The sequence below is a fragment of the Spinacia oleracea genome, chromosome 6 (genome assembly GCF_020520425.1).
Source record: "Spinacia oleracea cultivar Varoflay chromosome 6, BTI_SOV_V1, whole genome shotgun sequence".
In the NCBI taxonomy this organism is placed as follows: Eukaryota; Viridiplantae; Streptophyta; class Magnoliopsida; order Caryophyllales; family Amaranthaceae; genus Spinacia; species Spinacia oleracea.
The window spans coordinates 3,405,193-3,477,281 of NC_079492.1; the positions used below are offsets into that span (position 1 = coordinate 3,405,193).

Consider the following 72,089-nt stretch of genomic DNA (forward strand, 5'->3'; position numbering starts at 1 on the left):
TGGTCGCTACAATGAATAAAGTTCCCTAGTTTCGATTATGAGTACAATGAATAAAGTCCAGTTTTTTTTCAATATTATGACTTTAATTTTACGGGATCATTTAAATTTTAAGAGAATCATCTTTTTTATTTATTTTTAGTTTAAGGAATTAGATACGGAGTATGAAATTCAGTGTTTATGGGATCAAAAAACATTTATATGGGATCATAGTATATACGAGAAAATGAAAAGGGTAACTGAAGTAACTTGTTAAAAAAGACATTAAGTACGAATATGATGTGTTATTGATGTGCTGATACCCCTTGCTATAATGGTCACTACAATGAATAAAGTTCCCTAGTTTCGATTATGAGTACCTGCGTTCGAATCCCAGTAAGTCCAATTTTTTTTTTCAATGTTATGACTTTAATTTTTCGGGATCATTTAAATTTTAAGAAAATCATAAGGCGGTTTTTTTTAGTTTAAGGAAATAGATATAGATCTACGAGAAAATCAAAAGGGGAACTGAAGTAACTTGTTAAAATCACTGTAAGGCCAAGTACCATTTAGATTCCGTAAGCCACAAACACATTTGGTAAGTATTCGACACGGAGAAGACCCGGCCGACCCGAGATGCTTATCAATTTTCACTTCTACACTGAATAGATTAAAACAAGTATATTTTCCTTCCTACATGCATGTCCATTATCATTTTCTAATTAGATAATCAAAGAAAAACCTAAACCCCAAACATAAAAATAATCATTTTTACGAACCAACAGAATCTTAAACATATATGTTCATTTATGTTTATATCTCTAGATGGTTCATTTCAGGGAATCATTTATAATTATATAAAGAAAAAATGAACCATCTAGAGAATCTTAAACATATAAAGAAAAACCCTAGACCCTAGACCCTAAACATATATGTTTATTTATGTCTATAAAAACACAAACATAAGAGATCCTATAAAAATATAAATGATTCCAGATAAAAAATTGCCTAACTTCATTAACTTATTAAAAACAAATAGAATAAGGTCAATTGTTTTTCATTTATTTCAATTTAAGAAAATAATTAGGCGATTTTTTTTAGTTTAAGGAAATAGATACGGAAAATGAATTTAGTTTTACAGGAATAAAAAACCGATAAGGTTTAGTTGAGCTTCTCACAAAATATCCATAAGGCGATTTTAACTACTGTTTGATGTCCCACAAAATACACACTGATAAAAATAAACATTCACGCAAGTTTAACTACTGTTTGATGTCCCACAAAATATCCAAAAGGCTATATAGTAGCTTATAGCCATGCTTATAGTATCTTTATAGCTTACAAAATTCTGATCAGACTACTCAGATATGATTCGCAGGTTCTTGTTAAATTTCCCCATTTCTTCGTTGGTCGAATCGGACAATATTTTGTAGATAAGATGCCTTCTCAGCAATTCATCATTCTCTATAAACTCCTGCATATTACATGTTTAGTCATTGTTAGCTATCCATTTCAACTTATTACCATATTATAGTCAATAAAACGTTTCATACCTTCATCCAACCAAATGAATGATCTTTCTCGCCACGAATCTGGCTATTCAGGTAAAGCATACAAAGCATGCCTGTATCGGGCAATGATGTTGCTATCGGTAGACCCACCACCCGAATGACATTGTTCCATTTTGGAGTCGTACTAGAATCGCCATCAACAACATCACTGAGAATATCCTTAACACATTTAACCTTCAAAAAAAAATGTACAATCATTTACATTTAACCATTTTTATAAAATGTACAATTCTCATTAATAGGATCAATTTAGAGATAAAGGAAGCATAAAATATACCAAAGTTTTGGTAAATTTTTCATGCATCTCGTATTTGTTCTCCTGCTTCTTTTCAAAATCCAAAATGAGCACTCTATCTTCTCGAATATGGAGAATGTAAATGAACCATCTTTTGTTGTAGAAGACCGGCAATATTAACTAATGGAATAGGCAGAAGATATAGTTTAGAATTAGCCATTAGTTCACAAAGACACTATAAAACCTCATATATCATATAAAATAATGATAAGAAAAAAACCTTGCGTTTCTCTCGTAGTTTCACACCATAATGAACGCAGAACCTGTCAATGTAATCCACTTCACTGCTCACTATATCAGAAATGCAATCCTCTTTTGAGCCTGCTTTAATTACTTCCCACTGTCCATTTTAATTAATATATTTGTCAAAATCTTGCAGACTTACTACAGGTTGTAAAGTAACTTTTGTTAGGACTTACTACAAACTCTGGTCGAAACACGAATACTCCACCCGGACCTTTCGTTAAACTTTCTTCCACATCGTTGATGTAAATAGCCATAGCAGACATGACCTGTTACCCACCACCGTGATATTTTAGGTTTTTTACAACTCATATCATTTAGAGAAGGGTATGAAATGACATTGTGTAACAAAATACCTTCATATGGATTAGACCCCTTTTCTTTATTGCCCAAGAAAACACTTGTCGGTTGATAGTGAAATCACTATACTTGTACAATACTTGTTCCTTCAACCTGCACCATTACACAAATACATATCAATAGGGTTTTCAATTGACACAAGAACGGAGGACACGTAACAAATTAACTTACATGGTCAACGATCTCCTATGAAGAAGGGAATCCAGCCTTTTGTTGATATTGTCAGGTATCTTGGGGAGTACTATATTTTCTTCTTCAGTATCAGATAATTCCCAAGTATTGTCAAATGAATCATCATTATAATCACTTAGATTATCAGTCTCTTGATCCTCCTGTGCCTCAATTCCATCATCCACACCTTTGTCACCACCAGCCTTCTCCGGTCCATCATCCACGCCTTTGTCACCACCAGCCTTCTCTGTTCCAGCATCCACGCCTTTGTCACCACCAGCCTTCTCTAGTCCAGCATCCACAGCTTTCGACCTCGTAATCCTTCTGGATACTGAATTTGAGGTTCCCCCCCTGCCTTCAAGGTTAACCTAACAATATGGAAAGAAAATAGTTCGATCAATTTGCAATAATCAGCAAGGAATTTTGAATTTTCTACTCCGTGATTTCCTAAAACAATTCACTTCTGTTAAAAGGAGGACACTAATAACTAATATCCTTTTTAAACCAAATATCTAAAAAACCTGTTCACAGTCTTCATCGCTGCTGCTACATGGGACAACATCTCTCCCGATGAAATTTTTAAGCTTCCTCACTTTGGTTCCTATTTTCTTCCTCGTGTATTTTTGCTTCAAGCCGGTATTAACATCAGTTTCCGCATCTTGTTCTTGAGAAGGCAGCCTCACCCATGATGGAACACTTTCGACGGAATTTGGGTATGGCTGGCCGTATACCACACCTCGAACAACCTAAAAGTAAGAAATGAATAAAAAAAATCAGTATGAACTCCTTGTAGCACCAATATAACTGGTAAAGGTTTAGCGTTATTCTTACCTCTGCTACGCCATACCCATTTGCTCCAGTATCCAGAGAGATTGCGTTGTCTAGTTCATTCTGCTGCCACATTCCCAACCTTGGAGCACATACGTTCCATCTTGGGCCATGGTCACCTAGGTGTATTCTATCTAGATATGCTATCTGTAATAATGTAATTAATAAGGTAAACCATAATGACTATTAATATAATAATGATACTATTAACATAAATCATAATGATACTATAAATATAACAATGACCCAAATAAGAATTCGTATTACAGTAAATCATATTTATCGTATTTTAACATATTATGATACTAGTTAATAAATATAGATCCTATATAATTAATAAGGTAAACCATATTCAAGTGAGAACCATATTTTAACATATTATGATACTAGTTAATAAATATAGATCTTATATAATTAATAAGGTAAACCATATTCAAGTGAGAACCAACTTACCATGAGTATCAAAGCACCACCTCTAACACCACTAACGTGTTCCTTATTGCCTGCTCTCTTAAAATCATCTATCATCCACTCAAGTACATACTTTGCCCATTTATATGTCAATGGATTATTCCCCTGCAGATATCGATTCTTCAAAACCCAACACAATGATGCGCTGATATAGTTGTTCAATATTGCGCAAAACAAGTTCCCAAACACGTATAGTATGAAAGACCTCATAAACTTCTCTCTATTAGACATGTGCTTCTCTAGTTTCTGCAAAGCAATTGCATGTCCTATCCCCCCTTGGTTCTTGTACTTGGACTTTAACTTCTTAAACTCACTGTCCTGTGCAACAGGATCTTCAATCGTGAATAAATCCCTGTGGAATCCCAAACCTAATATCCACCCAACCATTTCTTCGTCAATCTTGATCTCATAGTCATCTCGGATGCGAAGTAATTGTGTATCAGGATCCCACCTGCCACACAACCATGATAGGAAAAACCTATCCACTCTAACAAACTTCAAATCCAATAGTGCTTTGAACCCCGCTTCCCTCACCCATTGTTTCTGTTTATCTAAGTTATTGATAACTTCTACCACCCTATCTGGATAAATCCTCATGGTTGGGTACTGCATCATTGAAGAAAAATAAAGAGTCATGTGAAAAGTTTGAACAACTTTTGTATGCATGACGTTTTAAAATATAAATATCTCGATGCAAAGCATGTCTGCAGAAATTTTGCCAGCATTCCGTTTAGAATATGACCAAATCCCCATAATAGCATATACGAAAATTGGGATTGATGACTACTATACTAACACACCCCAATTCTCATCATCATAAAGCCTATGTAATGCACGTAAGGAAAATAAGAGGGCAGAAGTTGATATATGCTTACAGTTAGTTTTTTCTTCCACTCTTCGAGTGTTGGCCTTCCAAGCTTCACATTGGGGTTCCTTTTTCTCTTCTTTTTCCCATGGCTACCCTGTGGCTCCTCAGACCCACATCCCTGTGTGGCAGCACCGTCTTCCTGTCAAGGGATTCCAAAACAACATCAACATTACCCTAACATCTTTATAAGATTGTACACAATTATGAAAATATAAAAGCACAATATGTTAAATGCATGGTGTAGTAATTCTTTTTATAAAGTATGGATTTGTATCGTATTTACTCACCGGATTATTAATATCCTCTGCTGCAGTCTCATCACGAGACTGATTTTTATCTAGCTGAATTGTTACTGGTTGATCAACCAACCCATCTGCCACATTATCCACACTTGTTGTGTTAACATTAGCATCCTTATTTGAAATCTCCACATCAGCCCGCCTCACCTCTATGTCATTAGTCACTTCCATTTCATCAGCCGACCTTCCTGCATCACTACTAACTGTCTTGTTCTTTTTACAAGGCTCTGTTTCATTAGGATTCACTTCCTGTTTGGGCAAACATTCACACACCATTATCTACAAATTCATACTTAAGATCTGTTTTAAATTCAAAGTGCAAACTGGAATTTTGAATGGTATAGTTTAAGTGTTTACCTTATTCTCTTCGGAATGAACACTAGCATCCTTGGGAGATAATTGACTCGACATAAGAACTGTCGATGCTTGATCGGTTTTCGTCCCCATGTCATGCGTATTGACCAATGATTCCGAGTTGGGTACAATTACATCGACATCATTCGAATTCTGCAATCGTAAATATAAACAAGTAAATATTCCAAACACAATGCAACCCCTTTGGGTTTGTTCAAGGGATTCCAGTACCACATATTCTAGATTGATACAACTACCCAATTTCGTTCCTAATGACCCTAATCCACCTAATAACTTGCCATAAATCACACACCATTATCTAAACATTCCTACTTATGCTCAGTAAAATATAAAGTATGGATTTCATCCCAAAATAAAATCAAACAATAATTTGGGGGTACCTCCTGCACTGTGATGTTTTCAGTTTCCTGTCCAGAAGGCCGGTCCAAATCCATTTCTGTAATATCTTCTGTTTTTTTCCTACTACACAGAACACCAAAAATTAATTTCCAAGCTTGTCAAAAAAAACATTTACCAAAATTCTATTTAAATTAGTGAATCCTCCAGTTGCATGTTGCATACAAATTAATTTACAAGCCTGTAAACAAAAAATATATGTACAGATATTTCCAAACTAGGGTTTCACAACAAATCGATCACTTCTTTTAGGTACAACATCAGTGTAATTGTAATTTGTAAAGGCCCAAAATCATATAAATTCCATACAAATATGCGAGTTACTAAATTAAATCCTAATTCAAACTTCAAAATCCCAAAAATGCGAGTTATAACCCCATAATTGAACCTCAAAAAAACTCGAATTTCTTTTTAAGAGTAATTGTGAGAGTTAACGGTGAGGAAGTTTTTAATTTATTTTCAACTACACATAATTGCCAAATTCAAAGGAGCCTTGTGTTCGAAAATTACCTTTCTAGAGCCGAATCCATGAACTGCAGTGACTGATGGAACTAATTAAGGAAGAAATTTTGAGTGAGAATTGAAGTGGTTTTGAAAGTAGAACAGGGGTGAGGGAGGAGACGAAGTAGAGGGAAAGAATATGAACAGTTTAGAGGGTTAGAGGGAATGAATATGAGCAGTTGATCCTATATTGGTTTTTAATATTTTAATATTTTTTTTAAACAATGACTTGTCAAATCAAATTGACGTATTTATAATCCGTATTTATGACATCACGTATTTGAATACGATAAACATGGGGAAGTGATACCTATTAAATACTCCGTACCATTCACCAACGCAACCAATCTGGCAAAGTTTTAAAGGATCATTTCCTATTATTATAATATATATTATATGTTTACAGGATCTTTTATACGAAACAAATTTGGCAATATACAATGTATATTACGGAGTATGGTTTTAGAGGATCTTTTCGATACTTTTTTTGAGTTTTATAATATACATATATTACTTCATGTTTTTAGAGGATTTTATGGTACTACACAGAGTTTTCTTTATAATAAGTAATATTTTTTTTTATTCTTGATAATTTTTAATTCTTGATAAAATATGGATTCATAGCATCATTTTATATTATATTATAGATCACTAATTTATTTTATTTAGATGAGGTAACAATTTCTGATTTTTAATTCTAAGGGCATATCAAATAAAAATAAAATAAAAAGGACTTGTCAAATCAATTAGGCATATGTATTCATGAGTACTTTTTAAAAGACTTTGAAACCAATTCCCAATACAAACACATAGAAAAATGATCTTATCAAATACACTTGAGTACTTGACAAATATACCAATTGTTGCATCTGTTTTACAATTTTCAATCCGAATGAAAATATATTTAGTGATCATGACATACAACAATATATCATGTTTGTTATATCTCGGATCGTTTCATAATTAAAATACTTAATTGATTCTCCGATTGATGGCTAAGTATTAGACCTGTCAAAAATCGACCAGACCCAAAAACCGACCGGAACACGACCCGAAAATATTATGTCCTGAAAAAGATATTCTGACCCGTAAACCGATTTTATAACGGATGAGTGGTATAAAATAATAAATAGTTTTATTTATTATAACGGTATAAGTGGTATAAAATAATAAAATTTTATTTATTATAACGGTATCAAATAATAAATAGTTTTATTTATTAGAACGGTATCAAATAATTAATAGTTTTATTTATTAGAACGGTATAAGTGGTATAACACATTTTTTTATTTGAAATATTATCGGGTCCCTCATATTTTTTTTAAGTGAATAATATTGAAGTAACTTCCCACATTACCCTTTTTGATTACCCACATTACCATAATTTATTTATTTTGAACAGTTTAGAAGGGTTATAGGGAATGAATATGAGCAGTTTAGAGGGAAAGAATATGAACAGTTTAGAGGTTAGAGGGAATGGATATGAGCAGTTGATCCTATATTGTTCTTTAATATTTTAATATTTTTTTAAAACAATGACTTGTCAAATCAAATTGACGTATTTATAATCCGTATTTATGACATCACGTATTTGAATACCTAATAAATACCATTCACCAATGCAACCAATTTGTCAAAGTTTTAAAGGATTATTTCCTAGTATTAGAATAAATATTATATTTTTACAGGATCGTTTTATACGAAACAAATTTGGCAATATACAATGTATATTACGGAGTATGTTTTTAAAGGATCTTTTCGATACTTTTTTTGAGTTTGATTTGACTATAGTAACCGTACAACTTCCCATATTCTCTACCCTTCATTTGCGCCTATAAAAAAAAAAAATCAAACAAAAGTCCAGAATTGTCTTTCTTCGTTCCACTCTGCACTCTTCACTCTTCACTTTCCTTTTCATTCTCACTACTCAAAAAAAACCCCAAACATGTCCCTTAATTTCTGATTTTCGTCCCGGCATTTTAAAGTTTCTCCATCAAATTTCAGAGTTCGTCCACTATTAGTTGCATGCATCAACTTCATGGATTCCATAAATCAACACAGGTACATGTTTAAATTGCAATTTTTTTTTTACTTGTTGTTTTATTTATTGGGTTGTTGAGACTATTATATGTTTCTGAAATTAAAATGCACTTCGATAAATTGTTGTTAAATTGTTTTACTCGTAGTTTGATTTATTGGGTTGTTTATATATTTTTCTGAAATTAAAATGAAATTCGATAAATTGGGTTGTTAAATTGTTTTACTTGTAGTTTGATTTAATTGGGTTGTTTGGATATTTTTCTGAAATTAACATGCAATTCGATGAATTGTTGTTAAATTGTTTAGAACATCTTGAGAATCATGGATTTTATGGTTCATTTTGAGCTTTTTATCAAGGATTAGAAATGTCGTGTTGAATTGCTATTGAAATTTTGCAAGATTATGATGTGCGAAGTATAGTTTTTGTAATTATAGGACAAGGTTATTGCAATTTTGTGAATTCGTTGTTGGGGTGGGCTAAAATCTTCAGTTTGAATGTGGATCAATTTTGTGCTTTATTTATCAGTGAAATAGGAGATCCAGCAATTACAAATTGGGATCATATATCGAACCTGGCACGAGAGGCGATCAGTGTAGATGTAGAAGAAGAAATAATTACTACGGATGTTACGACAAACATTTTATCTGATCACACGCCTGATGGTATACCTGTGCCACCCAATACGCACAACAGCTCAACGAATGTAAGCTAAATGAACAATTTGTAACCCTACTTTTTGATCTCGTTAAACGAAAAATTGATCCCATATATTGTTTAATCAACACTTAATTATAAGAATCTTACATATTTACTGATTTTTTTTTTCTTGATATTAATTTTTAAGGATGCTCATCCCCCTAAGAAAAGTAAGAGGGGGCGAAAGAGTTCAACTACTGGGAGGTACCCAACTATGTGGGTATTTCCGAAGCGGGTGACGGATTTGGCAAATGAATTAAAGGAAGAGAAGGAATGGGTTAGATTAGCAGGTTTTCAGTCAATATTGGAGGTGAAGTTTGTACAAGTTGACAGGTTTTTTCTTTCATGGCTGAGTAGTAGGTGGGATCATCAGACACATTTACTGCGCATCCGGGAGGACTACCATATCAAGGTTGACGATGAAATGGTCGGTCGTATATTAGGTTTGCCATATGGCGAGGATAAGATTGAAATTGAAGAGCCAAATGTAGATGACATTGAGTTCGAAATGATAAAGGGATCCTACCATGACAACGAGGGGATAAAACATAGAATTGTCTCGGAGGCCCTTGAAAATGATAAGTCTGACAAAATGAAGTTTTTGAGGTCATTCGTTTTATTTGTATTTGGCAATTTATTTTGCACGACATTGACTAACAAAATCAGCCCGACATTATGCTGGTTGTTGAAGAAGCGTCATATATCAAAGCCATTGAATTGGAACTGGTCAAAGTTTGTGCTAGATTGGATGGTCAAGCAACATCAGGAATCCAAAGACGGAAAGGATGGAGTTAGAGGTTGTGCTGTGGTGCTCATGGTATGTGGTTCCTATTAAGAGTTAATGTTTTAAAAAAAATTAGTCTAGATATGTGTTTTGACTTTTCTATGACTTCATGGTAATCTTTTACTTACGAAAGAGTTTATCACAGCTTGCATACCTGGATCGAATAAACTTAGGTGATAAAGTCCAAAGGTGGGATACTTATTCTCCAAGACTAGTAATGTGGCAACAATGTGATTTAGACTACGCAATTGCCAAAGATACGGGAGACGATGGTTCTTATGGTGTAGCCGAGGTATTGCAGTAAATATCTTCAAAGTTATTCAAATGGTGCTACAAATAATTGAGTGATACTAACTTACCTTTGTACTAACATATTTTATAGGTTATTCGTGGTGTAGTGTATGGAGAACCATACCCAAATACTCCTGTTATCAAGATTCCCCCATGGTCGAAGCCGCCACCTCCTAGACCAGCACCTCCTAGACCAGCAGGTAACAATGATGGTGTAATTGCAAAGAATAATCCAAAACAACTTACTAAGGCACCACAACCAAAGGTCACTGTGTTACGGGATTATGCGGCCAGCTCCAGTTCTAAGAAATTGGCAGCTCGGAAACGGAAGATTATTGTCGAGGATGTGAATCAGGTTTAAGTTCTTATCATCAAATATGAAGCCCTTATGTTTCTTTAATTTTTGGCTGATTAAAATAACCACCAACCTTTATTTTTTCGTTGTTCGTTAGAGAGCAAAAGGAAAGGAGGGTGATAATGAACTTAATGAAGGGATTTCATCTGATGTTGAGATTGACGGTAGTTGTCTACCCTATCTTTCCGAGACAGCAACAAAGAAAATGTCTGCTATATGTAACCCGAAATCGTCAAATAGGTAAGTTGAACAGTTATGTGAACAAGGCATATTGAGTGGTGGTGTGCAATATGTGATATTTATTGGTCTTTTGCGTGTAGACTCGCTGGTCAAGTTTTGTTCAAATTTGGTGATTGTTCTTTGAACCGATTAATGTTTCATGATTGTTTGAAGATAAGGGGTGACATCGCTGTTGAGGTAAATGGAATTACATTTTGTATTTTGATCCTATATTTTGTAAAAATAGTTAACTTCATCGCCCTTTTGTAACAGATTATGAATGCAATTGCTATTTTCAGCAACTATAAGAGCCTTGCCAGCCATGGTACCTCTCCGGGTAGTTCTTTTGTGTTCCAACCATCATTCATTGTAAGTGTGTGTCTTTCTATCATAATCTATTACGACCAATTTTACATATCGTGTTTTGATGATGACACGTAATAGTGCAAGGTCGTTGAAAAGCACTATGAAGATGGGGACACTCATGACATCATATCAAACGAAGTTGAATGGTTAGATAATTTCTTCGAAACTGCCCTAATTAATTTACGCGGTGTGCGCAAGGTTATTTCCAATTTCCCTTGTCCATGTTTTTTTCAGTACATGATTATTTATATTGTCCTATTAAATTAGTGGATGTTCTGAAAAACTTCGCTTTCCTTTTCTGTAGTTATGTATGCCTTTGTTCCACAAGGGAGGATGGATTATGTATATTATCCATTTGAAAAAACAGAAGGTGTTCATTCTCGATTTCAAGAAGGTCGTCTCATGCAAGACTCATAGAGAATTGATAGACATAGTGGTATGTTTTTTTTTATAACATTTAAAAAATAATACAACTACTTAATAAGAATCAAAGAAATTTAAATGATATCATATCATCAATAAGGTTCAAAGTAGATACAATTTAATTGTTCCTGCAGTATGATAGTTTCTTTTATAGTATCCTATTATCAAAAAAAAAAAAATCCCTTGTTTTTTACATTAATTTTGAAGTAGTTCCAATGACAACTTTAATTTTACATTGTGTGTTTAAATAGATATATTATATTCAAGTATAATAATTGTATTTAAAATATCTTTTTAAAAATCAAAATATTAACGTTTTTACATTTTGTGTTCCAGCTTAAATGTTGTGTGAGAACTCTGCGTCGAACTATTACTGCGCCTGACTCATTGTCGTCCATAATTGATTTTGAAATACTTAAGGTGGGCCGTGTCCCGGTAGCAAAAACAGACGCGGACACTGGCATGCTTTGTGTCCTTTACTTGTTTAGTCAGGCACAAGAAAAATGTTCATGGATGAGGGTATGTAAATATTATCTTATGATCTAAACCCTAAACTTTTATTTTCATAGTTAAACTAAATCCACTTTTATTTTCTTTTCGTGCAGTTATATGACAGTAATGAGATGTTGCTTCGACGATATGTGATGTGGACTTTAATGTACAATGCATGCAACGAACAATCATTGGCGTGTGATAAACTCTTAGATGTAGATTAAGCTTTAGATATTATGCATGATGTAAACTTGGGAAGGGTTGAAATCATAGAATTGTTGTAAACAATGCCATGGAGTTTAAGCATAACAATTTCTTTAAAAGTTAAATGATCCCGTTAATTCATCTGTAAGATCAGTTAAGAAAAAAAGAAAACAATGCTAACTTATAAAAGTTACGATCCAATCTATCCATTTTTTTAAAACATAAAGGGTCATTAATACTTATAACTTATTGATCTTTTTAAATGCTTAACGTTAAAAAGTAAGAGTACAAGAAAACTAAGCATTTTTTACTTTCGCTATATCATTCACACAATCAACTATAACAAACATTTTCAAAGATATGTATTTTTACTTTTTCCATGACTACGTCTTAATTTTGTTTCCATTTATTTATATTGGTTTAATCAATATATAATCATTTCTCACTCTTTGCTATATCACATTATCACGGATCGTTGATTGTTACTCCTGAATTTTGTGTAGTTTGATTTTAAACCTTAAAGTAGAAAGAGAGTACAATACTAAACATAAAATATTTCTATTTTCATATATCTTACACTAATCAAATATTTGTGAATGTACCACAAAAATTATGTTTTATGATACCTAAAAATTATGTTTCAAACGTGCATATAATTTATTCTCACTGCCCCCCACTTATAAATAAAATTCATAATAAAATTCCATATATTGGAATTTTTTTTATATCACATATTTATGGGATCAATATTTACATGACGAAATCAAAATCGATAAAACCACAATCATTATGGCTTTTATTTATCCTATGTACTACAAACCCTTTCAAATAAACTAAAATCATGTGGTATTTTGTTAACCGATTTTTTAAAAAAGTTATAAGATAAAAACTTTTAAACATCTTTTTTAAATAAAATATTTTGACTAATTCACACTTAACCCTTTTTTTTAAAAAAAAAGTTAATAAATAAATAAATTTAAAGAGCTTCAAAGAGCATCAATGGTGACCATGAAGATTGAACGCTTGGAATGATACCACCTTCACGAACTATATTCTCCAACTTATTGAAATACATCGAACATGAAACCCTTCGTGTTTAATATGATATTCAATTAACTTAAAGCTACTATTCGCGTCAAGAATAAAAAAACGCTTACTATTCAGGTTTAATATGATATTCATTAAACTTAAAGCTACTATTCGCCTCAAGAATAAAAAACAAAACTTATAGCTTTACTGTTCTCTTGCTTGTTATGTGGAACAGATATATTTTTACACTATTCTGTGTGATTGGTAGTTTGTTGTATGATACCATATTAACAAACTATGATCTTATAATATCATATAATACCTTCAAAATAAAAAGTTTGTAATGAAGTATAGTACACGTATTTTGTAGTTTTGTAAAAGAGACAAATATTGTATTAAAGACAAAAAATTAAAAGATACTATAAAAAAGACAATAATTTAACTACAATCACTGCATAAAAAATCCGCCTACTTTTAAATCGATCAGTACATTAGTTTATGGGATCACTCTTTTTAAAAGTTTTTCACACTAATCAAATATTTGTGAATGTACCACAAAAATTATGTTTTATGATACCTAAAAATTGTATCTCAAACGATATAAGTTTTTCACACTTTATGAATAGGATGCTCCCGTGCATGCACGGGTCGAAATACTAGTTTATAATAATAAAATAGGTATTAGAAAATAATCAAATACATTATAGTTACAAAATATAACCAAATTAGTGGATCGAAGTTATCTCATTGATAATGAAGATTATTTTTGTAATATCTAATATTTTGATACTTCCATACCTACAATGATCCTCTAACATTCTTTTGACACAATGATTTCTTGTAATCTTATACACTCTTTAACATTTTTTTTGACACAATGATCTCTTGTAATTTTAGCCACTAAGTCAGCTAATTCTACAAAGTTATGTAAATTATCCAATATTTTGATATGTTGATACCCACAATGATCCTCTAATAAGAATTACACCGTGTAATCCTTCCTAGCTTGTAGTTATGTTATAAAAAATTTATTTACAGCATACGGATTTATTTACCGTTGTCATTAGATTGTTCATCAATATGATCAAACATTAAAATAAATTATATAGAAATTTCAATATGTGACGTATTTAGAAAAGCAATACAAAACAGATAAAGTAAGATCAAATTGGGTGAAACAAATGAAACCATTAAAATGAAACTATATATAATAGCTCAAACTTATAACTACATATAGTAGTTCAAACTAGGAAACAGATATTTGGGTGAAACTACCGAAACCAGTAAAATTAAACTACTTATAGTAGTTCAAACTTAAATTAAAAGAACGAAATGAAAGTACATAAAATTAAAATGCGCCACCCAGTTGAAACAACTATAACAATTGATGAACCAGTTTTAGTTACATAAAGTAACGTTTCTCTCCCCAAGAATCGTAAATCACTTCTTTCTTCATACCACCATGGGTTCTCACCAGAAAATTCATCCCTCTCATCAATGCATCGAACCTAGCTGGTACAGAATAGTTGCAATTGCCGCAAAGCATCATTTCATCAAGAGCAGTGTGGCGTGCACCACATGTGGAATGTTTCCTACAGCAGAATTCTTCAAGTTTGCTCCAATCCACGTGTGTATTGGCGTTTATCTTTTTACCGGCCTCGTTGCACATAGTTTTGTTCATTGATAGACATGCAAGGAGAGTGAAGATATCTGTGATCTTTGGAAAAATAAGTTCTTCAAAAATCATATCCCATTGACCGAACTCTTCATGATCCGGGTAGTAGGCTTGGTCAGTGGTGGAATCAGCATTGGGTGCAACATCAGACATCGGCAATTGGCTTGATTTGTTAGCATTGGGTGCAACATCAGCATTGGGTGCAACATCAGCATTTGGTACAACATCAGACATTGTCAATTGGCTTGATTTGTTCCTGATTTGTTAGAAATGATTTTGATTAAGATGGAGAGGGTAAACAGAATTAGAATGGTTGTTGGTATTTATAATGGACAAAGATGGATTGGATGTACACATGAAACGAATAGCCTTTTATCAGTCAAAGAATTTTTCAGTACGTGGGGATACGAAAGGACTCATAATGAATGATCAATAAAGCCTGGATACGGAAAAACTTGTGGCAAAAAAAAGAGGGTGGATTCAAAGTATTTTCATTATTTCTAGTAATGATCCTATAAAATATGTTGTTATACATTAAACTATTACATCCATTACCCTTTTAGTTGTAAAGGATCATTTACCCTATAAAATGACCAATCGTTAAATATTAACATAATACTTATAAAGTGATCAATTCAATGAACTCTTCTTGATTACATCAAGGGGCATTTTCTACGAAATGGTAATTAATGAAAGATTTCAAAAAAAGTTAATTAATATATTCATTTCAATTATACAAAGATTTATTGTCAAACTTTTTAAATTCTAATATCATCAGTTACTCCATCCATATTCCCAAATAAATACTCCATTCTCTTCTCCCTCTTCTTCAAAGTGTCATCTTCTTTTCCATTTTCTTCTGCGTCAAAATTCGCAAATAAAGTTTTTTAAAGATGGAATACTTCGTTATGGATCTTGCCGACTCCAACGAAATACCTGCCTATTTACTAAATGTGAAATGGAGTGATATGGGGCTTGGTCATCCAGTCATACATTGCGGCATTAAACATGAAAACATCGAAGAAGCAGGACAATGTTTCATGTGTTGGTGGGCTGGACATACGCTGCGTAGGGCGCACAACCGTGCTGTGAAATATAACACATCAATTACCGAAGAGGATGGTGTATCATGGTCGTGGAGGGAATGCTTGCCGGTGGGCCATGTAATGAAGAGAACTTGAGAGTTGAGGATGATTGTAGTTCATATTGAAGTTATGTTTTGTGTTTGGTGTTTATCAGCAATTTAAGAATTGTCAAACTTGTTTTCTTTTAATTTATAAATTAATAAATTAAAATTTTCCCTTTAAATAATTATTAAAAGATTCAATGACATCTTGTAGTTGAATGTTTTTCCTTCCTTTCGAATGAGATTTATATTTTATTGGGATCATCTAAATGTACAAAGAATGAAAACGTTTAAAATGGTATCAATTATACGGATTACTTATATTTGGAATATAAGATGCATTGAATAAAACATGTTAGATGATTGTTCTCTAATCCAAAATGCATTAAAAAAAATGATAGAACTATAAGCACAAATCAAATTAGAAGTTTCCACCACTATAAGTTAATTAACATTTCCAACTAAAGTCATCGCGGTCTAACCATGAACCATACATGGCGTTTTTTAACGTGCCACCGTGAGTATTTACCAGAAAATCAATTCCTCTACATAATGCTCGACCCCTCCAACGAACTGTCCATGAACACTTCTCACATTGCTTCATGGCATCCAGAGAGTCGTGATGTATTTTACAGGATAACAACGGCTTGCAACAATATCTTTCAAATTGGCTCCAATCGATGTTCTGCTTCTTGTTGATTCGGTTACCGACCGTCTCTTTCCAATCCCTATTCAAAGCCTGAATTTTGAGTAGATCAAAGATCCCTGTGACCTTTGGATATATGTGTTCTTCAAAGATAATATCCCATTGCCCGAACTCATCGTGATTTGGATAGTATGGTTCAACGATGACATCAACGACATCTACAACATTACTATCTTGATTTTCCATGGAATAAAGTAGATATATGAGCGAAGATATAAGTGAAGGTATGGTACAACCCTTGTATACTACACTTATATGTAGGCAATGTCTACAACGGCTATATGAATTGAAAACAACTTGCCCACCATTTAATCACATTCACATTAGAATGACATCACCGTTTAAATAATTTTAATTTACTTTTAGATCTTTATATAATCTATATGATTCCTTGAAATAAATATTTGTATTCATAAATAAATATTTTCTGGAGATCATTATCTATTTGTGTTAATCAAAGACTCAAAGTATATATAGTGTCCTCAATGAACGTAATCAAAATATATTTAACACACCTTATCCATTTTCTTTACTGCTAATGATTATATTGATATTAGGGACAATAACTGTTGTCATAGTCCCCATAAATTAGCCATTAGCAAGAAGTATTGGCGGGAAATAAGCACATCAATAATCTGCATATGATACTCTATATAGTTAAGTGATACTTAAAAGTATATATTAATGATTATAAAATGTCACATAATAAGTTTGGCGGGAAACTTAATCTCTATATAAACAAACTACAACTGTTTGAAGGGTATAACGTCTTCGTAATTTTATATAATCCCAAACATACATTTTACTTAGTCCTACACGATTTCTTCCTTACTCCAGTATATCAAATCTGAATGGCTAAGCGAAAGAGATGTTGCGGTAAATTTTAGTTTACCTACTTGATTCCTATAGTAACATACACACAATATAATTTAATATTTTTAAATGCATTCTGATTTTATTACTTCTTTTTTGTGCTCTTATGTCCAGCACCTTCTCCGAAGGAACTACAAGACCTACAACACTTGAAGGATAGCCACAACTTTAGAATGTTTATGCGGCAGGTTTTGCACTGTCTTGGTCCTTTTCAAGCTGGTAAGTTGGTGACTCTTGCCGGACATGCACCGAACGTTGAAAATATGTTCCAGGAGGAGAGGTTCAACTACATGGTTCAAAATGGTGATATTGGGAACATTCCTGTTAATGACAAAGGGGAACGTCTAATTAGTCTAGCAGAAGTTGATGACCGAATTGTCAAGGTGGAACCTGTGGATTTTACTGAAGAGAATATGGGCTGCAAAAGGATCAAGAAAATTGATTTCGTGGATTTGACGGATGAATGAAATATGATTTCCAAATCCTAACTTTTGTATTGATAGACTTACGAGTCCACTAAATCTTACTCCGTTCCCGAAGAAAAATTTGATATAAAACTACGTTTTAACTTTATTCTTTCGTTCAATATGTTTATTTTATTTATGATCTCGTTAAAGGTTAAATGATCCTTTATAAGCATACTCAGACTTAATAGATAAAAAATGACTCCCTGCTAGCAGTATTTTTCTATCTTAATTGGTGATGGATATTAAATTTTTGTGCTATAAAATATGTAAACAATTTTTATTATTAACACACATATTACAAATCTCGCTTGCAGAATTACACGCTACGTAGGATCAACATAACCATATGCACAACGTATTACTTATTGTAGACCATTATTGTAGAGCAAATATGAATACACAATTAGTGTATACGATTCAAATAATCTTTTAAACTACTAATACAAATTTCCTATGTAGACGATTATTCTAGAGAAAATCAATGTTATATTTCCAATATATTATATATTTGATAGTAGGGACATTAAATATTCTCGTAGTCCCGATAAAAGTAACAAGTTACCAAAAATCTCCTTTGGAGTATTTATACTATGACGCTAGGAGTAAAGTAGATTCAATTTCCCGCTTTCTTTATCACTTAAATGATCCCGTAAAAGAGTTGTTAACACTTTATAGAATAGTAAATGTTTTATTTTTTCCTTTTAAATAATCGTGGTGGCAAGTGATCCTTAGATAGTAAATCTTTACCACTTAAATGATTCGTCTAAAATGACCCCTAAGACAACTTAGATTATCTTAAAAATGTTACAATTTACGCATATTTTTTTCCCATATATTTTACTTGATTTTCATTCAAAATACTTTACTTTTAATTTACGCACATATTTTACTTGAATTTCGAGTAATCGTAGCAAAGTTTATGAAACAAGATCAACATTTCATCGAACAATTTAAAATTACGAATTAATTAACTTACAATATACGGGGTCACTGCATATATCCTACCATACGGAGAGAAAAAAAAATATCCTTTGGTGATCGGTAGATACTTTATGATATCGTTATGTTTTTTCTATAATCATTTGCAATCATAAAAAAATGTAGTACGGGCTTACAACGTATTTATACCACACAACCAATTTTATATTTCCAATGTAACTTTTTGATTAAGGGGACCAATAAATTATCTAATAATTCCCATAAATTTAACGAGTTCCCAACAATCAATCATGTTTACTTGAAAAAATATATTCATGTTTATTTGATAAAATACATCAATTTTTATGACTCTTTATTAACTAAAATGATTCCATGAAAGATTTGTTAACATTCGCAACATATATTTTGTATCTACTTAGATTGATATAATTTCACAACACTTTTTTTATTTTCCATTGTATTATTTTTTTGCGTAGCGTATCGTTACTCATTTAGGTTAAAGTAAATAAAATATACGGTTATTATAAATTGGGACACACTTTAGTTTCTTTAGGACATTTTCCATGTATTATTTGTCATTTGTCAATATCAAATTGGGTTTATGAGAAACATGTCTTATCGGCTTATCTTTAAAAAGGATGAGATTATAACGATACAAAATAATTTAATATTTATTTAATAATATAAAATAATAATTCGTTGTTACTAATGACTGGGGATAATAACTATTGTGTTAGTCCCCATAAATATTACGGCGGGACATAACATGAAGTAGTGGCGGGAAAAAAAAGAACATATATTATTCATATTGATATTATATATAGGAAAATGATACCTAAAATTATCTATTAATGATTTTTTGCTCTAATAATTATATGTGTGGCGGGAATGGAGGTTATATTATCATATTTCCCGCCATTTTTATAGGACATATATATGTATGGAATGTTAGCTCAATGCTCTAAGCTCATCATAACTAGCTCTATTAGGAATCAAACATTGTATACTATCAAACACTTGATATCGTTCACAAAACATGGAGGAGAGGCCACAAAAAAAGTTGAAACCCTCTCATGAAGGTCATGAGTTTGAAGCTTGGGATCAGGTTTTTGACCACGAAAATTTTCCACAGATTGATGGAAACGAAATGGAACCTTATAATCCATACAATGATGAGTATGGAGATTGGGATGAGATTTTTGAGCCTTATTATCCAAACCATGATGAGTTTGGAGCTAAGGGCCAGATTTTTGAGCAAAATTTTGTTCCAAAGATTGATGAAAATGAAGTGGAACCTTATTATCCAAACCATGATGAGTTTGGAGCTTGGGACCAGATTTTTGAACAAGAAATTTTTCCAAAGATTGAAGGTATATGTGACATATTAAACTTACAGTCATTGAACAAGAGATGGCTTGGTATTGTAGGTGAGAGAGTTCACAAGAATAAAGATGTGAACTGGAGTCAGCTGGAGAAGGTTTGTTCTAGGCCTACAGATATCTGCATGGTACTCCACCAAAGTTTCCAAGAGTTTGAAGGGTGTGAGTTTTGTGGGTGGCGTATACACGACCGTAGAAACACCTTCAATTTAGGCGTTGAGTATTTTGTCCATACACATGGAGGTCAGGTCCGTGAGTCGGATGAAACATGGCCATGGAGGGACGCTTTGCGTTTCGAGCAGATGTTGAGGAAGACTAACCAGATCAAAAACCCGAATGGATTCTCGTTCATGTAGTGGTTGGATTTATACCTAAGTGTCATGCATGTCTTAATTTTCGTTTTCGTCGTTTTTGTTAATGACTTTTTGTTACAGAAGTATATATCAAGTAGTATTGGAGTATGATACAAACACTAAGTATTAGTGTTTGCGTGGGATTTAAGTAAATCATAAGATATACTTCTGTAACACTTTTGAATCTTTTTAGTATCATAACCTTATCAAAGGGTATTTATTCATTAAAAAGGATCATCCGAAATTATGTTTCATTTTGAAGCCATTTTTTTTTTGGCTTTATAATTAGTACGGAGTACATTTAAAAAGCCTTGTATAATTATTCATTAGTTTCTTATTTTTTTTATATGAATCAAATTGTCTTACGGTATGAGATGTGCAGTAGCAGATAAGATGCGGAAGAGTTAAATATCATAAAAATACATAAATTTAAAGAGATAAAACGAGATGAACATAATTAATAGATAAAAACACAACTGTCTCTTACAATCCAAGGCTAGTGATCCAAAATAATCCATATAATTGAAAAAAGGCCGACAGAAATGGATTCTGGAAAGTTCAAAATGGCAAAATGAACGAAGTAGGATGCATAGATAGATATATTCTGGAAAAGTAACATCAACAAACCATTTCGAAGAAGTAATCAGTTCCTCAGTTTTGTAAAGTAATGCCTCTCAGGCCATGAGTTGTAGATCATTCTTTTTTTCATGCCTCCATGAGTGTTGACAAGGAAATCACGCCCCTTCTTCATTGCATCGAACCTTAAGGGAACAGACCAAGTGCAGATCTCGCACTCCGACATGGCATCTAGGTTTTCATGGCGTTCACCACACGGGAGGGTGTTCTTACAACAGAACGATTCTAAGTCGCTCCAGTCAACTCCTTCATTTGCATGGATTTTGTCACCAGCAAGATCGCAACATCTCTTCTCCAACTGGAGACATTTCAGAAGATCAAAAATCCTCGTTATTTTAGGAAATATGTGTTCATAAAAAATGCAATCCCACGCTCCAAACTCATCGTGGTTTGGAAAATAAGGTTCCTTTTCTATATTGACAATTTTATCAATGGGTTCAGAATTCGCCATTGTATGTGTTATGGATTATGTTTTGTTTTTCTTTTTGCTCAAAGGGAAGAAAAGGTTACACTTTTGTTTGTAAATTTGAATAGGTTTAATTTTGAAGCTTAATCGACATTTATAGGACGACAAAATGATTTTCAAGAGCGGTCTATAATTATGACAACGTCAATATTTCTATCGATTAAAACTCCAACAAATTTATTTTAACGTTCAGAATAGACAATGAAGAAAATTATTTAAGTATCACAATAATTTACATAGTATCATATTATCAGTAAGGTTCAAAGTAGATACAAATTAATTATATTAATTATGATAATTTATTTTATAGTATCTTATTAACAATAAAATAGAATCCTTTGTTTTTAAGATACAATCGTCTACATTAATTCTGTTATAGTTTCAATGACAACGTCTACGTAGTATCCAATGTGTATTTATAGATTATCCTATTAACATTAATTTAATATTCAAATAGTATTTGATATAGTATATTCAAGTTTAATAATTGTATTTAAAATATTTTTTTGATAATCAGAGTATCCTTTGTTATTAATGTAGAATTTTGAACGACCAGATGAAAATGATACTACCTTAGGGTTAAGAATTTGGAACGACCAGATAAAATTACTTTGGGCTTCTGATGGTCCCATATATATAGATTACCATCTCTGATAAAAAATAAAATATTCTCCAACTTAGTGAAATACATCGAACATGAAACCCTTCGTTTTACCTCCTTCCCAATCTAGAACATTGGGAGAAATTTTTGAGGATGAGATTATTCCGAAGGCCAACGGAATATATGAACTCATGATAATTGAGATGCTTAATAAGAAAAATATGTGTTACGTGAGGGATAAAATTCATTTCAGCAGAGGTTCGGTGGACTGGAGTAGGATGGCGCTCATTCGGCCTAGAGCTCGTTGTGACATAATCCACGACACCATAGAAGAAGCGGGAACGTGTGCACGTTGTTGGTGGGCTGGGCAATTGAGTAGGAATATCTACAACGACGGTGTCGGCTATGGTGATCAAAATCGAGATGGTCAATCTTGGTCCTGGAGGGTTTGTTTGCCGGAGGGACATAAATTTAATATGAATTGACATGTTCTTATTTTAACTAGTTTTTGTTTTTATGAATCATTTTCCATTTTGGTTTCATTAGTTGCAATATCTTTTCAATTTATAAGAGAATATAATCTCTTCAATTAACGAGATAATATAATCGTTTCTGTTTATAGTTCATTTCCGTTAACAACGCCTTTTCTTAGTTTAAATTTGCTGGGCTGAACACCAAATCAGACCGATTACTATTCACGTTTAATATTCATGTTTAATATGATATTCAATAAACTTAAAGCTACTATTCGCGTCAAGAATAAAAAACGCTTACTATTCATATTTAATATGATATTCAATAAACTTAAAGCTACTATTCGCCTCAAGAATCAAAAACAAAACTTATAGCTTTACTGTTCTCGTGCTTGTTATGTTGAACTGATATATTTTTACACTATTCTGTGTGATTGGTAGTTTAATTTGTTGTATGATACCATATTAACAAAATATGATCTTATAACATCATATAATACCTTCAAAAAAAAAAAGTTTGTAATGAAGTATAGTACACGTATTTTGTAGTTTTGTAAAAGAGACAAATATTGTATTAAAGAAAAAAAATTAAAAGATAATATAAAAAACACAATAATTTAACTACAGTCACTGCATAAAAAAATCCGCCTACTTTTAAATCGATCAGTACATTAGTTTATGGGATCATTCTTTTTTAAAAAATCCGTATTTGAAGTGCCAAATTAATTTGTATTGCAAATTAGACGTGCTGATACCCCTTTGTCATATTGGTTAGTTGAACGCTTCCTAAAGTTCATAAAACACCAAGTTTCGAATCCTAACAAGAACTTAGGATTTTTTTTTTTTTTAATATCACATGTTTTATGAGATCAATATTTACATAAAGAAATCAAATACATTTTCTATGTTTTTTTCCCTATCTAAATATTGTTTGATCCTTTTGAAAACAAAAAGGATTTTACGTAAAATATTCCCCTCCAAAAAATTCGTGCAACTTTGATCAAAATAAAAATAGTTTCAAACGTGCATATAATTTTTTTTTTTTTTTTATATCACATATTTTTGGGATCAATATTTACATCAAGAAATCAAAATCGATAAAACCACAATCATTATGGCTTTTATTTATCCTATGTACTACAAACCCTTTCCAAGAAACTAAAATCATGTTGTATTTTTTTAAATCGATCAGTACATTAGTTTATGGGATCATTCTTTTTAAAAGAATCCGTTATTAAGTCAAATAAATTTGTATTGCAAATTAGACGTGCTGATACCCCTTTATCATATTGGTTACTTGAACAGTTGAACGCTTCCTAAACTTCATGAAACACTGGGTTTCGAATCCTATAAGACCTTAGGATTTTGTTTTTTTAATGTTTTTTTCCTATCTAATTATTGTTTGATCCTTTTAAAACAAAAAAGATTTTACGAATTTTACGTAAAATTCGTGCAACTTTGATCAAAATTAAAATAGTTTCAAACGTGCATATAATTTATTTATTACCACTATTTCCCATATGAAGTTTAAACGTCACATTAAACACTGCCCCCCACTTATAAATAAAATTCATAATTATGGGATCAAAATGTTAAAATTTGACCTTAGAATTTTTTTTGTCATGTTATCACATGTTATGGGATCAATATATTTTCATAACTAAATATTTTTTGATCCCTTTAAAACATAATAGATTTTAGTTAAAATATACCCCTCCAAAAAATTCGTACATGAACGATCAAAATTCAAATAGTTCAAACGTATATATAATTTATTAACACTATTTCCCAAGAAGTAGTTTAAACGTCACATTGTCCCTATATAAATATAATTCATGATAAAATTTCAAACTTCATCTTGGGGTTTTAGAGTACTGTAAAATTTTCTCTCCTTGCCGTGAAGTACTAGCTGCCACAAGGCCCACAACGATAGAACCGACGACAACTTTTTCTGGCGTATACTTCCGGCTTCCATTGCCGGGTGAGAACTGTAACATTTTAATAACTTATTAATGTTAATTAGATATTATTATCATTTTTTATATTGCGATTTTGATTTAATAGACGTAATTTGAATGATGTGAAAATTGTTCATTAAGGTGATGAATCGATATTTTCGTAAAGTAATATTATGGTGCCTATTATTTTATGTACTTTTTTGTAAGCCATAAGATTATATTGTCAATTCATGACTATCTTACACCTTATCTTACAATCACCACAGTGAAATGAAGACTGATTCCCACATTTCACGCAAAGATGTGAATATAGACCTAAATGAAGTGTTAGATGATATGGCAGAGCTTCGTTTGCGTGGAGAGACATCAAACCAAGCCGTGCATGATAACGCACTGGAGAATCAGTTTAATGATGACAATGTAACTACAAATTTCAATATAGACCTAAATGAATGTGTGGAGGAGACCATTGAGTTGTCTTCAAGTGATGTGGTGGAAAAGGGCGAGGAGCTTCGTACATATGATGTTGTGGAGGAGGCTGAGGTGGACGAGGAGGCCATTGAGTTGTCTTCAAATGATGTGGTGGAACAGGGCGAGGAGGCTCAGGAGGATGAGGTAGCTCAGGAGGATGAGGAGGCTCAGGAGGATGAGGAGCCATCCGTAAACCATGTTGATAAAATCCCAACTGTGGGGATGTCCTTTACTTCGGGCAATGAATTTGCTGATTACTGCCATAAGTATGCGTATAATAAAGGTTTTGAGTTCTCTGTGAGATCAAGTTCATTAATACATGAGTACCGTGAAGAAGGAGTTAACAAAAAGGGGGTAGGGGATAAAGAGCCCATGTATCATATGATGAGAAGGATTCGATTTATTTGTAACAAAGGAGCCCCGAAAAGGGGGGAAAGAACTAAAGTTACGGGGTGTAAGGTGTTTGTAGATGCGCGGCTAGAGAATGACATGATGGTAATCAAGCATTGTGATTTGTCTCACAATCATGATCTTTATCCGGATCACACCCGGCTAATGGCGAACTATCGATGTATTGATGAACAATCTTTTCAAAAGATGGTTCTGAATGATGCAGCTGGGATATCTTTGAATAAGAGCTTTAACTCGCTTGTGATTGGGAGTGGAGGACATGCAAATGTATCATACAATCACCGCGACCTGAGAAATGCAGTGAACTTGGAACGTAGGCGTACCATTTTTGGAGGTGATGCAGCTGCTGTTGAAGCACACTTTAAGAAAATGCATGAATTCAATAAAGACTTCTACAGTGCAATCCAAACGGATAAAGAAGGGAAGCTCTTGAACGTTTTCTGGGCTGATGCAAGGTGCAGGGCACAATACAAAGATTTTGGAGATATTATCACATTTGATACAACTTTCCTATGCAACAGGTATGATACATGTATCCTACATGATATATATTTTTTGAAAAAACACCATTTTAACATTTACGGGATCATTAATGTTTTATAAACAGTTATAATTTTTATTTTTTTGAAAAAAAGTTGAACATAGCATCTGTATTTAAAAATACATTAGATTATCATTTATAGGATGATTTATGTTTATTAATTAAAATGGATTAAGTTTCAATTTATAGGATCTTATTAGTATCATTTATGTTTCATAAACTTCTTTTTCATTTAAAACACATCATATTTTATTTTAGAGGATCATTTGTATTTATTAAATATTGAACATAGCTTCTGTATTTAAATACGAATGATTATCATTTATAGGATGATTTATGTTTATTATTGAAAATGGATTAAGTTATAATTTATAGGATCGTATTAGTATCATTTATGTTTCATAAACTTCTTTTTCATTTAAAACACATCATATTTTATGTTAGAGGATCATTTGTATTTAATAAATATTGAACGTAGCATCTGTATTTAAAATACATTAGATTATCATTTATAGGATATGTTTATTAATGAAAATGGATTAAGTTACAATTTATAGAATCGTGTTAGTATCATTTATGTTTCATAAACTTATTTGTCATTTAAAACACATCATATGTTAATTTAACGGATCATTTTATATTTACTAAACATTGACGTTGTTGATTGGATAAGTAACAACAATGATGCGAATAATATATCTTTTAACTTTATTTATCAGGTACAAAATGCCTTTTGCTCCTTTTATTGGTTGCAATCATCACGGCTCATCAATCGTCCTTGGTGCTGCCCTAATAACCTACGAGGATGCAGAATCATTTGTTTGGGTATTCGAACAATGGCTGCAGTGTATGGGAAAACCCCCAATGGGCATCATCACCGATCAGTGTAAGGCTATTGGAAAGGCAGTCCAGACTGCATTTCCTGGTGTGCCGCATAGGTTATGTGTTTGGCATATTATGCAGAATGCAAGCAGAAACTTGGGCAAATATTCGAGCTGGAAAGAAATAGATAAAGATTTTCAAGTAGTCGTGCACGACACACTGACCATCGAAGAATTTGATGATGCATGGAAATCCATGGTTACGAAATTTGGGTTACAGAACGACAAATGGATAAATGAAACTTATCGTATTCGGGCCAGTTGGGCCCCTGGTTATTGGCGGAGCTCATTTTGGGCTGGAATGTCATCGTCACAAAGGAGTGAAGGAATGAACCGCTTTTTCAAAACATATGTAGGCTTAAACACGTGTTTGATACAATTCATGAAGCAATTTGAGGCAGCTCTTAGAGGAAAAGTGGAAGAGGAAAAGAAGTTACATCTCGACTCACAAAATAAACCATATACTTATAACAACACCCTAATTGCGGAGGTAGTGTTCTGCAAGGCATACACCAATACAAAGTTTAAAGAGGTGAGGGGTGAGGTGATGGGTCTGACGCACACAAATATTGTGAGTACTGGCCGTGACGGCACAAAAATCTTATATGATGCGGTGGAGAAGATCCCAATCCCCGTACATAAAGCAAAGCAGAAGACTTTTCAGGTTACCATTGACAAAGAAATGGGTGAGTTTACTTGCTCATGTATGCTTTTTGAGTTTCGGGGAATTTTGTGCAGGCACATCATTCGTGCGATTCATTGTGAGGATGTCAACTCTATACCTGATAAGTACATTTTGACTAGATGGAGGAAAAACGTAGTTAGGGATTACGAGAGTATCAAGGTTGAGTATTATGACCCAAATGACTCAACCCAAGTGAAAAACAGTAGGGAGGTAGCAAAACGGAACAACTACATTTCTACGTTGGCACTGCACAATAGTGAGACACTCTCGATTTTTATGGAAGCCACTGAAAAAATGCGTGAGAGTCTCGAAGATACAATTGGTATTAAGAGGACTGATGGTGATGATTTTATGGACTGGTGGGACCCTTCGAGTAAGAGGGTGTTTGGCCGCCGTAGGATAAGGCCAAAGGAAAACAATAAACAACACCTCGAACGCTCCGCAGTGCCAGTTGAAGGGGCCAGTAAAGATCCGATAGACCAAAGAGGCAAAGGTAGGGCTCAAGAGAAAAGGAAAAAGCACCCAGCTGAGAAAAAAACAAGGAAAAGGCGAAAAAATGTTGTGCACGACACAGACGAGGATATGGACGAGGTATGATCTTTTAATTCCATTCGTTAGACTACACCTCAAATAAAGAAAATAAATTGTAGTCCATCAAAATAAATCATTCTAGTTTTTGCGATGTTACAATATTATATACATAATCTATTTATGCTAGCTAATTTTTTCATATAAAAGGGTTTATGTTCTTCATTCTTGTTTTTAAAGATTAATTATTGTATATATAGAATCTTTTTCTGTTATTATATGTATATATAGGGTTTATTTTATATTTTATACAAGTACGACGAGAATATTGTGGTACAAATACTAATACAAAGTATAGAAATCATAATATTGCATAACATATTATTCTGTTTTTTTGATTGAATTTTCTCTTTTGTGTTCGATTTTGCAAAGGAGAATGATGAGGCATTGCCAAATGGAGAACAAGGCCATGTTGATGCTGGTAGAAGTGCTGGTGTAACTGATTCTTACTACGGTGGATATCAATATTACGGCGGAAATTTTATCAATCCGGGATACAATCCTAACTTTTTCGCACCCAGCAGCAGTAATTATCGTCCGAATATATATCTGAACCAGCAACCACTTGGAAGAGGTTATCCCAACTTCAGCGTGAGGAATCCGCAACAGCTTTCACAGTCATACATGTCGCAAGGATCAAACCAATATTCAGCTATGCGTCCAGGCTTTTGACAATATTTACATTATCATGTTTTGATGTACTGGATATTTTAGTTGACAACTGCGTTTTGGAATCACCATTATCTAGCTATACCATTTTCCTTCTTTTGATTTTACAAGTGTTGTTGTGTTAGTTTTTATAATTTACATTATCATGTTTTGATGTACTGAATATTTTTGTTGACTACTGTGTTTTGGAATCACCATCATCTAGCTATATTATCATGATTGTTGTTTTAATAGGATCACTTTTATTAAGAAGTGATCAAATGTTGCAACTAATACGTCTTGTAGTCTTGTCACAATGGGCACCACAATGCTACCTAATTTTTCAGTTTATTTCCATGTGTTCCAAGCTTCCCTAAGGTAGCTTTTTTTTGTTGAAGGTATTATATGATGTTATAAGATCATATTTGTTAATATGGTATCATACAATAAATTACCAATCACACAGAATAGTGTAAAAATATAAATGTTCCACATAACAAGCACAAGAACAGTAAAGCTATACGTTTTTTTTTTTTTATTCTTGAGGCGAATAGTAGCTTTAAGTTTATTGAATATCATATTAAACCTGAATAGTAAGCGTTTTTTTAATTCTTGACGCGAATAGTAGCTTTAAGTTTATTGAATATCATATTAAACACGAAGGGTTTCATGTTCGATGTATTTCATTAAGTTGGAGAATATAGTTCGTGAAGGTGGTATCATTCCAAGCGTTCAATCTTCATGAACTTTTTTTTTAAAAAAAAAGGGTTAAGTGCGAATTAGTCAAAATATTTTATTTAAAAAAGATGTTTAAAAGTTTTTATCTTATAACTTTTTTAAAAAATCGGTTAACAAAATACAACATGATTTTAGTTTCTTTGAAAGGGTTTGTAGTACATAGGATAAATAAAAGCCATAATGATTGTGGTTTTATCGATTTTGATTTCGTCATGTAAATATTGATCCCATAAATATGTGATATAAAAAAAAATTATATGAAAAAAATTCCTAATTTGAAATTTTATTATGAATTTTATTTATAAGTGGGGGGCAGTGAGAATAAATTATATGCACGTTTGAAACTATTTTCATTTTGATCAAAGTTGCACTAATTTTTTGGAGGGGTATATTCTACGTAAAATCTATTTTGTTTTAAAAGGATCAAACAATATTTAGATAGGGAAAAAAACGTAAAAAATGTATTTGATTTCTTTATGTAAATATTGATCCCATAAAACATGTGATATTAAAAAAAACAAAATCCTAAGGTCTTGTTAGGATTCGAACCTTGGTGTTCTATGAAGTTTAGGAAGTGTTCAAGTAACCAATATGACAAAGGGGTATCAGCACGTCTAGTTTGCAATACAAATTAATTTGACCATTCAAATACGGATTCTTTTAAAAAGGATGATCCCATAAACTAGTGTACTGATTTTAAAAATAAAAATTTTTTAAAATAGATACGGAAATAGATACGGAGTATGAAATTCTTTTCAACACGTCTATAGTTTAAACATAAATTCTTTTCATCTATTTAACATTATGATTTTATTTGTTTTTTGATGTACTTAAAATTGGAGGTGATTCCACGACATCATAATTCATGTTAAAGTAGATGGTTTAAGTTGTTATCGTATTTTATGGAAGTATCATTGCAAAATCATCTGTTACGATGGCATTAGTACTTTAGAAAATTTTATAAGCGTTTTTATACAATAGGATTATTATGACCACACCTTTTCCTATAATACAATACAATAATAAAATAAGTCGTGAAGGCTTGGCAAATGAATTAACTTCGCCACTTGAGTATTTACCACATGTTATAGATATGTTGAATTATGAACCCAAGTTCGATTCGTAATGCACAAAAAGGGGAACTGGGAGAAAATAGTTTTATTTTTATTTTGATTTATTTTGTTAATAATAAAATTTATATTTGAGGAGTTCATGTTTGAATTTGTGGGAGCATTACAAGTTTATACACAAACTTCTTATTAACTTCATTTGTTAATCCGTCATATAAAAATTTTCATAGCTTACTATGTTGTGCTGATACCCCCTGCTAAATTGGTTACTTAATCATCTCTTCACTACGGTAAACCCGTGTTCGATCCTACTGAATGGTTAAAAAAAAAATTCCTCTTTTTTTCTATCTGGTTTTTTTACTTCTGGTTTTATGTGAGAGAGTATATTTTATTCAAACTCTAAAATCAAAATACATTTGTGAGTATCTTTTATTCAATTTATAGAATCATAAACATAACTCATACGATTTCATGTAGCTTCAACATCCCATTGTCACTTAACTAAACAAAGCAGCCATTGTCACTAACAATTCATCATTTCCAGTTTCGAAAAGTCGAATAATAACACATTACATATCTAGTTCTCTTCTACACCTTCTTACACCCAGTATATCACAATTGAAACTAATTAAATCTTAATAAAACAAAATGAAACTCTCTTGGTAATTTCATCAAACATGTTATATGCATTATTAAACACATGGAAGTTTCACCTCATTGACATAGTTACAAGCTTCGAAAATGGCGGAAAATATAAAGATAAATAGAAATTCATAGTGGGAAGAATAATCACATAATTTGCATTCACTTTAGAAATAAAAACCAGAAATATTTTCTTTGCTTTGCAGTTCCTCTTCAAATGAAACATCGCCAAGTTCCTCTTCAAATGAAAACCAGAGGTGAAAAATGAAAGTTGAGGTGAAAGATGAAAGTTGAGGTGAAGAAGTGTTTTGGCGCAAAAATGAAAATGTGTAATTTGGCGCAAATACCTCCCGCTCAAGAGAACAGAATGGCGCAATTCACTGAAACTAATTGCCGCCCAAATTTTTTTTTTCACAAAGCTTTTCCCTCTCTTTTTTTAGTGGGATTTGTGAGGTGGCATAATTTAATAGGTGGTGTGCAAGATACCTTTGCACACCATGTGTATCCCTAGCCTTTTCCTAGATAGATAGATTTTGTGAAAAAAATTATCAAAATTCGTGCGTACACGGAATCTAATCTAGTTATTACTCCGTGCGTGTACGGAATCTAATTTATGAATTTTGACTACGACAAATAATTTTTAAAACATAGGCACTTAACTATACTAGTTGTTGGACCGCGCGCTACCGCGTGCGGTCCCCCAAGATATTAGAATCGGTTCGGTATATTTAATTAGCGTGTAAGAAAAATTTGTAGCTTCAAACACCGAGCTAACCATTAAGCTCAAAACAATTGCAAATGGTAAAAGATGACACAAACAATCACGAAGTTATGGAACCGTACGAATTGGCGACCATCATATTTTTATCTATGGAAGATAGATACAAAGTACTCGTGCAAATTAGAACATAAGGTACTCGGCATAGTGCCCGAGTTATAATGGAAGATAGATACAAAGCACTCGTGCAAATTAGAACATAAGGTACTCGGCATAGTGCCCGAGTTATAATAGAACAAGAGTTCTTATGTTTATATTACAAAATATGTAAGGGGTCTTTGTTGAGAACACCGCACTACGGGCTTGTCCCCTTTAAAAACCTCTAGATAGTGAGGCTTCATTCCCACCTTCTATACGATCGCAACAAAAGCTATTTCTGTTGGCATGAAGTGTAGGACTCGTAAACATAGTAAGCGCAAATTCTAAAGGGTTTGATTCTAGGCTAAGTAGAGACTACCTATATCTTACAAGTTTCCAAGGTAGATCAACTACAATACTAATTATTTTACAAGACATTAATCTTAGCTAAGCAAAAGGGTGGATGACTGATTGACTTGAATTACATACCAGAGGATCTGGCTTCTTCATCCTAAGCAAAAGGGACAACTAATGATGCACTTGAATTACTTACCAGAGGAGTCATCCTCTTCTTCGTCAGATTGTCTTGCAATACTCCCCTGTGCAGCATGGAGCTCAGCTATGAATTCCTGCTTCAGTTTCTTTTGAGGAATGGCTCCTTGCTCTGGATGCTTCCCAGTAACCATTGCTTGCTCAGGGTTCTTCCTACGAAGCGTTGGTTGTTCAAGCTGCTGCCTAGCAACCGTTGCTTGTGCAAGCACCTGGCTGGCACTCGGACCCTGTTCAGCCTGCTGATCAGCAAAGTGATGCTCAACATTTTCTGCTTGGGCCTCCCCTGATTCCAAATCAATCGATTTTAAGCACCATTCAAGCACGCCGTTCTTTGAAAGGCCCATTGTTGGACCGATTTCCAGCAGAAAGTGGTTGGACTTGAGCATTTCCTGGAGCTGTTCAAAGGTCGCTGCATCATTCTGGAAATACAGGTGTTTGTTAAACTTAGGAAACGTGTTCCAGCCTATGTATGCTAGAAGAAACAATTGACACCGAAGGATTAATAAAGGCAACACAAACTGCAATAAGCTCCTAATTTCATCTGCAAGTATATGGCTGATTGTTTAATCAGTTATCTACCTACTAAGTTTTTGATAGTCCACTGTAAGAATTAAAATGTCATCAGGGAAGTGTGTATAACAAGTTCGTATGCCCTTTGTGTGGTCTCTGTTTGTCTTTCATTTCTTATGTAATTTGCAGTTTTAACCTGATAAATTTAAAGTTGATTTTTTACAGTGGTCGCCTAATTTTATAACAATGTGTAGCGTTGCGTTCTTTTCTTTCTAAATTTGTATATGTGTACATTCTAATGGGTTTTGCAACATTCTTCCATGTTTGACTTGTTAGTCTAAGGGAGATAGGCTTACGCTGTGCTTCATCCTGAACGTGTCTGCAGCCGTCATCCTGAACAACTTTTCAGAATCTTCAGTGAACGAGGTGCATTCCATTGTGCCAGTCCCATCAGATGCCACGAAATTGTAGGTAATCCTACAATGATCATTTGCAAAAGTGTGACACAGCATTACATGTATTCGTCTGTAACAAAACATTCTAAAGTTTGCAGCTTACTTGGGAGTAGACACGGTATCTGCCTTACATCTGGTGCAAGTGTAGGATGTCCCTGCTGGAATGTCTCCACGCCGTCCACAAGCAGAGCACCCCAGGTATGCATTGATCGTGCTCATTTGAGGGTTGGGTATTGTAACCCTTAGCCAATGGCGTTGCTCTTGCAAGGTGTTGTATGGCTAGGGAAAAAATCCGACAGGTTCACAAGTCAGGCACACTTCTTTATATTCTGAAGTGCATCTACATTACCGGAACAATAAGACGTACATTATTTGTGTATCACTTTTTCGCATATGAGTGTGGGTTTCCAACAGGTTTAAGCTCAGTTACCCCGGGCCACTTTCTTGAGGCCGTCACTTTTTCGCATATGATCGCTTTATTATGAAGCAACATTATAACAGCTCTAATCAGACAAAAACTACCTGTGTATTACTTATGTTACATGTATTTCTGTTCTCACTGAATGTAAAGTTAGCGTAGTTGGTTGGATGGTATTTTGTTGTTACTTAGTTTAGCAGTTATGCAATGCAATTTAGTTTAGGTTATGCAATGCAATGCAAACACAATGATGATGTTGTAGCAGTCCTTAAATTCCCTATCTATTTTTAGTAGCTATGCAACGCAATTTAGTTTAGGCTATGTAATATCTTTGATGTTCCTTCCATTATCCGTTTTTTTTTTCTTTTTGCTGACATTTTTTCCTTACTTAGCTTAGCTTAGCTTAGCAGTTATGTAATGCAAACATAGTCCAACACTGATATGGCAGCCTAGAAATATTAGTTTTTTGTTGTTGGGAATATGAAATCATCTGAGATTATTGTGTCATTGACTGGAGTTTTAATAATTGTAGACGATAATCAAGGTACATAGGACAAAAGCAAAGGTTTATACCCTTTTCAGCTTCAGGGAGTCCAGTGTGATGATCACCTTCTCTTTCGTAGGGTTCCTGACATCCAATACACTCAGCCAGTCGGTGCGATTTTTGACCCTACAAAACATATCGAGGTTAGTTGCCAGGTATTCTATGTTGTGTTTTTAAAGGGTCAGGAATGACATGTGCTGTCTTACCATTCCCTCAATGCGTCTGCTCTTTCTGCTTTTGGATCAGTAATGATTCTAGTAGACATGGTGGAACCAAGGGAAAATCCTGTACATTACGCAGCGTCTTTGGTAAGATAATTGAAACTGTGTATTCAGACACTAATGGAGGATTAAGGTAATCAAAACCTTCATGAAAGCTGCCTCTCAAAGCCGTGAATCCAAAAACAGTGAACTGTTCTACCCATGAGGAGAGCGGTTTGCAATGTTCTCCAGTCAGCTCGTTCCAAACAGTCATTGTGATTGGCTGCTCATTGCTGCAAAAGTGGCGAAGGTTTGGCACTTATGATTAAAGCGCAAGATGTTTAGATTTTTAAATAGAGTATGAGTCGTACCTATGGTCTGTCACCACAATTTCACGAACTAAGTATTCGCGTTGTTCAAATCCAGTGACTTTCCGTGCTTCTTCTTCGAGGTATAGAACAACAGCAACAATATCTGCAAATAAAAGGAGCATAGAAATAAGTATTGGCGCATGTGTATAGTATCACAACATAGTAGGGAAGAGGGTAGGTTCTTTACCAAATCTGTCAGTTGGATCATACACTCTTGGGATGGTGGCTAGGCATTGGTATTCTGGTAATACTGGCCCTGACTCAGCATTCATTCGTTGGATTACCGCCTGTGAGCCAAAGCTCATCTGGTATCCAAGCAGACCGTATTTCGCGTATTTGGCTTTCCAATATTCATCGCTGGCTTTAAACGTAGCATTAGCTATCTCATAACTCCCTAAGTGTTCAATAGCTTCCTTGTAGACATCAATTTGATTTCCAAAAAGTGCAGCACGCATTCGATTTCCCTGCATAAAGCAATAGCATACAACAGCTTAAATAAGTAACTACCACTAGTACATGTGTGCATATTTGATAAATAAAACCGTAACCATACATGGTCAACAATATGGGAGCATAGTCGAAAGGCCTATTTTCCTAAGGCAACGGGTTTAGGCAGAACTGAATCCTTTCTAGATAGCAGCTATGCATTGGGAATGAAGCAACAGAAGGAATCCTAACACCTGTGGGGGAACACTGATGTATAGGACTTACACAGAAAACATGCATTTTGGGAATAGCTGATTCTGGTCAATATTACATTTAAATCACTAATCTGGGTGGCCTAAAACTGCTGATTTTACTGCATAAATCAGACTGATACACATGGCATCCAACCTTATTCATGGTTGGGCCTCCCTGCCCTCCACTGTGTGAATAGATAAAGCTCACCAATGACTTTGCATCATAATTTAATATAAACTAACAACTGTATGGGCATACTCCCCTATAAAAAGAAACCTTCTCTAACTCACTCTCTCACCTATCCTCTATTCAGGTATACTGTTTTCTGAAGGGAAATAAATCCCTATTCACCTAGAAGCCTCAAAACTAAACGCTCCTCAAATGGCAAGTGATGTGAAGATCGAGTCGTCTGTTGTACCCTTTGGTACACAACAGATTATGTTCAGCATGCTTAAATGGTGTATGAATACCTGGATACTTACAGAAATATCACAATTAACATGAATGTTCTGATGTATTGTCGATACTAAGTACCATGGTCTGATGTATTGTCGATACTAACACGACATACAGTTAAATTACCAGGCCATGTGTAGGTTTGATGAGATGAAGGTTTATGAAATTGAGGGTTGACACCACGAATGTCTGGTTCGATTGGTTGTCCCCCCAGGGTATGCGCCTTCAGAATCACAAACCACCTAAGGACCAGCACTATATGAGCAGCAAGAGGTAACCGCTGGACAGCTCTATTATGAGCCTGTCCTGGTTGCATTGGTTGCCCTGTGGCTGGCCCTCCCCGGGCACAGGCTTGATCAGACCGTCCGTCATGTCTTGCCCCCATAATGTATAGAGAGCTACCTTCGATCCAATGTATCCTAATGTTAGACCTATTAATGAAGCAGTGTTATTCATGTCCCCTAAATTTGCAAGTGTTGTATGTATTTATCTATTTGCTTTTACATTACAGTTTTATGCCTTATGACGGTGCTATTCCGTTAACTTATTTAATGTATCTATTAATGCTAATTAAGTTAACGGAATAACATCTTCAATAGCAAGCCATATGCAAAAACCACAAACAGGCCAAGGAAATAAGACTATACCAGATTTTTTTAAAAAAACAGCTGTTGCATGCATACAATTCGATATAAAACATTGATGATTAAAGAGTTATTACCAGAAACCTAATTCCAGTGGTGACCACGTGCGACTAAATATGCAGTCGTATCCAGGAAATCCAATAATTTGATAGATGACGTACGCTGGCCAACAGTTCTTATATTTTTTGAAGAGTAAGAAGGTAGGATGTTTATGTTTTTCAACTAAGTGTAAGGAGTTCATATGTTTTTTAAAGAGCGAGGAGGTACAACTTTACGAGTTATTCTTCTGAATGGATAACTAAGTGAAAGGAGTTCCAAAAATTCTAATCGTTTATTATGGAACGAGGTAAATAGAATAGGTAGATATTCTAATAATTGATTACGGAACGAAAAATTCTAATCACTGGACGGTATTTATAATGGGAACTCATTTTCAGATCCCTAGTATTTGTGATATTCTAACATTTTTTTTACTACTATGTATTTTAACATTTTTTAATTTGGAATGGCTGTGCTATTCATATTGTGTATATCATATATATATACTGAAAAGCTTATTTATTAATTATGTATTGGTGACAACAGTTACTCTAGTTCTTTTAAGAATGTTTATTATTAATTGATGTAAACAGCAAAGTAAGATCAGGTAACACTACTGGGAAATAATTGCTTTGTAATACATGCTTCACAGTTAGGGATAATCAAAATATATGAATAGGTTGATCAGTAAGTGTTTGTTTTTTAATAGTGAGTGGGTAAAGGGGATATCAGGGATCCCCTTATCCCCCCAAAAAATGGTATTGACAGATAAAGGGAAAAAATCCACACCAACTGTTGCTCGAGAAATAAGCAGAATGTCAGAACAAACCCTAAAAAAATTGTGCTCCCATATATGCGTGCATACTTGGTAAACAAAACCGTAATCATATATGTTCAGCAATATGGGAGTATAGTCGAAAGTTCTGTTTTCCTAAGGCAACGGGTTTCTCATATTCTCGTATTAATAAAGGGTGCGGTTGCTCCTTAGTATTAGGAAGACCTGTGTCACTATATTATAGTTAGCCTAAGTAAGGAGAGGATGTGCTCCCATATATGCGTGCATATTTGGTAAACAAAACATAAAACATGGGTTTTATCACAGAAATTCATCACAGACAAATAAATCTAATATTGACACAGTTTGTTTTATCTATTCACACAGTGCAGAGCTGAATCTTTTCCATATGGCAGGTATGCATTGGGAATGAAGCAGCAGAAGGAAGACTAACATTTATGGGGGGAACACTGATGTCCACCACTCACAAATAAAACATGCTTTGGGAATAACCTAGCCTGGTCAACATTTCATTTAAATCACTAATTTTGGTGCCCTCAAACTGCTGACTTGACTGTGTAAATCAGATTGATACACATGGCATCTAAGCCTATTCATGGTTGGACCTCCCTGCCCTCCACTGTGTGAACAGATAAAACTCACCAAAGCCTTTGCATCATAATATAATATAAACAAACAACTGTATGCCCATACTCCCCTATAAAAAGCAACCCTCCCTCAACTCACTCTCTCACCTATCCTCTATTCAGCCTCAAACTAAACCCACCCCTTAAACAAAGGCTCTTCAGGTATATCATTTTCTTAAGGGAAATAAGCTCCCGTTTACCTAAAAGCCTCAAAACTAAACGCTCCTCAAATGGCAAGTGATGTCAAGTTTGGGTCTTCTGTTGTGCCCTTTGGTACACAACAGATCGTATTCATCATGCTTAGATGGTGTATGAATACTTGGATACTTACTGAAATATCACAATTAATATGAATGTTCTGATGTACTGTCGATACTAAGTACCGTGGTCTGATGTATTGTCGATACTAATACGACGTACATTTAAAGTACCAGGCCATGTGTAGGTTTGATGACATGAAGGTTTATGAAACTGAGGGTTGACACCATTAATTCCCGGTTCGATTGGCTGTCTCCTCAGGCTATGCGCCTTCAGAATCACAAACCACCTAAGGACCAGCACTATATGAGCAGCAAGAGGTAACCGTTGGACATCTCTATTATAAGCATGTTCTGGTTGCATTGGTTGCTCTGTGGCTGGCCTTCCCCGGGCACAGGCTTGATCAGACTATCGGCCATGTCTTGCCCCCATAATGTATAGAGAGTTGCCTTCAATCCAATGTATCCTAATGTTCGAACTATTAATGAAGCTATGTTATGCATGTTTCCTAAATTTAAAAGTGTTGTATGTATTTGTCTATTAATGCTTCTATATTATCGTTTTATTTCTCATGACGATGCTACTATGTTAACGTATCTAACGTATCTATCAATGCTAAATAAGTTAACAGAATGGCAGCGTGAATAGGAAACCATATGCATAAACCACAAACAGGGCAAGGAAATGAGAGTACACCAGGGAAAAAAAATGTAAACATAGAAGTTGCATGCATACAATTCGACATAAAATATGTATGATTACAGAGTAACATGGAACCCCATATACCTAATTTCAGTGGTGAACACGTGTGACTAAACATGCAGTCATATTAGGGAAATCATTATTGTTTACAGGAAAAAAAACTCCTGGACGATATTCATAATGTAAACTCTTTTTCAGATCTGAAGTGTCTGTGATACTCATATTTGTTATACTACTATGTGTTCAACATTTTCAGGTTGACAGATTAGCAGGGATTTCCTTTTTCCCAATATATTATGTGTTGACAGATTATTAGCATTCTAGTACTGAGTGTGTAAAGGAGATATTAGGAATTTCCTTTTTCAAAAATTATTATGTGTTGACAGATTCAGAGGAAAAATCAACACCAACTGCTGCTTGAGAAATAAGCAACATCTTAGAACTAACTCTAAAAGATAGAACACTCAGTAGGCAACTAAAAGTCAGCAGCTTAGTAAAGGCATGGGGAAAAAACAGATGGAAATAAACTTGGCAGAGAACATGTAAGCAAGCATGAAAAAAAGGGAAACGAAATGAAACAATTATACCTTGTCATCTTCCATCACAAGTCCTTGGAATAGGATTCCCTTTGAAGGAGAGTTCCTTTCCGGTCCTTTCTCTACGACCTTGACCTTAACCTTGTAGCCCTTGCTTTTTTCGGTTAGCTGATCCAGATACACGCGTTCAGGCTTCATTTCTTAGAGTTTGTACACATGGTAAGAAAAAGAAATATGATTAATCCCACAGAAATAATCATGAATTCTGTTTTAGCTAACATAACAACATCATCTTATTTTGTAACTGTGTAACTTTGAATTATCAGTTATGCAGAGAATACAAACCTAGTAAAACAAATCTATATTCAATTGGCAGGCATTTGAAAAACAATAATGCAAACATTTATGATCTTATACATCAAAGCAATAAATTCCATTTGATTTGGTCATACCTGACAAACTGCAGATTCTGATTGTGGAGAGGAAGCTGTAATATTCTGCTTAGGTTGTAAAAGATTGGGACTGAATAGAGGGTGCTACATCTTCATATATAGAGGGAAGGAAAACCTGTGGTCCAAAAGAAAGGCACAGCAGTAAGCAAAGAGGCATGGGCAAAACAACAAATCAACTATTCAGAATAGTGTTTTATTGTCCTTGTAGCAGGTGAAGTCTTGTATTACCATGTCCTAACACTATTTAAACCATACTTTGCTATGTAAAAACGTGTTGCCTTAAACTTTAAGAAGGAAATCTTTACCAGGTACAGCTGATTTTAAGGACTACAATATAAAAGGATGCATACCTCTCTAATGGGTATGACCATGTACTGTGGTCTGCTGGTTTTTTATTTCCTGAGAAAAAAACAAACACCTTTGGAAGAGGCTGAAGTATTAATAACATTATATAAGATTAGGCTGGAAAAATTAGTGTGAAGTATTAATATCATGATGCAAGTTTAGTGCTTCATAGATTTCTGCGAGATTTGCTATTTAAAGGGTTACGGAACAGCCTATATTACGGGGAGCAACATCTGTAGAACCATGATGGTTACATTCGTATAACCAGTGTCCGAGTGTATATTTCAAAAGAAGTTAGTAATAGATAAGTTGCAAGCGTTTAAAGTGATATTCTCAAGCTAAGTTGACAGGGGAAAAAACGCCTTAATTAGGAATACTCGAGTAGGGAAGTGGGTAAAAGTGGTGATACAAAACCGGCTCGATTAGGAAACTTGCTAAAATTGGTGGCTAACCTTTTGAAGATTGACCAAGAGAACGGCTACATTTAATAGGATGCTTACTATACAGAAACAAATGCATGTTCACGACATTATAACAGTTTAGAACACAAATCTCAAAACCAAATTTAGCAGTCTATTCTTACAAATTGATCGCACTAAATTATGCATACACCATTGGAACTGTGGGCAAAATGAGGGGATACGTCATGAACCTCGCTCATACCTGCAAGCAACGACAGTCTATCTTTCAGTTTACATTTGGTTCACTCTCAAAATAAAGAAAGATGAGGTTTTTTTATGTTCACATGTAGTTCATATTACTTTGAAACAAGAATCCAATGACAGTCCGTATTATTTCGTTGTAGATTTTTGATTCTCTGTAATGCATTGTACTGCTTGAATTAGACAAGTGTGCACTTTATTTTCTTTCACCTGGAAGTGGTGATTAATATGTCTCACCTACAATGGATGTGTTAAGTAAGCTACAATATGAATGTATTTCATAATACCGGTTTAATCAGCAAATGTGTGCAATTTGGTTGTTCTGAATCTGAACTACAATGACCAAACAGGCAAGCAAAAGAGCCCACATAAATCTAAACGGCCTGGTTATAAATACTAATATCCTACAGAAAGAACCTTTGACAACAGTTACTGGAACCCGGGGTCTGTGCACAAAAAAAGGAGGTTATCTCTGGTGTACAAGCTATAATTCAGTTAAGCATAGCAGGAAGATACTAATTGAAAGTACTCTGTCAGGATATGCATTTCTATTTTGGAAAACCAAAAAGGAGAAGGATTAACGAAGAGGGAGCAACACAGAAAAATATAGAATCTCTTTGGCTATTATAATAACTCCATGTTAAAGTTCAAGGACTTGCATTTAAACGACCTAATAACACTGGTTTTAGTGTCACCCAATCGCTTGAGATCAAGTGCTTTAATAATGAGAGTAGAACACAAAGGGACTTACAAAATACTACCAAAATAGCACATATGCAAACGTGTTTATCAGTTACCTACTTCCAATGTGCAAGTTGATATTTAAGCAGATGGGTGTAATGAACTTACAGAAAGAATAATATGAGGTTGTATGAGCTATCAGAGCCGTCACTTGGCATATATGAACACCAGAAATTTCTTGATCTGCATCAAAACAAAGCTTGAAGCTTAGTATTAGAGGATGGACAGCTACCTGGCACATTATTTGGCATGACACCATTGGATCATAGGTACAAAATCCGGAATAAAGGGACACATCAGGTTTCCAATGTGTCTATGAGTTTTTGCCAGTTTTTGAGAGAAGAGCTAGTCAGAATTTGAATAAAATAAACCAAACAGTTAAGTCTATTAGGAATCAGAAGGCAACCGAGAATTATAATTTCAACTCCTATATATGATGCGCACAGCAAAACAGTGTGTATTAACTGCTAGCAGTTGAATGGAAGAACAAATAAGAGCATGTATATATATACTTGACGATAGCAACATTGAAATGCGGGGTGAATACGTTTGAAAGATCCTATGCCAAACTTGTTCAATTTCTTGTAGCTAAAAGTTTTCTGTCTCTATACATAAGCTAGCCTTATTGACTGGTGAAAATAAGGGGTGATGCTAGATTACTTAGTCGCACTAAAACAACGAATGTTCACCAAAGATGTATTCAATTAAAATAAATCAGAATCAAAGGCAGCAAATAAGGGCATACAAAACTGAAGAGGGTATATACCTTATTTATCATTTCCTCTGCAACAGGAACTTGCAGATGACATTAGAATGCATGTGCTTGCATGATTTTCTACACAGGTGGGCTGTTTTCCACGGGCATATTTGCAGCATAAACCAAAAGGCACAAAAAGGAGCAACAACTGCATGGCATGAACATGTTTGGTTACAGTAAGCCGTACAAGAATAATAACAAAGCAAGCTGTAAATGCACAATCAGGAAGCAGATAAAAAGGTTTGTGATAGATTACCTGTATATCATATGATACCGGCTAATCTGAGCACATCATAAGAGATGAAATTTCTAACATGGTGCTCAGGTTGGTGTTCCGGAGATTGTTTTGAAACAACTTTGACGTTACATGCTTTTCTAGCACGAGACAATGCCACATAAAGCTGACCATGGGAGAAACACGGCTGGGGAAGATAGATGGAGACTTGGCTTAGTGTATGTTTGCCCTTGTGACTTGTTTATCGTCATTGCAAAGCTTAGTTTTATAGGGAATTGTTTCCTCTGAAATTGGAAAGGATAATTGGAAGATGCAGACGGCCGAAGCCTAATTCGGGGTATAAAAACATGGCTTCCGCTGTGCTGCCCAGTCGTGATCATGCATTCAATCAGATTCGGGTAGAAATTCTTGCATATCATACGTGTCCCATTGCACAGGCCAGACGAAGGAAGGATATTGCGAAGCAGAAGAACTGGACAATTTTTCTTCAAGACGAGCTTGTATGGGCTCATTCCACCTGGGCAGAGGGTGTGTATAAATTCAGGAGGATAGATCGCGCTATTATCATCAAGAACTGTATCAAAACTCCTGTACATAACAGATTCTCCAGGGAATTTGTCTATCAGGGTAGCATTGATATCATCAACATCTTCATTCAGGGGGGTCAGTATAGCCGTTGTTGTGAAATTGCCTGGGGTGGACCTGCAAACATCTACCTCGGGGAATGCAATTGCAGTAAGTTCGGCAATAGGATCAGAAGCGACCTCATGTTAGGTTATGATACATATGACAATTCATAAATCATGCGGAAAAACCATTTAGCCAGGAATACATATTATTTACACATAATCATATAGCATAGTATAGATGCATACTCTTTGTTGCGTGCCTTCCCTAGCTGCGCCCGAACCGAACAAGAACAAGTCTTTAGGACTCCAAGTGTCGTCCCTCCGTAGATAGTCCACAGCACGTCCGGATCCGCCTCAAGATTGACCAACTAGAATCGCCCTTAAGGTACTAATAATTTTCGGCACTTTTAGGCAAGATATGTGACTGAATTTTTCTCTCAAAAACTCACTTTGAATACTTGAAAACTCGTTATAAATTGTGAACCCAGGCCACATATTTATAGGGGTATGGAAAGAGAATTGGAATCCTACTAGGATACGAATTAATTAAATTAGAATCCTAGTGAAACTCTTATTTAATTAATTTATCTTTTAGGATTAGGAATTTAATCATTAAACGAATCCTGTACGTTTTAGGTTTCGTATGTGAACACAAACACACACGCACGCACAGCAGCCCACGAGGGGCGCCATGCGCGCGCGCGCACAGCCCTAGCAATGCAGCCCACGACTGCCGCAGCCTTGGGCGCGCGCTGGGCCTGCCTTGCGGTGGGCCTGGCGCAGCCTTGGGCTGGCGTGTTGTGGCGCGCGTTTCCCTTGCTGGACGTGGGCCTGGCTTCGTGCTGGGCCTTCGTCTAGCAAGCTCGTCCGATGCTAATTCGTACCACGCGCTTCCGATTAATTTTCCGATTCCGGAATTCATTTCCGATACGAACAATATTTAACATTTCCGATTCCGGAATTAATTTCCGTTTCGAACAAATATTTAATATTTCCGTTTCCGGAATTATTTTCCGATTCCGATAATATTTCCGATTCAGACAATATTTCCGTTTCCGGCAATATTTCCGATTCCGGCAATATTTCCATTTCCGATAATATTTTCCGATACGTACCATGTTTCCGTTTCCGGCAACATCTACGACTTGGATAATATTTATATTTCCGATACGATCCATATTTCCGTTTCCGGCAATATCATCGTTTCCGGAGTATTCATTTCTTGCCTGTGACGATCTCAGCTCCCACTGAAACCAAGATCCGTCGATTCCGAATATCCATAGATGGAGTATTTAATGCCATTAAATACTTGATCCGTTTACGTACTATTTGTGTGACCCTACGGGTTCAGTCAAGAGTAAGCTGTGGATTAATATCATTAATTCCACTTGAACTGAAGCGGCCTCTAGCTAGGCATTCAGCTCACTTGATCTCACTGAATTATTAACTTGTTAATTAATACTGAACCGCATTTATTAGACTTAACATAGAATGCATACTTGGACCAAGGGCATTATTTCCTTCAGTCTCCCACTTGTCCTTAGGGACAAGTGTGCATTTCCTAATTCCTTTGTCGCTCGATGCTTGCTCTTGAACATAAAGTAAGAGTTGTCATCCTTATTATGTCCAGAGGTGTTCCTCGGTTTCAGAGTTCAACTGATCAAATAAACAGATAATCATAGCCTATGATTCATCCGAGCACGGCCATGCATTTCACAGTTTCTAGCTCTCCGAGTGGCCTTGTACAACTTTTAAGCATCTCATCCCGATTTATGGGAGGACAATCCCAGTCTTGTGATCTTGAGACTAGACTTCGTTTGATAGGTGATTACCTGAGCGTTGCCTTTATAGCCTCCTTTTACGGTGCGACGGTTGGTCAACGTCAAAGTAACCAGTTCTCAAACAAGTAATCTCAAATCACTCAGGTATTGAGGATTTAGTGTCTAATAATTTTAATGAAATTTACTTATGACAGATTTTCATCTCTTACAGTAAAGTTTCATAGGTCTTGTCCGATACTAGTCTTCCCAAAGTAAGTATCTATGCAAATGATTATGACATTGCCATGTCCACATAGTTCAAGAAACAAAACTACTAGTCATCTTGCATTCTAATCGTCTAACGTTTTCTATGCGTCCAATTTTATAGAAAACTCCGACTAGGGACCATTTTCAACCTTTGACATTCAAGTTCACTTGATAGAAATTTCTTAGTCACAGGACTGGTCCTGACAGTCTATCTTGAATATATCATCAAATTGAAGGGACTCATCATTTAATACTAAACCAAGATTAAATGGAATATGAAAATGCATTTCATATATGATAAATGTTCAACCCCAATGTTTTACAACCATGGGCCTCAAACCCATCTTCTAAAACAGTTCATGGAATTTCAAAGCTATGCTTGATTTCCAGTGCTACAATGTAAGTGTTGCTTCTCACTTGTTGCATAGGTTTAGTTATCATGCTTTGCCAATCTTAATATCCTTTTCATCGAATGTTCTTCGAGATAGATGATAAGATCTTTTGAGTATGTTTATTTTGTGATCTAGTCTTTCTCGCTACAATGGTGGTTCTACGCATTTCTCAATGAAGAACCATCAAGTTAGCAGACCTTTTTCTTGCTTCAAGAGTGGTTCTACGCATTTTTCAATGAAGAACCATCAAGCCAGCAGATAGGTGATCTTCCCAAGTTTAGTGAAGAACTCTTTAACATAAACAACCCTGTTTTATTACTTCTTAGGCAATAAGTACTTTTACTTCAACTGTTTAGGTTGCTAGTGATGCTTTGTTTGGATTTGCTTATCCAAGCAGTTCACATATATGTGGAAGACTTTCCAGCTGTATCTTAGAACATAGAAATTAATATTTTAATTTCCCACGCAACAACGCATGGTCTCCAATCCATGTTGCCATTTCGAAACACGATGCTCTTTAGCTCGTCCTTGTCAATGGTTAACTCCAAAGGGTCTTGCTTGATCCTTTGCCAGTGTTTATGTGTGTAGCATCAATATTTAGCATATCTTTATTTCCTTGAATCAAGAACTATTCCTATGTACTCTTTTCAAGTACCATAAGTATTCTTGATCTCAATCTAGTTGATCTTCACTTAGATTAATAGAGATTGGTATATGTTCGTCATGCCTAAAGTCATACGATACGTTTTTGGCGATCCTCATATTATATCATACATGATAAATTCTTTTGCAGAATAATTCTCAATTGAATTCTATTCATGTAACTTTAGCTCATTCAATTTCAGTAGATACTGAATCCAGCTACATTCTTTGACATATAATATAGGTTAAGAATCTCACTTAGATCCTTTGATGTTTTAACTTAGTAAATGCTTATACATAGTTCAAACATTCTTTTACTTAGATTTATTCACATGGGTCGAATATCTCCAATGGAGTATTTCGTGTTTGATTTAGTAAATGCCATTACTTAATCCAAAACAATATTATAAGATCTTTGTAAATAGATCTTAGTACCCAGTATGTTCTAAGTTTCGCCATGGTCCATCATTGATGAATAATTTCAAATCTAAGTCATTAGCATTTGAATGTTGTTTCACAATAGAGAGATATGTGTGTAATACACATAGGACCAATTAAGTTTTAAGTACTCCCACTAAACTTCTTATATATCTATAAGAATCATGTATATTTTATGAAACTAAAATGCTTATTAGCTTCACTTAAAATACAGTTCCAATTCCCAATTGCTTGCTTAAATCTATACTTAGATTTTATAAGCTAGCTTTCCTTTTCAAGCATTTATTTGGATCCACAAATTCTATGACATACTATGTACATATTATATTCCAACATTTGATTGAGGAATACGTTTTGTCATCCAATTGCCATATGTACCAATATGCAATCATTGCTTGAATTATAGACTTAAGCATTACGATTTTGCATGAGGTTTCAACACAATCCATGCCATGAATTTGCTTTTAACCTTTAGCAACTAATCTAGCTTTGTGTGTGAACACAATTCCATGTTTGATGGTTTTTATCCTTAAAACAAACTTGCAACCATTAGGTGTGAAACTATTCTTGCAAATCAACAAAATTTCAATTTTGTCATCAAAACATTGAGTATGTTTTATGGCCTTTAACCAATTAAACATATAGTCTATATATGGCCTCTAACCATTTTAGGGAATCTGGGTTTTCGTCATAGCTTTCTTACAGGTCACAAACTCATTAATCTACATGATAATAGTTTGACTGCAAGTTGTAGGTTTCTTCACTATTTAATAGAAGAATCTCATAGTTTCATTGACCTGATCTCTATGTTTCTTCACTATTTAGTAGAAGAATCTCATAGTTTCAGTGACTTGAATTCTATGCCTACTTGGGTATAGAACATCAAACAATAGAATATCAATAGCCACTTAAAAGTCCTTTGAATATTCTGTTCTCCTTGAAGCACTTGTAAAGTCTTCTAAGAGATGTCTATTCTTTAAAGCCACTTGTAAAGTCCTTACAGAATAAGTTCGGATTTTCTGAAGCACTTCGAAAAGCCTCCGGAATGTCCGTTTATGTTTGTTGTTCGCCTCGAAGACTTTCGAGGTCTTTTTCTCCCACTTTTCATTTTGGAAACGAATCTCCAAAAGGACATTATTTCGAGCAAACAAACATTATGTTCTCAAAATTTCGTGGTAGAAACAATACCCTTGTGTCTCATTTGAATAAATCACAATGAAACATATATCTATACTTGGGCCTTAGTTTGTCGAATGACAAACACTAAGCTCCCACTGAGTTTTGCAACTCTCTAGATATATTTTATGAAAAGTTATTCTGAAATTACTTTTCAATAGCTTTGACGAATTTGGTTTAGTTTGGTGGTAGTTGAGCATTTTGTTTTAGAAATTATAGGAAAAGTCTTTATGATTCATCATTAATCAAATCAAGTACTAATTGACTTCGATTATTCCAACTAAGATATGCCATATCTTATGGACCTAGATTGTGAAATTACAACATACAATCATTGATGATCATATTTGGTCTCAAGTAATCCTGAACATGATCTAACCTAGATCTTTATGATTTCTTGCCAAGTGGATTTTATACTTCTGAATCTTTGAACTAGCCAAACAGATTCAACTTATATCACATTTGAGTAAATAAACCTATATTCACTCAAATCCATGTGAAATAATAAAGTCATAAAACCTTTCTTTAGCTTTGAACTCTATCGTCTAGGCGTTCTAACAATAGTTCATATCTTTTGTTACTTTCAACAAGTAAGACTAGCTTGTCTTAAGTTGATCTAGAAATCAACCAACTTTCAAAAGTCCATTAAAATAGAGCTTTTGAATGTTAACTTGTTGATATGGTCTAAGCAACAATGCCAAAGATTTGTGGAACTCAAATCAAGGGGTTGATTTGAACCTAGTAAAGTTCTTTAAAGAGTTGTTTGTTTTAATCAAGCATATTGACTCATTCCGTAAATGACCATTTCATTCAAATAAACAAACAAACAAGCATTGTTTTTGTTCTTCTGAATGTGAGTCTTTCTGTGTTTGAAGCAGAAATTTAGGTATGCTGATTATGGAACAAAATAGCCATTTAGTTCCAGCCTTTGAAAGGACTTAAAACAAACTAGATGACCCTACAACTAATGTAGCATTGCCATGCTTCATTTCCCACTTGTAGGTCATTAGTGTATCCTAGCTTCCATTGTTTGAGTTATTACCGAAGTAAGAACCTCAAGCGGTATATGATACCAAGGAAGTTTGATTGCTAGGTCACTTCTCTTTAAACATAAATTTATAGGTAGAAACGGAATCGTAAATTCCTTTCATTTGTTCCTCGTTTTCCTATTTCTTGTACCCTTTCTTATAGTCTTAAGAATTGAATTCTTTAGTGTTGACTTTTATACTTTGTTAGACATGTCCAATGTCACCAACAAGGTTCTTTACCATTTTAATTTATGTTGAATATTTTGTTTCAACTAGATGATCTTACCAGAAGCTTCTAAAGTTCTCTAAGCATCGATCTATTCGAATGTCTAGGGACTAGACTCATTCGAGAATTAAATGGACAAAGATATTAGGTTGTTAACCATTGGTAAAGCTGAGCGTATTAAACTCAATGCTTTATGATCTCAAAACTACATTGTATTTTGAATTCACAAGCACCAATTGGTTTGCCATTCGATTTTGATATTCGAAAACAACCATAAAAGTCGCTAAAAGAAACGTACATTTTAAATTGCTCACTTTCTCTCATTTCCGTGAATCGTTCTTGAATTCACTACCAATCGAGGAAATTTACTGTTACCTTTCTAAAAGGATTTATTGCAGTGCAAGATATTTAATTATAAACAATAATTAAAACATACATTGAAGCATGCAAAGTCTAAACATTTATCATGAATAATAACTTGAAAATCAAAGCAATCATGCAATTTCAACAAGTTATTAGCATTTTATTCGAATTTATTGTTCCGGCAGGTGTGAATAAAATGATTCCAAGATCCTAAAATCATTGAAGAACTAAGCACAGTTTGTCGACTTAATCCTAAAACATCTTAGGTAAGCAAAAGCCTTTTGCTAATAGTCTAGAAACTATTCTTGGTTGATAGGTACGTCTAAGAACTTATTAGGTAAACCTATCGATTTTGCCACGACATAAAAGGACTCCTTACTTATATCGTTGAGTTTCACCAAAACTAACATGTACTCACAATTATTTGTGTACCTTGCCCCTTTAGGACCAATAAGTAACACCTCGCTGAGCGAAAACTATTACTAGATTGATGTAAAGGATATCCAAGCAAGTGTATATTTTGGCATGGCACCTTTTAACTCAATTTTTTAAGTTTGGAACTTAAGGCTCTTACTATGTTGGTTAGATTTTAAGTGAACTAAAATCCTTAATCATGCAACATAATCAAGCCACAATCTTATGCATAATGGTGCTTTAGACCAATTACATTCAAATTAATGGTGCGCATACCATATTTTCTATCCTATTTGGGCCATACTAGTCACTTCATAACCTGCAAAACAGTACATATACAATATATACCATTCACCCATTCATTATCATGAATGGCCCACATAGCTGGTTAGTAAAACACATTATGCATCACGTAAACATTTGCAGCAATTAATCAAGGGCACCAATAATCTACCAATTATTCAGTCCTTATTAATTCTAATCAAGTTGTTTTAACCTTAAGGATTTGTAGACCTAATCAAGAGTTTATGACTAAAAGGGCTCCCACTTAAACCAATAAATTCATATGCTTTACTAATTTTAAACATAAAAATGTATTTCTAGTCTAACCGGAAATATACAAATTTAATTAAAATTTAAAGCTCATATGAATTTATAATTGAATCCAAAAAGTTTAACTTAATTTCAGTCGTATTTAAATTAATTCATGATTTTAATTTTAGTAAAATAATTAGAATAAATAAAATTTATTATAATTACAATATTCAAAATTAAAATCCAAGAAAATAATTGAAATTATTAATTTTTTAAAATTAATTAAAATTACGTAAACTGAAAATTTCAAATTAAACATTCAAAACGATCTAATCGCAACGCAAACACCCTACGCATCGCACGCCCATGGGCCACACGCACACAGCCATCGAACAAGTGGTGCTCGCTGCGTGCGCGCCAGCGCTCGACGCACGCGAGCCATCGCTCGCTGTGCGCGCTCGCCAGCGCTTGCTGCGCGCGCTCCAGCGCTTGATGCACGCGAGCCATCGCTCGCTGTGCGCGAGCAATTGCGCGCGATCAACGCTGGGCGCATCGCTCGTGGCACGCGAGCTTGCGCTCGCTCCGCGCGCTTGCGCGAGGCAGTGCGCGTTGTGGCGCAGCTCGCTTGCTGCCCACACGCGACTGCCATGCCTTGCCTTCGCCCATGCCCATTCATCCATAGCTCGTGGCCCACGACACAAGGCAGGGCTGCTGCCTTGTGCTCGTGCACCATGCCCCTGCTCATTGCATTCGTGCCGCACGGGCGACGAGCTCCCTTGCTCGTCGTCGCATGCCCGCACTATACAACACCCCTTAAGGGTAACACAAAGCGTCCATTGCTTTGTGCGTGCAAGTTATATGAACGAATCGCATAAAAATTTAAAATTTATATTTAAAATTAATGACAAATTAATAAGTTAATATTAATTTCATAATTTTAGGGCGAAAAATCGAAAATTTATTATTCAATTGATTTCCGATTATCATGGATTCAAGCCTAGGTCATAAAAATTTAAAATTTATCATAAATTTACAATTTTTATGGTGGTTTTTAATCATAGGTTTCTAACTAAATTATAATTAATTATGAAAATCAAATTAATTCTAAATTATTCTAATTTTCAACAAATTAATCATAACTACAAATTAGATTGCATAATTAACAAGGCTAGGCATTCAAACTTGTTAAACATATACAGTAGGTCAATCAAAAATTCAAGATTTATCAACAAGAATCGCAAATATTTAATTTAACATCTTAAATTTACGAAATTTTGCATTCGAAAAACTAAAACCTTCGAAAAGTCATAGTTAGGCTTCGAATTTGAGAATTCTGGGTTCGGCAGAAAAAGATTATTTTTGTCAAAATTTTAGAATGCCTTTTACATGCGGAATTGACACAAAAATCACTCGATTTGGATGAGTAACGAAGAAACTGCCGAAAAACTGCGTACGTATAATTAAATAAACGCAATTTGCAATTAATTAACAATTACGAAAATTAATCAACCCTTTTAATTCTTGCAAATTTGTAATATTTAACCATTTTCATGCAATTTAGATTATGAAAATAATAAGAGGCTCGTGATACCACTGTTAGGTTATGATACATATGACAATTCATAAATCATGCGGAAAAACCATTTAGCCAGGAATACATATTATTTACACATAATCATATAGCATAGTTTAGATGCATACTCTTTGTTGCGTGCCTTCCCTAGCTGCGCCCGAACCGAACAAGAACAAGTCTTTAGGACTCCAAGTGTCGTCCCTCCGTAGATAGTCCACAGCACGTCCGGATCCGCCTCAAGATTGACCAACTAGAATCGCCCTTAAGGTACTAATAATTTTCGGCACTTTTAGGCAAGATATGTGACTGAATTTTTCTCTCAAAAATTCACTTTGAATACTTGAAAACTCGTTATAAATTGTGAACCCAGGCCACATATTTATAGGGGTATGGAAAGAGAATTGGAATCCTACTAGGATACGAATTAATTAAATTAGAATCCTAGTGAAACTCTTATTTAATTAATTTATCTTTTAGGATTAGGAATTTAATCATTAAACGAATCCTGTACGTTTTAGGTTTCGTATGTGAACACAAACACACACGCACGCACAGCAGCCCACGAGGGGCGCCATGCGCGCGCGCGCACAGCCCTAGCAACGCAGCCCACGACTGCCGCAGCCTTGGGCGCGCGCTGGGCCTGCCTTGCGGTGGGCCTGGCGCAGCCTTGGGCTGGCGTGTTGTGGCGCGCGTTTCCCTTGCTGGACGTGGGCCTGGCTTCGTGCTGGGCCTTCGTCTAGCAAGCTCGTCCGATGCTAATTCGTACGACGCGCTTCCGATTAATTTTCCGATTCCGGAATTCATTTCCGATACGAACAATATTTAACATTTCCGATTCCGGAATTAATTTCCGTTTCGAACAAATATTTAATATTTCCGTTTCCGGAATTATTTTCCGATTCCGATAATATTTCCGATTCAGACAATATTTCCGTTTCCGGCAATATTTCCGATTCCGGCAATATTTCCATTTCCGATAATATTTTCCGATACGTACCATGTTTCCGTTTCCGGCAACATCTACGACTTGGATAATATTTATATTTCCGATACGATCCATATTTCCGTTTCCGGCAATATCATCGTTTCCGGAGTATTCATTTCTTGCCTGTGACGATCTCAGCTCCCACTGAAACCAAGATCCGTCGATTCCGAATATCCATAGATGGAGTATTTAATGCCATTAAATACTTGATCCGTTTACGTACTATTTGTGTGACCCTACGGGTTCAGTCAAGAGTAAGCTGTGGATTAATATCATTAATTCCACTTGAACTGAAGCGGCCTCTAGCTAGGCATTCAGCTCACTTGATCTCACTGAATTATTAACTTGTTAATTAATACTGAACCGCATTTATTAGACTTAACATAGAATGCATACTTGGACCAAGGGCATTATTTCCTTCAGTCTCCCACTTGTCCTTAGGGACAAGTGTGCATTTCCTAATTCCTTTGTCGCTCGATGCTTGCTCTTGAACATGCAAGACTGCCCTGTTTAGGAACATCGCAAGCAAGGGAAGCATCAGAATCTATCGGGATTTTAAACCGAGAGTGAGCAATCCTCCCAGAAGGTATATTTGATGCTGCAATTCCAGATGTCGCAGTTGGTAGGACAATCTTGTTCATCAAACGAACCTCTGCATAGAGAGCATTGTATAGGAAGGTTTTACCTGTTCCTCCGGGCCCGTCTATGAATAATGCACCAGGTTTCCCTTTAAGAACGTGGTCAATAATGCTGTCAAATGCCTCCTGCTGTGCTTGGTTTAATGTGTTACGGGCATCAATACAGTCCCGAGGTATCGGTGCATCAAGTGCATCGATAATGTCTTTTGTTCGCCTGAACTCTTCATCTTGAAAATCATTTAAATGTTGTAGGCCAAAGTCTCTAAATGATTTCCCCATTGCTTCAAGAGATTGCTCAACAGATCTAACAGTGAGCTCCCTTGACCTGCTGTCAGAACTCGGAAACTGGTGCCTATAATCTTCAGAGAGAGCGTCGTAGTATTTTAACCAGAGGGCATTGGGGTCACTTGGCTGGCAGAAGATCAGCACTGTTGAAAAGAGCTGTCGGAATGCAGTCGGCATTTGCACTTCACACGCTTCAGCTAAGCACAAGTCGACAGCGTTGTCTTCCTCTAGCAATTTCAGCCGCAGAGCCGTCTCCTGAAAAGTGGCACACTTATATCCATCAACAGTTCGGAGATGATCAAAGGATCGCGGGCTATCCACATGCATCAGTAATAATCTGAGGAAGTAACGTTCCCCTTCAGCAGGTGCTACAAAAGTGAGCCTGCCAACAACAACGGTCTTGTTGCTTCTTTTTTTCCATTCTTTACCCTCCCACTTATAGTGCTCTGGAAATTCTGCATATGTATAGCCCGTTCCATTAGGTGTGGCAGCATTCATCCTAAAGAATTCTGTAAGTTGAGTTCGAGATCTTTTATCATTTAAAATGATCTCGTCTAAATTCTCATGAGGCATTACCTGGATTGTCTGCAAGTTAAGAAGATGTATTTGCAGAGGCAACACCGATGGAAACATCTCAAACAGATCGAACCCGATTTTCAGCCTCGTGTTGGCCATCATAAAAGTATAGTTGCAAATATTTAGGGTTGTCATTAGTGGGAAGCAAATTAGGGAGATAGTGATATATTTGCCCATGTAGATTAAATACATATATGCCTTTTTCGGTCTTCGAACTTAAGTCCCCCCCAAGGGAGCTAAAAGCAAATAGATTATTGTAAAGCCGTGCATATGTTCTGAAATGCACAGCATCACTGTCTCGGGAATCAAATAGCTTTACAAGCTCATCTGGGTATGCATTGGAAGCTAGTTTAATTTCTCCATTGCCGCAACAAAAGTGCAGCGACTCAAATTGGAACTTCTTTGCAGAACATTTTGGGCAATATTTAGGTGGAGGTAGTGCAAGAGGTGCAGCTGGTAATGGATGTCCAATAACTGCAGCAGGCACCTCTGGTTCATAGAGTATACATATTAGCGATGGATATTTAACCAGGTGTTAATAATTAAGATGATTTAAGGACATGTTTAAAAGTACTTGGTGGTTTTGGCCTAGTATTCTTTGGCCTCGGTTTCTTGGGTGGTTGTGTTCTAACCTCAGGCGACTCACTGTAAAACAACGAATAAGCCTGTTTATAAACATGCAAAGTAACTATGGAACAAGGCTTTGTTATATACCATTACCTGCATGAACCTGCAGGCTCAGCCATGGCCTGCACACTCCTCATGCGCTTGCTGCATCTTGGACGGCTTACATACGAACTACTCAAGAATTGATCTATGTTTAACAGAATTCATAGCAGGCTATGTGTAAGACACTTAATAAAAAAAACCACATGCATGAAAAGGCGGAGGAACTTACTCATCACATAAGTTGGCACGCTACCTATTTCCAAATGTCCAGTTCCCTGCACAAACCATCAGCTGTTTAATCTGCAAACACAAAATAAGCTAAGTCGACAAACAAAGGCACAAAGAACACGCTGTGTACAAAACGAACAACACAAGTGAGAGCCTCTCCTCAACCAGAACCCAACATTCAATAACTGAGAACACAACCTACAGACCTGAATAGACATACATGTCAGTCTGGTGTGTCCACCAACTTACATTTACATATCAAACAACCCTAGGTAAATTTAGAATGCAATTAACAATAAGAAACATGAGCAGGAGGCAGCATCAGGGAAGTGAGACACGATACATCAAGGAAAGGGAAAAGCACTGTAAAGCAGGATACAAAGAAGAGTGTTCCAAAACAAACTGAATTTCATTTAAATATAAGGATATAAGGATTCAATACAAAGTTGACTGCTATTAAAAGCATACATATGATCGCCATATACGACGAACCAGAATTTCTAAACATAGCACCATTACAACTTGAACTACCTAACAAGCTTGACAGCTAACAAAAGAGAAACTGTATGGCGATACAGCAAGAGGGAACCAAAAGAGAACTATCACCCCTAACATTACATATACAAGCCACCTAAATTCTAGGAATACATCTAGGCTTGTCCCATCAAAAGAGGAGGCAGTTTCACGAAACAGAGCACGGTGTGCTCACACCCCAAAGGTTGAACTATTTCGGTAGGTTAAACAGTCTTCCGGCGTTTGAACACAGTGTCAAGTTCAGGTGGAACAAAGAAGACCGGGGCTGCAGAAGTAGAACCAGGAACAGATGGCCTGACAAAAGAGGGTCTGGACATGCGCTTTTTGGGGGGGAGAGGAGCAGTAATCATAGAGGGTATCTGAAATGGACAACCACGGGGAGTCAAGCAGTCTTGCTCAATCACAAGGGCGCTAGGCTGAATAGTTTCTTTAACCCCGGACATGCGCTCCCTCACAGTCGAGCAACTTTCTTGTTCAAGAGAATACACAACAGCAGCGTATTTCCCAGACCCATAGTTCGCGTCTACAAGTTCAAAAGCATAGAGGCGCATCAAGCAATAGATGGCCTTCTTTTCTACACTTTGCTTAGCATCCTCAAGAGTCTCTGTATAATCCCCAACAACAGACTCCATAGAATTACTCTTGTGCGGACTTGTGAATGTCAACCAACAAACCCAAGTGTGAGGCCCAAACTGGAGATGCTCAATAGGAGCAAGCAAGACTTGAGTCTGGGCAACCACGGTGCGCAATACTCCTATATAATCCAGACGCACGTGTTTCACAGAAACTCGAATGTCCATACAATGATGTTCTGGAGGCAGGACCTGTGGATGTCCGCTTTCAATACCCTCTAACTCAACTCTCTTGAGACGATACAACCTCGCACATCTTTCAAAGGCCCTATTCCTAGCAGAAGTAAAATCCTCAACAACAACATCATATTTTTTTATAAGGCTACGGACAGCCTTCTCAGCAGCTCTCTCGCAAGACTCCTCCAGTGTAGGAGCTTCTCCGCCAATGTACATATAAGCAATTGCACTCGTTCCCGGCCTCACCGCCACGCAAACATTATTTTTATCTATATCTAACATATCGTACATTGGCTTTGGAAAGTGCAAGCACTCTACAACCTGCCTCAAAAGAGGCTGAAAAGGAATACGGATTTGTGCGGGTGGCACTGCCATAACCTGTGATGGGAAAAAGCTAAATTAAGGGGATTTTAGGCACATAAGCAAGCAAACAGTTTGAGTCTGGGCACGTATATGGTTAGGCATACCGAGCAAAGCAAGAAGTACAAGAAATCGCTGTTGGACTTAAAATCAGGATTGCAGATGACCATGCAAAATGAACAAGGCAATTAGCTTGTTAGCCCACTGTATAACTGCTCTACAGGCAGCAACAAAAACTAAAACACTCAAATGTTGGCTAACCACCCCACCACAAACCTAGACCTAACACTGGATTTTTTAAAATATTGGGATGTAAGTGTATGGTAAACATAATGGGGGGAAACCTTGCTAGGCTCACCACTATTAGCTGTGTGTACGTGTTGTCAGTTAGGACCAATTGAAAAAGGTGGGTCGGTTCCAAAAGACTTAGGTTCTCGTTAACTCTTGTAGCCAACCACACTATAGGTCACAGTCTGATTCAAGTAAGCACACTATAGGTAGCTATTCAGTCAGGCAGACTACATGGAGACAGTGACTCCGTCAGCCATACTTAGTTATAGTATTAGGATTCGATTGATATTGAGCCATCCTATATGTTTGGGATTTTAGTGGCACTGTATATCCAGGGACAGTTGAACTCTCTTCAGTGTGTAAACCTTAAACACTACCAACAAACACACAATACACGATACTCCATCTATATTACGACTAAACATACCAATAGTAACAGATTGATACCCCGAATCACCCCGTAGTAATTAGTGCGTGACTGCTGAAAATTGCAATGCTATGTTAACTGCTACCCAATTGTCCCATTTCAGTATGCTATCACAACAAGCCAAAGAAAAATATATAATAAGGTCAATGAACAAAACATCACCACACACATGGATGCACACCTAGGGCTTACACTATAAGCATAAAAGGGTAAGGCTAGAGGGCGGTTGAAGGGTTGACTACCTCTAATGTTGTGACCCAAATATTACAGGGAAAAAGAGGAAACTCGGACGGAAATGAATGCTTTGGTAACCCCCAAGAGAGTTAATAAACCAGCAGGCAATGGCAAAACATGTATATGCATACAACTAAGCAACAAGAACACAATCTATTCAAACCAACGCTGCCTGTATTGCAGGCCAGGACGGAAAAACTATAATAACCGGCACAATGAACAGCAGGCAGAATAGTTCGGGCACTAACCTAACGCACTCAAGAGGCAAAGCAAGGATAGCCGGAAACACTCAGAACCAAACCGAGCAATGATGCTTGCAACACCTGTCCTGCCTATGCAACAACAGACAAGAACAAATTACTAAATTAGTTGTCCCCAGATCAAAACACGGATCCAAAATGCAAAACTTAGACAGTAACAAACGGCAGTTACACATCATTTTACGTAAAATAGGTAGCTAACTACTCTAGCAAATATATGTCAAACAACAACTGGATAAAACATGCCTAATTACAAAAATTGGAAACAGAGGCACGTGTTCGCTCCAAACTACACGGATAAAAATTAGCATCAAAGGGCAGTTATGCATAGACAAAATAGTTCTATATTGTGTATGTGCGCACACACACACACAAGTGACAGGGCAAAAGTGCAGTAAAAGGAAACACGACGACCTAGCCAACACAAAGACCAAGCAACAAGGCAACTTGTTACAGCATTGAACCTCGAAATTCAGGGACGTTACCAATAAAGACGGCAAACTGAATTAGGGATCTCAATGCATAAACATCTCAATATTTCATCACAGCTTAGGGATATGACTACATAACTACCTTAGTGAATAATGATCCTCATCTTGTATTATATAGAAACTTGTGTTAACTGAAAGAATGACACCCTAGAAGAACGGACAATAAATCTACAAGTATGTGCACAGAGTATACAAAAGAACACTAAACAAATGGGAAAAAAACGGATGTTCTTTTTTAAAAACACCAGCAAAGGACCAAGGAGTGCACATTCAGTATTCACCAATACATGTCCATAGATCGTAGGAGGATTTCCGTCAAGGGTAGACAAAATTTCTGGTAGATCATATGGCTTGGGATTTTAAATAGGAAGATTACATTAGATTGACAACAAACGAGCATCAAGAAGCAACATTACAACCACTCTAATTATGTGAGTTAACATGAACACATATCTAATCTTAACCTTGTTATTAGTATGAGTAATAAAAGGGAGCAAAGCTGATTGCACCACCTTTCCAAACAAAGGAAAACAACTGGTAAGGGAGCAAAGTTGATTGCACTACCTTTCCAAACAAAGAAAAACAACTGGTGAAGCAAAACCCTAAAAAGGAAAGATAACCCCCCTCCCTTTATATATAGGTGTCTAATTTTGGAAACCAGCAGTTCTAGAAATTGGAAAAAGGACAACTGATAAAGCCCTCTAACACACACAGCCACAAAAACACAGCCACAAAAAAAGGGATAATAAAAAAAGGCAGCATGGTGTGATTTTGAGTAAAGGGAAGGTTGTACTATCCCAGGAAAAGAGGGATGTGCACAAGCCGAACCCAAGAGTAAGGGGAAGGTTGTACTATCCCAGGAAAAAGAGGGATGTGCACAAGTTGAACCCAAAAAACAGGGTTGTCTTAGAAATCTAAGTGTGAAGCTAAAACACCATAAGTAATACTGTAGAGTATGAATTAACATGTAATGAAGAGGATTAATTCCAGAACCCAAAATCAAGAGAAAAAGGATTAATGCACCACAGTTAAGGGGAGAAAACACCACAGTTAACACTCCAACCTATGAATGAACATGTAATCAAGAGAATTAATGGAAGCAACAAAAAATAACATAAGGCTGAAGATGATTAATGCACCAGAATCAACAATTTACAGATGCAATCGAAAAAGAGGTAAATTGCAAAAGAAAACCCCCAAAATTAGTGCAACACAATCAACAATTTCCAGATTCAAGATTTAATCGAAAAAACCCTAAATCGCAAAAAAAAATCAAAATTAGTAGATGATAAATATAGAACATACCTGTTAACAACCTATCAAGTTATTAATCAAGCCACCATCCTAACCAGTAACCAAAGGCGGAAAGATTTCAAGCATGTGGGAAGCAATGAACTATTTACCAATCGAATGATCATCTAGGAATGAAGGTTTGCCTAATTAAACCAATTCAATTGCGTCAGGTAATGAATTCAATGCTTCCCACAGGCTGGAAGAGTTCCGATCGTCGTAGAAGAATAGCACCGCCGCACAAGATAAGACGAACTGCGAAGAAGCAAAAAGCTGGATCAAAGGGAGCAAGGGGAAGAAGGAGAAACAGGCGGAGAAGGTGAGGCAAAAGGGGAAACAGAGGAGAGAAAAATGGAAGGAAGAAACAGAAAGAAAAGAGAACCGCCAGTAAATTAAAAAAGCAGGAAATAAAGAAGGAAAAATAAAGAAAGGAAAAGGAATTTGGGAAAATGCTTGAATCAAGGTTTGAACCTTGGGTGGCTTACCAAATAGGATAGAGCAAACAAAGGGAAGGGATGTAGGAAAAATTCCTTATGAATAGTGAAAATCAAGGATATAAGACTCAAAACACTATGCTTAAGCATAGTGTTTCCATCCCACACATTTTAAAGGTTTGGGATAGTGTGCTTAGGAAGTTTCGGGGGTTTTGAAACTTTGAATGGTCAGCTCAATACGTGCTCATCACTCCATCCAACACTCTATATATACACCTCTTCGAAAAGAAATCCTTGGACATCAACCACAACTCAATACAATATCCCTAGTTATCAAACATTTTTAACTTCAAAAAAATGGCTTCATTTCTAAGCATGTTCAATTGCTTCTCAAGTTCCAATAATCAAGTTGATTGTGAAGAATCAAGCCACAAAAGAATGAAAAAACCCGAAACAAAGAGCAAATCCGATGTCAAAAGATCTTCAGCCCCTATTCCTGTCTCGTATTTCCCTGTTAGTGCTAGATTTTCGCGGTTGTGAACTTGATAGAGAATAGAATTCTCTTAGAAAATTTATGTAAAGTATATCGATCGTGATACTCTGTAATATGGGGTGTCAGTTGAAGTTCAGGCCAGGGTGATGCTAGAATCCTGGAGAGAGCCGGTTCGAGTAAAGATGGTCGTGGGCTGGGCCGAGCCCATAGATCGTGGGACGGGCCGAGGCCATGGGTCGTCAGGCCCGCTTTGCATCGGGTCGGGTCGAGGCGAAAAGTTCAAAACAAGGCCCTAGATCCGGCCCAACCCCACGGGCTTTCGTACCGGGTGGGTCGACCCGTCGTGCCTAATGCTAATTTCGCTAAATTTAGTGTGGTTTGTCGTGCTGTGTCGTATCTTGTCGTGCTTTTTCCAAAAAATTTAGTTCCTGGGCCGGCCCATGACTTTATGCCCCATGTCGGGCCGTGCTTTTTTCGTGCTCGGGTCGGGCCGTGATTTTTGAGGCTCGCACGTACCCGGAGGAATTGTCCCGGGGCGGCGTTATTCTAACGTGCTCCACGTGTCTGCCTCAATGTCAAAGGGTTTCTTTTCAAAATAATGTATATTTGTGTGAAAGTATTTTTATAATCTTACCTATGTAGAATTTGTACTTTACGTTTTGTTTTCAGGGCAATAAGAGAGCATTACTTAAGAGGATGAGGATTGTGAATGTCCATTTGAGGAACTTATTGTACTACATAACCATCAATACTGCTTATAGTTTCCCCTTATTGTTTTACAAAAAATAAACATTATCAAAAATCACAATTATAGACACTCTGCTTTAAAAAGTTTTAGTTTCTATTATTATGGGGTGGTATAATTGACTTTTTAGGTATCATCTTCTTAAGAAACATTTTAAAATGTTGCATTGGAAAGCTCATACTCTTGTGCAAGGGGTTTACATTTTCGTCATCGTTGCCATTTGAAATACATTTTCTTGGACGATTTTATACGTCATTGCAATTCAAATTATGCACAGTTTTTTTGTGATCTTTAATTCGATAATTAATTACAAGTAATTGTTTTGACGTAAGAGATGAAGGTACGTAAAACGTTTGATGGAAACTTTGGTCAAAACTATTAGAATATTAATCTAGAAAAATCTAGAAATATATTATTGTAAATTTTAATTTAGAATAAAATTAGGAAATATCTAGGAGCTAGCCAAGAAAATCTAGATATATGATAGGAGTAGAAGAATCTAGAGATATACTCCTATATATATAACATAAGCACCAATATAAGCACCAATATAAGCACCAAATACCATAATCAGAGTAGCTTGGGGACGGAAATCCCTTATCTTTTCCAACTTTTATAGGAATAACTATTCATTAGGCTTGGTTAACTTATACGGGCATCGATCTAGTATGCTACATTTCTTAAGTTAAAAAAAATGAGATTATTAAGTCAAAGAACATTTTTATTTTTAGGGGAAACGTTAGGTAGAAAGCCTAAGAACGTAATTATAACAAACATAGCTAAAAATATTATTTACATTAAAAATTCCGACTATCTAGCTAGAGTTATGAGAAATTGACATTTCCTTCTCGTTTCTCCAACGTGTGTAATAATTTTATAAATAACGTGAACGCATTGCACAATGACACCATGCTCATATCCCTAATAAACAAATTGTAACAAATTTCTATGGTAATTGTGGAAGAAAGTTAGAGAAATATGACGCCAAACTCCAGCACAAATGGAGGTTTCTTGAAAATGCATTGTCATTTTATTCAGACGGACATCCTCATGTTAGATTTTAAAAAAATTAAATTAAACATCCCCTTGTAAAATTATAAATTAGAAGATGTGATTGTCACATAAAGGAAATCGTTCAACGGAACATTAAAGAAAGGTTTGTTTCTAAGGAGATTTTGGACCGTTTCTAAGGAGATTTTGGACAGTAATGTGAAGTCTGTTCAATAGCAGAAAAAGCAACTGGATCAAACTTTACAAAAAGTACCTTCAACATTTTAATCTTACACTGACGACAAATTAATGTTTGTTAACTCTGAGGGGATTTAATGATATTGTACAGTTTGTGAAGGGCATTTTACGTATAATTAAATGTTGGGGGCATTTGGTGAATTACGCCAAAACACATGGGTATTTTATGAAAAATCCGTTAATTTTAAGTGTATAATTAATATAATTAAAGCTTCGAGCACGATATATCAAAGATAAAATATATTACTCCGTATTATTATTAAAGCCTTTACAAATTTAATTTAAAATATATGTTGCATTGTAATGTGTAGTAAAAAATAAAGCAGAAGAAATAATAAAGAATAACACATTTGTAAACATTTGCATATGAAAATAGTTCATCGATCTACTAGATTACTATGGTAAACGAGGTAAAAATTTAACAAATTCCACAAATGAAATCACCGTAAGTGAGAAAATCTTGCTCCATTGCCGGAAAAATAAGACACTGCAATCGGCGTCGAAGATCTTTTAATCTCAGAGTTCCTCTTTTCCGACGCCTCACCAACTTTTGCGTCGCTTGCTGCGGCCGCTTTTTCACAAGCAAAAGCAATCTTATAGGTGGCCTGAAGGTTGAATGCAACTAAATAACAAGCTCAAAAAAGAAGGCATATTATTTTTTACGTTACGACGTACATATATTGTTTATTACCAATTTATATACATAGAAAGTTGAGGAAATTTCTACCGGAAAAAGTAAAAAAATAAAAAATAAATTGGTCACTACGTACAAAAAATGTGGCATAACATATGCATTTAGAAACATTCAAAGTCTCGAATTTGTTCTACAGTAGTTCTTTTCTAGGAAAATGCAATTGCGGAAAAGTTTGCATCAAATAGTAACACGAGGATGATGCTAAATGGCCAATCATGTTATCCCACTTGGTAAAGATTAGTGATGAGTTGATGACCAAGTCATGAATTGAAAGATGAAAAAATGGGTCAAGATGAAACACAAGTCACAAGATTATTTGGGTACAAATTAAGATATTTACATCCGCAGCGGATTTCGGCCAAATAACTAGTATTCGGGCCCGGCAATGTCCCGGATTATTATGTGTATAATTATTTAATATTATATTAATAATCTTTTTGCAAAGATAACATGAAAAAAAAAATATAGCTTAATGGAATAATGCTCTTGTACCATGTATTTGAAACTGGAGATCGCAGGTTCGAATCTTAATACAAACCATATACGAAGTAATATTTTACTGAATATAAATGCATGCAATGAATATCTCACTGATATTTATATGTAATTCATACAAAGTATGTTTTATCTAACTCATCATTTCTCCGGAAAAATCTAACTACATACGATCTTCTTTGAAAGGTTTAAGTTTTTACTGATTTTGGATAATGCTGTCAAATTGAGTCACCAGTCGGATACGTATCGTCTATAATCAGATAATATTTTGTGCGGGATCGTTGCACTCATGCGGATTGAATATATGATGTATTTTTTCCAGAGCAATTAGGATTTTGTTGGATGTCAACCATATCGAGTCAATTTTTAACGATCATAATTTCCTAACTTTGGGTTTACTCCAAATATGAAATATCTCTTTGGGCTTAAAGGCTGCATTTAGAGATGTCAGTGGGGCGGGTTTTATGGGAGACCCGCCCCACATCCTCCCCAAGTAGGCGGGGATGGGGGGGAGGTTTGATGGGTGATGGGGCGGGGATGGGTATAAATGTAACACCCCGACAATTCTCTCTTTTCTAAAATAATCTTTTAATATAAAACGTAGAGAATTATCAAAGCATTATCGCCCGTGTGAAAACGTAACGGCTTATTCAGAATTTTACAGCGGAAAACATAAAACTAACTTTAGGTTTATAAATAATCGATTACAGGTTTAATCCCAAAAACCAACCAACGAAAATAAGGGAATATAAATAGTACGATAAGTTTAAAGTCTAAATTAACAAACCAAGTTACTTAGCAAAACGAAACTAAATACAAGCTCTCTAATCCCGATCCCCATGATGCATCATCTTCAAACCTGTAGATGGCAACGCTTATTGATCCTTAGAGACTGCTCACCAAAATGGGTCATCACAGGATCAATATGGCATAGCCATGATCAACACACACAAACAAAGCACGTAATCAGCAAAGCTGAGTACTACATACTAAAACAAAAACAATCCTAACATGATACTAATAAACGAACAACCCTAACATGATTCTAATAAAACACGCGTAAGGGCAGACAAAACATGTTAGTTTGACGACCACACTTGACTAGACTAGGCTAGACTGGACCAGACTTTTATAACAATAACATTATTTTAATTGAAATAGTCAATGGACCGAGTTGCTACTAGAAACTTCTTCTTCACTAAGGAAGACGAGGTACGGGCGCGACTCCGTAAACCCCAATGACCTGCGATATCGAGGGACTTTTGAATAAAATAGAACCGGTGATCAATCCGGCCCCAAAAAAAGGAATAGGCTACCCATGACCCCAACTCCTGATTGTCCGTCACTTTAGACGTGCACAGTCTAAAGCTATTGCTACTCAGTTTCACTTTACATGATTTATAAATTAAACTATGTTGTGACTCAACAATCACATAAGGCATACAAACAACATTTATTCACGACTGTTTTTATCTTGGAATTAAGTAAGTGATCACAGAGATGTCAATCAAGACATATTCCAATTAATTCAACCTTTCCTTTAATACTGTTCAACCCTCCATATGGGTATAAGGTTTCAACTTACTAAACAAGGTTCTCGACCCTCATAAAGTAGTGAAAAACTAAAAGGGAACAACGATCAATCGATCTGAATTAATGTATATAAAATAAAGTTCCCAACTGACATGTTTGCATCAATAATCCATACTAACATGTTATAATTCTCATAACGAAATATATATGCTCAACATGTCCATCCAACAATATTAAACATGCACTTTCAACATAACCAAGTTCATCAACAATTTCAACATGGTTTCAACATATCACACACATTTCAAGCACACAGGTATGTACGTACCTTGTGTAAACAAACTGATAGGCCACTTTAACACTTTCAAAAGTCGCCTAAAGAGAATTCCCGCCTAAAAACAACCAATAAAATTCTCAATCAATATCCAACAATTTACATCAATACTAAAGTACTCTAAATACATCCTAAACATATTTTGAACCATCCCAAATATCGAAACTTAACTAAATAACCTCCAAGCATAATAACTATTAAACTAATGATCCCAAAACGTTCTAAACTCCAATAAAACATCCCTTTTAAAATTTCCAGCAATATAGAATAATTTCAAACGTCCACAAAACATAATCAACGTTCTTAAAATCATAAAAATAATAGCTTTAATAATATATAGTCATTCGATTATGATTTTAGAATATTAAAACCTTAAAAATCCATGCTTTAATAATTAAACTAGTGTGTGGCACGGGCGATGCCCCAGTTGCTACATTGAATAACTAAAGTTTAGATTTTTCTTCAGCTCAATATTTGACCAAAATACTTGTATTCTATAGAATAGAAAATATCCGTTAAGTTAGTCAATTACACAGACACGCTAAGTCATTTATCATGGCAAGTAAGTTTTCAATCATATCATCTTACAATTTGTATAATTTGTTTTCTCGTGGAACTAAGTGCGTCAAATTAATAAACACCAAATTAGATATATATGCAGCCATGTAAGGCAATCCTATAGTTGAATCTTATGAGACTTATGACATCAGGATTCTCCATGGTTGTCATAATGCTTTATTTTTTCTTTTCTTTTCAAAATAGTCCATAGAAATGAAAAAAGTCACATAAAAATTTATTTGTTTTAGACTTCATTTGAACATTTATTTATAAATTAATGTGAAGAGATAAACCACAATTGGTGGTTGGTTAAGATGGTAATGAGAATTATCATCCACACTTGAGGTCTGGTGTTCGAACCTCATTGTATTGATTTTTGGTTGTCCATTACATAATACTTTGTGAGTGGATGATGTGGCATGAGGAGAGTACTACGTGACACATATACATTTTCCACAACGCCTTTTAATATATTAGTATAGATTCCTTATTTCAATTCAATTACATAATCTGAAAATTAAATTGATTATTTAAACATAAAATATAATCTGAAAATATAATTTAATCATAATTACTTATAATTTACATTCAATAATCATGAATTAAATCACTAAACTAATTAAAATCCTAACTTATATATTAATCAACCAAAACCGAAAATAATTAATTAATAACATCAACACAAATCTGAAAATTATAATTTAACTATAAAAATTATTAATTTAATTTCAAGAAATATAATTTCAAATTAATAAACTTAATTAAAAGATTTAAATAACTTAGGGTTTGAGAAATAACCAAAAGTGAGGGAGAGAGAGAGAGTTGGCCGGCGGCAGGGGCGGCGGCAGCGAGGAAGTTGGGCGGCGGAGGAAGCTGGGCGGCAGAGGAAACAACGACGGCTCGGTGGTGCTTTGCGTGGGCAACAACCAAAGAAAACAGAGTGAGAAAGAGGGAAGCAACGAATGAACGAAAGAGAAGGAAAGAGAGACTACCGGCGGTCAGGGTTGCAGTGACGGAGGCGGTGTTGCAGCTGCGTTGCGGCGGCGACGAGAGGAAACTCGCGGTGGTTGTGTGGCTGGGCAAACAACAACGATTAAAAGGAGAGAAAAACAATTGAAACCACAATGAAGGAGGAGGAAAGGACGAAGAAGAAGGGGTGGGAGGCCTTACCGGCGCGATGGGTGATGGTGGTCGCAGGTGGCTGAGTCACGACGGCGGCTGGGACAGCAGCGTGGAGAGAAAGGCAGAGAGGTTGAGGAGCAGTTACGTGAATGGAGGGTTTGGAAATAGTTTTTCTTTTTTGGTTTTCACGTGAATTAGAAAAGAGGAAGGAGGATTATTTTGGGTTTATTGATTTGGGCTTTACCCAATTGGGCCTAGAATTAGGATTTGGGTTTTAGTGTTTGAGTCAAATCGAATAGGACTGTTTTTCCGAATTCAACGAGTTTTCCTAATTCAAATTCTTTTCAATATAAAATTCTAAAATTATTATTGATTGCGCAAAATGTTAAAATATTTAGAATATATTTAAATGAAAGTAAATATACATTAAATTTATAAATAAAATAAAGTTCAAAAATCGTTAAATATTTAGAACGTACTTAAAGTAAAATAAAAATACGTTAATTATATATTCATTACTTAAAATTCATAAATTCTATTTAAATATAAATAATATACGTTAAAATATATTAATAAAATTTATAAATTTACGGGGGATTACAATAAAAGTCTTACCCGCCATGGGTGATGGGGCGGGTGTGGATTTTATGTTGGACTCGCCCCATCCCCACCCGCCCCGCCCCGCCCCATCCCCGCCCTCGTGAACTAACCGAGGTGACTTGCGTGGATTGAGATCGATTAATTCAAGCTTAATTAAAGACAATTATGATGTATTATAAGACATTTTTTTATGTTTGGATTTGTTTGTGTGCGAGTACCTTTTTTTCCATTATATATGTTATATTTAGTTATCAAATATTTCTTTTAAGTTCTTTTTCATTATATATGTTGTTAGGTGTCTGCTAAATAAAAAAAACTAGGAGGGTATGGCGCGGGGATGGGGCGGGGATGGATACCCAGGCGGGTGGTGGGGCGGGGTTTGATTTTAGGTTGTACCCGGTGGGGCAGGGATGGAGATGGATTTGTACCCGCTATGGGTGATGGGGCAGGGATGTGGGGATGACATTTTTTAGTGGGGATGGGTTGGAGGCACCAACATCCGCATCCACAACATCCGCATCCGCCCCGCCCTATTGACATCCCTAGCTGCATTAAAAAACATCATCATAGTCATCTCTTAGCCCAGTCCAGTACATTTTTTTTTATTGTGCCCAGCATTCTGCAAGGCCGATTCAAACGTTTAGTGACGCACTCACCAAATTATCATTAGTTCATTACTATTAAAGTTATTTAACCATATAAAATAGACATGGTTATTTGACGGATCGGATCAAATTAATGCGGGTTAATAGTTGGTCAAATCAATTTGACGGGCCGGATCAAATTAGTGCGGGTTAATAGTTGGTCAAATCAAAATTGAATTTCCTTGTTATTGGTCAAATGGGCTATTCAGTATATGTCGTGGACTCGTGTGTGGATAAATGATAAAGGATGTGTCAATTAGGCGAGCAAGGAAAAACGAGTACATGTAAATATGGAGTACTAAACTAAATACTGTAAGAAAAAATATATTAAGAGTTCCTTTTTTTGAGATTAAGTAAATATTGTCTGAGGTTCTGGACTAATTGAGTAACTACACTCTAGTTTCTAAAAAGAGAGTAAGTGAACACATCAGAATTGCACATACCATTGTACACTTCACCATGATACAGATAACCAACTGCCTTTTTCAGGCAATCTTTTAACAATGTTGAAGGTACTCCTTGAAAAGTCCAATGCCACCGCTTTTGCTCCTTCTAAAAATTCACAATACCGTCTAAAATCTCAGGAACAAAGTGTTGATTGAGACTTCTCTATGCCAATTCTTTACTCAGTTTCCATTTCACTATCACATTTTCTAATTTATACGTGGTAGTTTTATAAGGGATGTTAAATTTGATTTTTTAAAAATTTATACGAGGGTGTTCATCTAAATAAATAAAATGACAATGCATTTTCAAGAAATTTCCATTTATATAGGAGTTTCGTGTCATATTTGTCTAATTTTCTTCCACAATTACCATACAAATTTGTAAAAATTTGCTTATCAGGGACATGGGCATGGTGTCATCGTGCAATGTGTCATCGTGCAATGTGTTCACATTATTTATAAAATTATTACCCCTCTATTCCATAATAATGTTCCAATTTGTGTTTTTTACGTTTGTCAATGCACATTTTGTATCATTGATATCTTTAATTGTACATTATCAAAAATTATAAAAATTTGATATTTATTAAAATACTCATTGGGACGAATAAACAAGACCCACATGAATATCTTTTATGTTATGTATTGAAAATAATTTAGAAGATTTTTTTCAAATGTAAATAGTGTCAAAATTCTAAATTGAAACATCATTATGGAATGGAGGTAGTACATATGTTGGAGAAATGAGAAGGAAATGTCGATTTCTTGTAACCCTAGCTAGCTAGTCGAAAAGATAAGGGATTTCCTTCGCCAAGCTATAATATTTGGTGCTATTGTTTTAATATGGAGAGAGCAATATGTTTAATTTCATTTCTCATTACTATATACAGAGTATATTACAATGCATACAAGAGGTATATATATTGGAGTACATCTCTTGATTCTTCTACTTCTATCGTATATCTAAATTTTCTAGGCTAGCTCCTAGATGTTTTCTAAAGTTGTTCTAGATTATAATTTACCAATAATATATTTCTATATTTTTCTAGATTAATAGTTTAACCGTTTTTATCAAAGGTTCCATCAAACGTTTTACCTTCCTCTCGTATGTCAAAACATTTACCGTAATTAATTATCGAATGAAAGATCACAACAAAAACTGTGCATAATTCGAATTGCAATGATGTATAAAATCGTCCAAAATAGTGTATTTTAAATGGCAACGATGACGACAATGTAATCCCCTTGCACAAGAGTAGAGCTTTCTAGTGTGATTTTTTAAATTGTTTCTTAAGAAGATGATACCCGAAAAGTAAATGATACCACCCATATTAATAAAAATTAAAACTTTTTAAAGCAGAACGTCTATTATTGTGATTTTTTATAATGTTTATTTTTTGTAAGAACAATAAAGGAAAACTATAAGCAGTAATGATGGATATGTAGTACAATAAGTTCATTAAATGGACATTCACAATCCTCATAATCTTAAGTGATGCTTTCTTATTCTCCGAAAACAAAACGTTAAAGTACACACTCTATATAGGTAAGAATCCGTGTTCGATCCTCCACAGCAACAATTGGGAGGGGACTGAAACCTAACCACCCAAAACTTGTCCCGAATCCAGATTAGCCCTAAGGGTGAATCGGGTGCTAACACAAAAAAAACATAGGTAAGTTACAAAAATACTTTAACACAAACAAACATTATTTCAAAAAGAAACCCTTTGACATCGAGGCAAACACATAGAGTTATCATAACCTCCGGGGGCGAGCCTCAAACCGGCTCTCCCCGGGATTCTAGCGT

The 72,089-nt window shown here is 35.2% G+C and overlaps 4 protein-coding genes and 1 long non-coding RNA gene across 5 annotated transcripts; 1 reads left to right on the forward strand and 4 right to left on the reverse strand.

Moving 5' to 3' along the window:
* The first annotated feature begins 25,176 nt into the window (after nucleotides 1-25,176).
* Nucleotides 25,177-29,155, forward strand: LOC110778632 (protein FAR1-RELATED SEQUENCE 6-like). The gene is made up of 3 exons (XM_056830958.1): nucleotides 25,177-26,309; nucleotides 27,049-28,486; nucleotides 28,856-29,155. Exons 1-3 carry the CDS (start codon nucleotides 25,177-25,179, stop codon nucleotides 29,153-29,155), a joined length of 2,871 nt encoding a protein of 956 aa, XP_056686936.1.
* Nucleotides 29,156-32,757: 3,602 nt separating this feature from the next.
* LOC130462405 (uncharacterized) lies at nucleotides 32,758-34,224 on the reverse strand. The gene is made up of 2 exons (XM_056830563.1): nucleotides 33,856-34,224; nucleotides 32,758-33,408 (listed from the first exon to the last, which is right to left on the reverse strand). Exons 1-2 carry the CDS (start codon nucleotides 34,036-34,038, stop codon nucleotides 32,983-32,985), a joined length of 609 nt encoding a protein of 202 aa, XP_056686541.1. The 5' UTR covers nucleotides 34,039-34,224; the 3' UTR covers nucleotides 32,758-32,982.
* Nucleotides 34,054-41,323, reverse strand: LOC110781608 (uncharacterized). Its single transcript, XM_056830959.1, has 9 exons — nucleotides 41,028-41,323; nucleotides 40,678-40,792; nucleotides 40,277-40,425; nucleotides 35,675-35,951; nucleotides 35,488-35,590; nucleotides 35,282-35,409; nucleotides 35,123-35,201; nucleotides 34,946-35,042; nucleotides 34,054-34,233 (listed from the first exon to the last, which is right to left on the reverse strand). Exons 3-9 carry the CDS (start codon nucleotides 40,421-40,423, stop codon nucleotides 34,054-34,056), a joined length of 1,011 nt encoding a protein of 336 aa, XP_056686937.1. The 5' UTR covers nucleotides 40,424-40,425; nucleotides 40,678-40,792; nucleotides 41,028-41,323.
* Nucleotides 41,324-41,556: 233 nt separating this feature from the next.
* Nucleotides 41,557-43,320, reverse strand: LOC130462630 (uncharacterized). The gene is made up of 3 exons (XR_008923193.1): nucleotides 43,192-43,320; nucleotides 42,534-42,608; nucleotides 41,557-41,685 (listed from the first exon to the last, which is right to left on the reverse strand). It is a non-coding gene; the product is annotated as an uncharacterized lncRNA (long non-coding RNA).
* Nucleotides 43,321-43,403: 83 nt separating this feature from the next.
* Nucleotides 43,404-55,442, reverse strand: LOC110786586 (uncharacterized). The gene is made up of 3 exons (XM_056830960.1): nucleotides 54,406-55,442; nucleotides 43,839-44,119; nucleotides 43,404-43,438 (listed from the first exon to the last, which is right to left on the reverse strand). Exons 1-3 carry the CDS (start codon nucleotides 55,440-55,442, stop codon nucleotides 43,404-43,406), a joined length of 1,353 nt encoding a protein of 450 aa, XP_056686938.1.
* Between the last annotated feature and the right edge of the window lie 16,647 nt (nucleotides 55,443-72,089).

Coding starts and splice junctions, on each gene's coding strand:
- LOC110778632 (XM_056830958.1), top strand. CDS start 25,177: ATGAAGACTGATTCCCACATTTCACGCAAAGATGTGAATATAGACCTA. Junction 26,310..27,048: donor ACAACTTTCCTATGCAACAG/GTATGATACATG, acceptor TTTATTTATCAG/GTACAAAATGCCTTTTGCTC. Junction 28,487..28,855: donor CAGACGAGGATATGGACGAG/GTATGATCTTTT, acceptor GATTTTGCAAAG/GAGAATGATGAGGCATTGCC.
- LOC130462405 (XM_056830563.1), bottom strand. CDS start 34,038: ATGTTTTGTTACAGACGAATACATGTAATGCTGTGTCACACTTTTGCA. Junction 33,409..33,855: donor CGTTCAGGATGAAGCACAGC/GTAAGCCTATCT, acceptor CTGTATTTCCAG/AATGATGCAGCGACCTTTGA.
- LOC110781608 (XM_056830959.1), bottom strand. CDS start 40,423: ATGAAGCCTGAACGCGTGTATCTGGATCAGCTAACCGAAAAAAGCAAG. Junction 35,591..35,674: donor TGATCCAACTGACAGATTTG/GTAAAGAACCTA, acceptor TTTTATTTGCAG/ATATTGTTGCTGTTGTTCTA. Junction 34,234..34,945: donor ACTCCCTGAAGCTGAAAAGG/GTATAAACCTTT, acceptor TTTTTTCCCTAG/CCATACAACACCTTGCAAGA.
- LOC110786586 (XM_056830960.1), bottom strand. CDS start 55,442: ATGGCCAACACGAGGCTGAAAATCGGGTTCGATCTGTTTGAGATGTTT. Junction 44,120..54,405: donor GGGAGGATTGCTCACTCTCG/GTTTAAAATCCC, acceptor AGATGTTTGCAG/GTCCACCCCAGGCAATTTCA. Junction 43,439..43,838: donor TGGCCTGTGCAATGGGACAC/GTATGATATGCA, acceptor TATGATATACAG/GTAATCTATCACAAACCTTT.